Source organism: Notamacropus eugenii, chromosome 1, assembly GCF_028372415.1.
Source record: "Notamacropus eugenii isolate mMacEug1 chromosome 1, mMacEug1.pri_v2, whole genome shotgun sequence".
Taxonomy (NCBI): Eukaryota; Metazoa; Chordata; class Mammalia; order Diprotodontia; family Macropodidae; genus Notamacropus; species Notamacropus eugenii.
The window spans coordinates 410260110-410332198 of NC_092872.1; the positions used below are offsets into that span (position 1 = coordinate 410260110).

At 37.6% G+C, this 72089-nt stretch overlaps 2 protein-coding genes across 2 annotated transcripts; both read right to left on the reverse strand.

Moving 5' to 3' along the window:
• Window positions 1-3460: 3460 nt before the first annotated feature.
• LOC140518691 (serine protease inhibitor Kazal-type 9-like) lies at window positions 3461-7120 on the reverse strand. The gene is made up of 4 exons (XM_072631033.1): window positions 6963-7120; window positions 6289-6314; window positions 5366-5493; window positions 3461-3658 (listed from the first exon to the last, which is right to left on the reverse strand). Exons 1-4 carry the CDS (start codon window positions 7015-7017, stop codon window positions 3613-3615), a joined length of 255 nt encoding a protein of 84 aa, XP_072487134.1. The 5' UTR covers window positions 7018-7120; the 3' UTR covers window positions 3461-3612.
• A 26252-nt stretch (window positions 7121-33372) lies between these two features.
• On the reverse strand, window positions 33373-36281 carry LOC140526242 (serine protease inhibitor Kazal-type 9-like). Its single transcript, XM_072642306.1, has 4 exons — window positions 36171-36281; window positions 35492-35517; window positions 34575-34702; window positions 33373-33542 (listed from the first exon to the last, which is right to left on the reverse strand). The coding sequence occupies exons 1-4, from the start codon at window positions 36223-36225 to the stop codon at window positions 33497-33499; spliced, it is 255 nt and encodes an 84-aa protein (XP_072498407.1). The 5' UTR covers window positions 36226-36281; the 3' UTR covers window positions 33373-33496.
• Between the last annotated feature and the right edge of the window lie 35808 nt (window positions 36282-72089).

Sequence of the window (72089 nt, forward strand, 5' to 3'; positions counted from 1 at the left end):
CCCCATACTTCCCCACTTCCTCCCTGAGATGGCATACAATTTTACATAGGTTCTACACATATATTCCTATTAAATACATTTTTACCTTAGTCGTGTTGCATAGAAGAATTACAATGAAAGGGAAAAGTCATAAAGGAAAACAAAACATAATACAAAAGAAAATGGTCTGCTTCATTCTTCAGTCGAATTCCATAGTTCTTTCTCTGGATGTGGAAGGCATTTTGCCTCAAGAGACCATTGGGAATTTTGTAAGTCCTTGCATTTCAGTGAAGTGCTAAGTCTACCAGAAAAATTCCTCACACATTGTGGTTGTTGCTGTGTACAAAGTTCTCCTGCTTCTGCTCATTTCACTAAGTACCAGTTCCTATATGCCTTTGCAGGCCTCTCTGAAGCCTTCCTGTTCATCATTTCTTATAACGTAATAGTATTGCTTTACATTCATACAACACAATTTATCCAGTCATTCCCCAGTCCCCGGATTTCCAGTTTTTGGCCCCCACAAAGAGAGAGCAGTTCTTAGTTTTTAATACTCTTCAATTTTGATGAAAGATCCACTTATTTCTATCCTTTCTAGTGCTTGAACATAAATTTGTGTTTTATTTTGTTAAAAGTCTTGTCTCTCATTATTGATAAAGTTCTAAGATTGAGTCATCCCTGCTTTCCTGGCATAAATTTTACCTGATTATCATGGATAATGATGAATATCTGATTTCTATGATTTAATTAGTTTATGATTATAGTTTTTTTACTCTAGAGAAAAATGTAAACATTCAGAAATTTGAACAGCAAAAATTAATCTAGTTTTTGTTCTGGGAATTTCAGTTTCATTTAAGGTAAATCAAGAGACCCAGATGAAGGACAGATTTCTACTAAAATTTAAAGAAAGGCAGGAGGTTTTCCCCTTTCAGAAAGAAGAGGCTAGAAGGCTCAAGGATAAAGTTAGGAAAAGAATGAAACAAAATAACATTTATTAAGCAACTACTGTATGCCAACAACTGCTCTAAGTGCTTCATAATTACTATCTTATTTGACACCGACAACAATCCTGGGAGATAGTTGCTATTATTATCACAATTTTATAATGGAGGGAAACTGAGGCCAGCAGAGATTTTAGTGACTTGCCTACAGTTGTACAGCTATTACATATCTACGGTGAAATTGGAACTCAGGTCTTCCTGACTTCAGACCTAACTCTCTACCACTAAGAAACAAAGTAGCTTATAAATAAATAGTCTAGAGTGATGTAAGGGACCTTAGATCATAAATTGTTAGAGCTAGAGAGACCTTGGAGACCATTTGGTCCAACCTTCTGAATTTACTGATGAGGAAACTGAGACTTGAGAAGGGAAGTGTCTTGACTATGGACACGGAGGTCATTAGTTGTAGAGCTAAGAGTCACATTCATTCTTCCCATTTAAAATCTAGTTTTCCTTATACCATGCAACTTTGATATGTACAAATGTGAATGATTAAAGATTTAAAAATTTGCTCATATTGTATTTCACTTTTCTAGGCCCCAGATTCCTCCTGTGAAAGTGAAGATAATACCTTCTTTCTTCCCTCAGAAAGGTTTTAGAAAAACAAGTAAAAGAATGTTTTTGAAACATTTTTTCTCTTGTGAGCCAGAAATTTTCACATGACTGTGAGTTGTTGTCACATAGATACTTGGATGAATTTATGATTTCACAATATGGACACCTTTTTTTCCCCATTGTATAGATTACATTCCATTCATACCTTGTAATTTTGTTTGAACCCTAGTATGAGTCTTTTTGAAAAATCTTCTGTAAGGCCTTTCTCCTCCTCTGCTTTTTATACCACAGAGATACCAATGTGGTATTTTGGCCATTTATTTATTATACCTTGTTACATGGTCAGTCCACCTTTCTTTCGGGTCTTATACATGCTTGATGGTATTTTTGTACCACTTCTTATATAAAAAGTCAACCTTCTGCTCTCGGTCCTATGTGCCCTTTTAAAATAAAAGCCTGTGTCATAAACTGTAAAATCATAGTCATAGAACTGTAAGTCTAGAAGGGGCCTCAGAGGCCTCATCCAACCAATCTTTTTATTTGAGAGGGAAATTGAAACTCCATGAAGTAAAATGACTTGACCAAAATCACACAGAACATGACCAAATTGAGAGGGCTGCTTATGTTCTGGATTGTTTGTAAGAGCCATCTCCTCCTTTTCCCTCCATTTCTTTGTTCTTTTGCATTTCTTTTATTTTTTGACAAGGCAATTCATGTGAAGTGACTTGCCCAGGGTCACACAGCTAGTAAGTGTCAAATATGTGGGGTCAGATTTGACTCCTCCTGACTCCAGGGCCAGTGCATTGTGCTATGTAGCTGCCCCCATCACCTTTATTTCTTATTCTTCCTTTCTTCTTATCTCTGTCCTTCATCATCTCATGACTTTATCCTTTTTCCTCTCTTCGTTGATTGACATGATACTGAAAGGATCCTGACATGGTCTCTGGGATCTCATGATTTCCACAAGTACAAATTTTGTCTTGCCTAATGATAATTATTTAATATCACTGAATCTCAGTAAGAGCCACAGCCTGAACTAATCAACCAGAAGAGCCTGGACCTAACAGCTTCTTTGTTCTCTGAAGTAAACTCAGAAAATACTTCTTCTTGTGTCAACAAGGCCAGATGCAGCTTACTGGAGAGCATTTTCCTTTGTTTATGGCCATTAAGGATGAGACCCTTAACCCAACACACTATCTTGAATAATGGGACTTTTTCTTATCTTAATCTTTTATGTTATGGCATCTTAATGGTAAAGAAAACAGAGATATCCTGGGTCATAATTTCAACTGATCATTTGTCAGCTCTCTTATCTTATTGTATTTACCAGCTATTCAATAAGAACATTCCTTTCTCATAACATGGTTAAACATATATGGAGATCATAAATTTGAGTGACATGGAGACTCTGAGTTGAGATTGTTCTAAAACATACTGAAGGCTGGTCATTCTTGTATCAGAAAGAAGTTTCCTTCTGGCTCCATGATTATGTCTCTGCTAGCTTTAAGGGAATAAACAGTATGGATTTACATTATAACCTAGCCTGTTTGACTCTTTGACTAAACTTTCAGGTCAACAAATACAACTGGGAAATAAAAATTATAGGCAATCTATCTTGCTCTTCAAGAAAGTAAGGGTGAAGGAGATGGGGGCAGGAAGAGATAAAAGGGAGAGCAGACTGGGGGAAGGGGTAAGAAGAATGCATGCCATATTCAGGTGGTGGGGAGGGGAGAGATGGGGAGAAAATTTGGAATTCAAAATCTTGTGGAAAAGAATGTTGAAAACTAAAAATAAATAAATTTTTTTTTAAAAAGAGAATATTTGTAGGGGGATTGTAACTTTTAGGTTGACATATTGTAACAATTGGGATGTAATTGTCCCATGCATTCCTTGTTTTCTTTCATACTAACAGAATTCAGCAAAATATATTTTTTCCAGTGAATTTTACTTTTATTCCATAAGCAGTGATGATGATCAAACAAATATTCTGAAGGAGAATTTTCTGGAAAAACAGAGTCTTGTGCATTGATCTTCTAGTTGGAAGAAGAAGCAGAGAATATTTCAGAACAGTTGCTTTAATTCAACACTTACCCAGATGTACTTGTTTAATTTTTTTATTGCTCTTCCTGTGGAATGAGAACAGAAAGTTAAGTGAGGAACACTAGGCCACAGGCCCATTTTCTGGAGTCATACTATAGAACCTCAAAATGAGCTTAGAGACCTACTGGTACAGTTTTGTCTTCTTTGACAGAGCAGGCAACAATGGAACAGGCTGCCTTGGGAGGTGATAAGCAGAAGTAAGATGACCACTGGGCAATGTGGTCATAGAGGAGGAGGTTTATGTACTAGGTAAAAGCTAGGATTTGATGGTCTCTGAAATCCCTTCCTACTTTTAGAATCTGTGTTTATGTAACTCTATACTGCTTTCCTTCTCTGAACATACTTAGAAAACTCATTAACTGCTCGTTTTTTCTTTAAAATGTTTAATTGATATTCTTTAAAAAAAATCACTGCCAAGTCTCAATTTTCCTTCACTCCCTCACCTGCCCTTTCCTCCCTGTAGAACCCTAACAACAAATAAATACACCACAAAGCATATAATCAATACATTAATCCTAAAAATATGATTCATTTCACATTAATGGTTTACCACTAACCTGGAAACAGATAAGAAGAATGTTTTTGACTATCAATTTTCTGAAGTCACCTCCTATTTCTTTTAGAAGGGCAATAATTTATGGTTATCTGTCAGTAAACACCATATTTCTGTTCTGACTTGGTCTTTACTAGGAATTTACTAGGAATTTCAGAACCTAATTCTTCAAGGTTCTGTAATTTCATTATAGGAACTCCTTCCATTGAAACATTGAATGCTTATAATCCCTTCCATCCTTTCTAGCTGATCTTGGTGGATAGGTGTGCCAAAAAAATTTCATCATCTGGCAGCCAACTTTCTCATAATGAGTCTTGCTGATCTTAGATAGGCCAGTGTCCTGATGACAGCCAAAGAGTCTGTTGCTGTACTCATGCTTGAAGATTTTTCTGCAGTAGTGGGACCTAGTCAGAAACTTGCACACACCTGAAAGAACTTTCAAGAGTTCAGGGCCACCATGAGGTATCAGAGAAGTACTTTAGAGGAGGTATGGAGATATGTTAGAGATAAAGGACACTGGCCTAAATGAGATGTAAATGTGACACCCTGATTGGAAGGGAATTCTAAGATAAGATATGACCAGACCAATGGATTCTAGTTCTATTAACCCTTTAGATGGGGTCAGGAAAAGAATAGTGATGATGATAATATAATTGATACTTATACAGTGCTTTAAAATTTGGAAAAAGAGTTATATGTTTTATATATATGTTATCCCATTTCAATCTCATGTTATCCTGTGAAGTAGGAGGAAATACAGATATCATTATTCCCATTTTACAGGAAAGGAAACTGTGGCTTGGGGAGCTTAAATGCCTTGGCCAAAGTTACACGGTTACTTAGTTCCGTAGTGGTGTATTTGATCTCTAAATTGAACTCTCAATCCATTAAGCTACACTACCTTTTGTCTGACTTCATTAATCTTGCTCTGGGAATTATTACTGGCATGTTGTTTGTATGTGTTGGGATGGAGAAGGATAGAGGATAGAAGAAATGAGGCAGAGAGGGGTGTAGATCATCTGAATAGATGGCACATCCTGATCTGGTGGTTGGGATATACTTTAAGGACAGGAGCAAGGGTCCCTTGGACCCTGACCTTATCCATTATACTAAAAAGGTGTTAACCACTGCCCTCCACCCCTAGTCATTATGTTACTTTCCATTTGATGCCTGTACTTACTTATGAGCAGTGCAATAAACGCATGCATTGGGATATGTTTTTCCATCAGAAGCACATATGGGATCATATACGTCCATGCAGTCCTTTGGCTCGACTGGTGGTTTGTCTCTAAACATGCTGCAGTCAACCTGTAAAAGCAATAGTATGTGTTATCTCCTGTTTGGATCAAATGTTCTTTGGAAAGTCAGGTTACTAAAAGCCTGGGGGTACTTATATCTCTTCATCTAAAAGAGAAAATGGGTTGGAGACACACTAGAAATCATGGCCTACAACATTAATATACTTACCCTTAAGCCCCAGAGATCAGTTTGTTTGCCCTGCCTTCCCTGAACTTCACAGTCAAAGGGTGGGGGGCAGCTAGGGTTTCTAGAGTTCTAATGTTCAATTCAACAGACATTTATTAAACATTTGCTCTGTGCAGAATAAGGAGCAGAATGGCAGAGTAGAGAGATGGTCAGTTTTGTAGTCAGGAAGACCTGGGTTTAAGTTCTGCACTTAAACTCCAGGGCTCCCAATGACCTCTTCCTTTTTAAGCCTATAAATAATAGTTGTCACTGATCTACATTGAAAGAGGAATTTCCAGGTCAAGAGTTCCCTCTATCTTTGTTTTCTGATTTAAGACCTTGAACTATACCTATCATACTTGAATATTCTCAACTGTTGGCCCCCATGTACCTGGATTCTACGAATCTAAGTCATAACTTTACAATTTACATTTGGAGAATGACCAGTTGAAAGTTTGGTTGTTGTCCTGACTCAGAACACCTTGTGACAAGGAATCCTTTCATCTAATTCATTTTGCAGTGATTGTCACACAAAATAATTTAATTTAAATTTGGCATTGCATTCATCCCACACGCATTGTTATCATAAGGAAGAAATCCAATAAGAAAAGGATTGGGGACTGGGGAAAGCAGACTTACTCGTTTTCTATAGGCTGACTCCACATCTGGAAGAGAAATAAAGAAGGCTGGATTAAGCAAAACCAGAACGGTCTGGTGAGTGACCCAAGAATACTTTTCCTCTTTCACCATAAACTTTAGAAAGTACTTTCCTCTAATGTGACTAGAAGTTCTATGTAATAATAAGGAAGCAAATGACTTCTTTCCTCGATCCAACTTCTGCCTCAGTTTCTACTTCTGTAATATGAAGGGATTTTGAATACCCATTCATCTTTGAAATTCTATGTTCTAATATTTATTGTAGTTCAAGCAGTTTCCGTTCTGTCTTCTAAACCCATTTCAAGCTGTAACATTATGTTTTAAAGTCCACTTCAGCCTTAAAAGTCTATTTCTATGATTGCTTACAAATCTGCTTTTCTGTAGACTAAGTTACCTTGCCCTCTAATTTTGTCTATTTTACTGACCATTTGAATCCTAACAATCTGACTTCTCTCTCCTTAGGTCCTTTTCCAGTCATGGCATAGCATGATTTCTCTTAAAAATCCAGAAAAGCTTGCTTGTTTCTTTTTAATGCTCTCATTCTGAAACAGAAAATTGTCTACTTTTCAAATATCTTTATTCTATACTGTCTGACCCAATTGTAAGAGGACAGCTAGTGCAGGGTGCTAAGATCATACTGGGAAAGAGATACTCACTGAAGATGGGCATTAGTGCCAGCATTAGGAACACGCATGCAGCTGCTACCTTCATGGTGTAGATAGTGGCAAAGAGAGTGAAATGAAACAAATCAAGGTTATCTGCTCTGTGCCTGATCACCAGGGGGCCAGCAAAATATGTACAGAAAGGAGTTCTACCTTGATTGGGCAACCATCTTGTATAAGAGCCAAGCATTGGAAACAGGTACTGAATGACTTCTAGTTAACTCCCTTTTTAGTGTTTCCTGTAACTCAGAGGCAGGAATGAAGGGATAGTACCCAGGGTCCTGAGTTGAATTAGTTATTCCAGTCTAGTTTCTATAACACATTAAGTCAGGAGAATTTCCTCAAATAGTCATACCTCATGCTTTTATAGTGCTTCCTGATTTGTAAAGTACTTTATGTATTTAATTTCATTTTATCTCTCAAAGCCAGGGGTGGGGAACCTGTGGTCTTGAGGTCACATCCTTACATGGAGCCTTTTGACAGAATCCAAATTGTGAAGGATTTGTTGTGTAAAATTGGAATTCAATCGAAAGGCTAAACTTAAGGATCTAGAAGGCCACACAGGCCACAGGTTCCCCACCTTTGATCTAGGCTACGCCTTTTTACAGGTGAGAAAACAGGTTCACAGAGGTTAGATTATATGCTCAAAGTTTCATAGTTTGTAGATGGTGAAGCCAAGACTTGACACCAAGTTTCTGGACTCAAAATTGAGTCCTTTCCCTACAATTTTATGATACTTCCCAGAAAGTAGTTAGCTCCCCATGTGTGGAAATGGTCTGAGACCAGCTATTTATTTATTGAAGATGTGATGAGTGGCATTCCTTCATGCATGGAGAGGCTGAAAGAGCGACTTAAATATGCTGTATGATTAGAACTGAAGGGGACCTAATGAGATAGATTTATAGGACTACCTGTTCTTATTATAGATGGCAAAACTGAGGCTCCAAGGGAGGAAGTAAGAGGGAGGTAGTGGCAGACCTGGGATTAAAGAATCAAATAAGCCTGGAGTGGAGGTTGTCTTTAGGAAGCTTTCTACCCCATGAATGTGGGTAGATAGTCCCTATGCGTTGACAGTGCAAGTATTATTATCATCATTTTCTAGAAGTACATACTAAGAATCAGAAATACTAAGACTTGGCCATAGGCACACACATACAAATCATCAGATTAGGGAAATTGAACCCAGGTTTTCTTTTTTTTTTCTTTTTCTTTTTAAATTTATTTATTTAACTTTTAACATTCATTTTCACAAAATTTTGGGTTCCAAATTTTCTTCCCATTTGTCCCCTCCCCCCACCCCAAAACACCGAGCATTCTAATTGCACCTATCACCAATCTGCCCTCTCTTCCATCATCCCTCCCTTCTCTTGTCCCCATCTTCTCTTTTGTCCTGTAGGGCCAGATAACTTTCTATACCCCATTACCTGTATTTCTTATTTCCTAGTAGCAAGAACAGTACTTGACAGTTGTTCCTAAAACTTTGAGTTCCAACTTCTCTTCCTCCCTCCCTCCTCACCTATTCCCTTTGGGAAGGCAAGCAATTCAATATAGGCCATATCTGTGTAGTTTTGCAAATAACTTCCATAATAGTCATGTTGTGTAAGACTAACTATATTTCCCTCTATCCTATCCTGCCCCCCATTGCTTCTATTCTCTCTTTTGATCCTGTCCCTCCCCAAGAGTGTTGACTTCAGATTGCTCCCTACTCCCATTGCCCTCCCTTCCATCATTCCTCCCACCCTGCTTATCCCCTTGTCCTCCACTTTCCTGTAGTGTAAGATAGGTTTTCATACCAAAATGAGTGTGCATTTTATTCCTTCCTTTAGTTGAATGTGATGAGAATAAACTTCATGTTTTTCTCTCATCTCCCCTCTTTTCCTCTCCACTAAAAAGTCTTTTGCTTGCCTCTTTTATGAGAGATAATTTGCCCCATTCCATTTCTCCCTTTCTCCTCCCAATATATTTCTCTCTCACCCCTTCATTTCATTTTTTTTAAGATATGATCCCATCCCATTAAATTCACTCTGTGCTCTCTCTCTCTCTCTCTCTCTCTCTCTCTCTCTCTCTCTCTCTCTCTCTCTCTGTGTGTGTGTGTGTGTGTAATCCCACCCAGTACCCAGATACTGAAAAGTTTCAAGAGTTACAAATATTGTCTTTCCATGTGGGAATGTAAATAGTTCAACTTTAGTAAGTCCCTTATGATTTCTCTTTGCTGTTCACCTTTTCATGGTTCTCTTCATTCTTGTGTTTGAAAGTCAAATTTTCTTTTCAGCTCTGGTCTTTTCATCAAGAATGCTTGAAAGTCCTTGATTTCATTGAAAGATCATTTTTCCCCTGAAGTATTATACTCAGTTTTGCTAGGTAGGTGATTCTTGGTTTTAGTCCTAGTTCCTTTGACTTCTAGAATATCCTTTTCCACACCCTTCGATCCCTTAATGTAGAGGCTGCTAGATCTTGTGTTATCCTGATTGTATTTCCACAATACTTGAATTGTTTTTTTCTAGCTGCTTGCAATATTTTCTCCTTGACCTGGGAACTCTGGAATTTGGCCACAATGTTCCTAGGAATTTCTCTTTTTGGATCTCTTTCAGATGGTGGTCAGTGGATTCCTTGAATACTTATTTTGCCCTCTGGTTCTAGAATCTCAGGGCAGTTTTCCTTGATAATTTCATGAAAGATGATGTCTAGGCTCTTCTTTTGATCATGGCTTTCAGGTAGTCCCATAATTTTTAAATTGTCTCTCCTGGATCTATTTTACAGGTCAGTTATTTTTCCAATGAGATATTTCACATTATCTTCCATTTTTTCATTCTTTTGGTTTTGTTCTGTGATTTTTTGGTTTCTCATAAACTCATTAGCCTCCACCTGTTCCATTTTAATTTTGAAAGAACTGTTTTCTTCAGTGAACTTTTGGATCTCCTTTTCCATTTGGCTAATTCTGCTTTTTAAAGCATTCTTCTCCTCATTGGGTTTTTGAACCTCTTTTGCCAGTTGAATTAGCCTATTTTTCAAGGTATTATTTTCTTCAGCATATTTTTCAGTCTCCTTTAGCAAGGTGTTGACCTGCTTTTCATGCTTTTCTTGCATCTCTCTCATTTCTCTTCCCAGTTTTTCCTCCACCTCTCTAACTTGATTTTCAAAATCCTTTTTGAGCTCTTCCATGGCCTGAGCCCATTGAATATTTATTCTGGATGTTTGGGATATAGAAGCCTTGACTTCTGTGTCTTTCCCTGATGGTAAGCCTTGTTCTTCCTCATCTGAAAGGATGGGAGGAGATATCTGTTCACCAAGAAAGTAACCTTCTGTGGTCTTATTTTTTTCCCCTTTTCTGGGCATTTTCCCAGCCAGTGACTTGACTTCTGAGTGTCCTCTCCACACCCACCTTGCCTCCAGTTCCTCCCAGCCAGTGCTTGGGGTCTGAGATTCAAATGCTGCTTCCCAGCCTCAGGGCTTTTGGCGGGGGTGGGGCTGCTATTCAGTGTGAATTTAAGTTCAGGTGCTCAGGTAGGGGCAGGGCAGCCACAGGGGACTCAGTTCCCTCATGGGGTTTACAAGGAGACCTTCAACAATGGATCCAAGCTCCTGTCTGATTTGGGAGCCCTTGTCTGCTGCTGCCTCTGCTGCTGCCTACTGAGGGGGCCTGAGCTATGGAGATATCTTCCTCCCCTCTCGGAAAGCTGAAAAGACCCTCTCACTGACCTTTGGAGCCAGTGGGTGGAGAGACCTGCGCAGCTGGTGAAGATTCCATCCCTGAAGTCTACTTGGATCTGCTCCTCTCAGTGCTGTGCGGATGAAGCAGGGCTGGGCTCTGCTCCAGGTCAGGTGCATGACGGACCCTTGGTGTTGGTTTTTCAGGTCTCTCTGGAACAGAAATCTCTTCCACTCCGTTGTTCTGTGGCTTCTGCTGCTCCAGAATTTGTTGGGAGTTCTTCTTTACAGGTATTTTATGGGCTGTGGGTTAGGAGCTGGCATATGTGTACCTTTCTACTCCGCCATCTTGGCTCCTCTCCCCCTTTTAATATCTTGAGCTGTAACAATGTCTAGTTATTTGCAGGGAAGCAGCATGAAAGGACTCATGGAACTCCCTCAACTAAGATTCAGCACACTCCAGGAGGTCTCTTCAGGCTTATAATGATAGCATGCTGACTATTCCAACTGAGAATGGATTGGAAAATAGCTGGCTTGGGTCACTTTTTCTAGCCATGCTTGTGCATGTTCAAAGCTGATATTTCAGGTGAGAATTTCCCAGAAGACAAGCCAAAGAAGAAAAGAGTTTGTTGTGAAACTGAGAGACAGGAGGAATTTTTAACAACTCCTCCCATGCTGCCAGTTATAGAACCTGTCTAGTTGGCCAGGTCTACCTGTTGTCATAGTGTTATGTGATTCTAAAAAGAGAAAAGAAGCTTATGTTCTTCTTTTAGTTGTGAAATGGGCCAATCCTAAAGTGTTATGTTGAATGAGGCGAGGCCTTGAACCTTTACAGCTCCATGGAAAGCCCCAAATTCTGATGAGGAGTAAATAACCTGCTCCTTTACATAACAGTTGAAAGAATGGTGAAACAGAAGATTTAATCTGGAGTCAGAGAATCTGTGCTGAAATCTCACCTCCATCACTTACTACCTGGGTGACCCAGAAGGAATCAGTCACCACCAGTTCACCAAGTTTATCCCCTCACCCACACAGGTCCAAAGAAAAGTCATCCCAACTTCAAGGCACTCTGTGGATCCTCTCAAAATTGTATCTCATGGAACTCCACTGATACATTTACTTTTTTTTAAAAAAAGGTATCTTTTTTTTTTTAATATCACCTACATTTCCTAATGTATTTTACTCCTCCCCTTCTGAGACAACCACCCCTTTTTACAAAGAATAAGAAAGTAGGAAAAATTCAGTTCAGCAAAATGAGCCAAAATATATAAAAAGCTGGATATTGTACACAGTGTTCTATGCCACTAGTTACTAATTTTTCAAAGAAATGGAGGGAGGGAACAGGTGTGGCAGAGTTGCTTTCTCATATACTTGAAACAGTGAATGGTGTACAGTACTTGGAGTTGTTATAAGTCTCTTCTTCTGTCAAGATACTTTCCAAGGATGTATACATAGATGATGAGGTTGACACATTCATTCCCAGAGCCAGCTTGGTGTTTGGGAGGCTCTGAAGGAAAGTGTGGGAGAGAAGAGGTATTAGACTGCCTACCAAATTGAAGGTCTACACAGCTGTTGTGCTGACCTCATTGTTGCATGCCTGTGAAACCTGGACAGTCTACCAGCACCATATCAAGAAACTGAATCGTCTCCATTTGAATTGTCTTAGGAAGATTCTGAAGATCACCTGGCAGGATAAGGTACCAGACACTGAGGTCCTTCATTAGCTAAATTGCCAAACATTCAAACTCTACTTCCGAGAACACAACTCTGATGTACTGGCCATCTGTTCAAATGCCCAATGTATGGTTGCCTAAAAGACTATTATATGAAGAACTCACACAAGGCAAATATTTACATGGACATCAGAAGAAGCAATACAAAGATACTCTTAAGGTCTCTCTGAAGAACTTTGGAATCAAATATGTGACATGGGAGACACTGGCAAAGGACTGCCCAGATTGGTGAGCCTGCATCAAAGAAAGTGTGTGCTGGGTGAGTAAAGTAGAATTTCAATAGTTTAAAAAAAAAGTGAGATGTGCAAATTTTGAGAAATGTCCACTCTAACGTTCATGTGGATTATTCATGCCTGACTTATGGTAGAGCCTTCCAGACTCTTATTGATCTGTCAGCTACAATTGGACACACTGTACCTTGACTCCAACATAGTGATGGCATTTTGGTTTTGTTTAAGAGCAAACTACAGCAGCCAACCATGAAAGAAGTACTGGGTTTGGATTCAGAGGTTGTCTGTCCTCCAGGCCTGGAAGGCTCATCCTCTTCATTTCCCTCTCAGAATTCTTCACTCCCTTCAGGGCTAAACTCAAATGTCTCCTCTTATAAGGGGCCTTTCTTTGATTCCATGATATAGTATGTTCTCCTCTACCTCCTGACTCCAATTACTTGGTTTGTAATTATAGCATGTGCAGTGGCCACACACTAATAAAAGCATCTGAGCAGAAAGGCTAAATGAAATTGAGGGTAACTGTCAAGCCTCAAATCTATCTGTGATTTAGGGAAATGTCTACCCTAAGCATGTAAAGACTGGCCATGCTGGCCACGAAGGTGGCTGAAGCAGGTGCTATGGAGTGTTTAGAGCTTGGTCAGACATAGACGACAACAAGGTTATCCAGTGCATCCTAGTCTATTGCCAATCATCTTGACTTTTGTTCTACCTCATGACTTTAATGACTCTGAAAAAGAGAGTGTAGGAGGTCTGTTCAGTATTCTAATACCAAACCTACTTATCATTCCAGTGAGACTGAATTGGAAAATAGCTGGCTGAGTTGCTTTCTTGTTGTTGTTGTTTTTTTAATTAAATTTATTTATTTAACTTTTAACATTCATTTTCACAAAATTTTGGGTTACAAATTTTCTCCCCTTTTATCCCCTCCCCCCCAAACACCAAGCATTCTAATTGCCCCTGTGACCAATCTGCTCTCTCTTCTATCATCCCTCTCTGCCCTTGTCTCTGTCTTCTCTTTTGTCCTGTAGGGCCAGATAGCTTTCTATACCCCTTTACCTGTATTTCTTATTTCCTAGTGGCAAGAACATTACTCGACAGTTGATCCTAACACTTTGAGTTCCAACTTCTTTACCTCCCTCCCTCTCCACCCCTTCCCTTTGGAAGGCAAGCAATTCAATATAGGCCAAATCTGTGTAGTTTTGCAAATGACTTCCATAATAGTTGTGTTGTATAGGACTAACTATATTTCCCTCCATCCTATCCTGTCCCCCATTACTTCTATTCTCTTTTGATCCTATCCCTTCCCATGAGTGTCGACCTCGAATTGCACTCTCTTCCCCATGCCCTCCCTTCTATCATCCCCCCACCCTGCTTATCCCCTTATCCCCCACTTTCCTGTATTGTGAGATAGGTTTTCCTACCAAAATGAGTGTGCATTTTATTCTTTCCTTTAGTGGAATGTGATGAGAGTAGACTTCATGTTTTTCTCTCACCTCCCCTCTTTATCCCTCCGCTAATGAGTCTTTTGCTTGCCTCTTTTATGAGAGAGAATTTGCCCCATTCAATTTCTCCCTTTCTCCTCCCAATATATTTCTCTCTCACCCCTTCATTTCATTTTTTTTAAGATATGATCCCATCCTCTTCAATTCACTCTGTGCACTCTGTCTCTATGTATGTGTGCATGTGTGCATGTGTGTGTGTGTAATCCCACCCAGTACCCAGATACTGAAATGTTTCAAGAGTTACAAATATTGTCTTTCCATGTAGGAATGTAAAGAGTTCAACTTTAGTAAGTCCCTTATAACTTCTCTTTGCTGTTCACCTTTTCATGCTTCTCTTCATTCTTGTGTTTGAAAGTCAAATTTTCTTTTCAGCTCTGGTCTTTTCATCAAGAATGCCTGAAAATCCTCTATTTCATTGAAAGACCAATTTTTCCCCTGAAGTATTATACTCAGTTTTGCTAGGTAGGTGATTCTTGGTTTTAGTCCTAGTTCCTTTGACTTCTGGAATATCCTATTCCATGCCCTTTGATCCCTTAATGTAGAGGCTTCTAGATCTTGTGTTATCCTGATTGTATTTCCACAATACTTGAATTGTTTCTTTCTAGCTGCTTGCAATATTTTCTCCTTGACCTGGGAACTCTGGAATTTGGCCACAATGTTCCTAGGAGTTTCTCTTTTTGGATCTCTTTCAGATGGTGGTCAGTGGATTCCTTGAATACTTATTTTGCCCTCTGGTTCTAGAATCTCAGGGCAGTTTTCCTTGATAATTTCATGAAAGATGATGTCTAGGCTCTTTTGATCATGGCTTTCAGGTAGTCCCATAATTTTTAAATTGTCTCTCCTGGATCTATTTTACAGGTCAGTTATTTTTCCAATGAGATATTTCACATTATCTTCCATTTTTTCATTCTTTTGGTTTTGTTCTGTGATTTCTTGCTTTCTCATAAAGTCCTTAGCCTCCATCTGTGCCATTCTAATTTTGAAAGAACTATTTTCTTCAGTGAGCTTTTGAATCTCCTTTTCCATTTGTCTAATTCTGCTTTTGAAAGCATTCTTCTCCTCATTGGCTTTTTGAACCTCTTTTGCCAATTGAGTTAGGCTAGTTTTCAAGGTGTTATTTTCTTCAACATTTTTTTGGGTCTCCTTTAGCAGGGAGCTGATCTGCTCTTCATACTTTGACTTCATGTCTCTCATTTCTCTTCCCAGCTTTTCCTCTACCTCTCTAACTTGATTTTCAAAATTCTTTTTGAGCTCTTCCATGGCCTGAGCCCATTGGATGGGCTGGGACACAGAAGCCTTGATTTCTGTGTCTTTTCCTGATGGTAAGCATTGTTCTTCCTCATCAGAAAGGAAGGGAGGAAATGCCTGTTCACCAAGAAAGTAACCTTCTATAGTCTTATTTCTTTTCCCTTTTCTGGGCATTTTCCCAGCCAGTGACTTGACCTCTGAATATTTTCCTCACACCCACCTCGCCTCCTGATCCTCCCAGCCAGCGTTTGGGGTCTGAGATTCAAATGCTGCTTCCAGCGTCAGGGCTTTTGGCGGGGGCAGGGCTGCTATTCAGTGTGAGATTAAGTTCAGATGCTCAGGTGGGGGCAGGGCCGCCTCTCAGGCTCAGTTCCCTCAGGGGGTTTATGCACAGACCTTCCACAATGGATCCAGGCTCTTGCCCCCTTGGGGAGCCCTGGTCTGCAGCTGCCTCAAAGCTTCTACCTCCCGGGGGGGCCTGAGTTATGGGGGCACCCCACTCCCCTCTCGACCCGCCAAAGAGACTCTCTCACCAACCCCCGTCACCTGTGGGTGGAGGGACCCGTGTGGCCGCTGGAGAGCCCGTCCCTGAAGCCCGCTTGGATCTTTTCCTCTTGGTGCCGTGGCCATGGCAGGGCTGCATTCAGCTCCCAGACCTGGCGCCCAGTCCGCAGCGTGAAGGACCCCCCGCGAGAGGTTTGCAGGTCTCTCTGGAACAGAAATCTCCCTCGCTCCAATGTTCCGTGGCCTCTGGGTGCAGAATTTACAGTGAGTTACTTCCCTGTAGCCGTTCTATGGGTTGTGGGTTCAGAGCTATGTGTATGTGTGTCTTTCTACTCCGCCATCTTGGCTCTGCCCCTTTCTTGTTGTTTTGAAAGTATTTTAACACCTTTGCTTGCATTTTATTTTTTAAATTTTATTATTTTTCTCAATTACCTGTAAAAATATTTTAATAAACATTCATTTTTAAAAATTTTGAGTTTCAAATTCTCTCCTTTCTTTTTGCCTTCCCCTGTCCTTGAGAAGTCAAACAACTTGATTTTGATTATACATGTGAGGTCATGTAAAACATATTTCCATCTTAGCCATGTTAAAAGAGAAAGCAGAGATAAAAAAATAACCCAAAGAAATATGACGTAAAAAAAGCTTCAATCTGAATTCAGTTCACCAGTTCTTTCTCTGAAAGAGGATAACAATTTTTGTCATAGGTTTTTGGAATTATCTCAAATCCATGTCTGGATCAGGATAGATAAGTCTTTTACATTTGATAATCCTTCTTTACAATATTGCTGTCACTGTGTACAATGTTCTTCTGGCTTTTCTCATTTCACTTTGCATCATTTCATACAAGTCTTTCCAGGTTTTTCTGAAAGCCTCCTGCTCATTGTTTTTTAAAACACAATCAAATACTGCAACTTATTCAACCATTCCCCAAATGATGAACATTGCCTCACTTTCCAATTCTTTGCCACCATAAGATGAGGTGTAGTAAACATTTTTGTAAATATAAGTCTTTTTTCTTTCTTTACTATCTCTTTAGGGTATAGACTTAACCAACTCAAAGGGTATGCAAAGTTTTATAGTTCTTTGAACATAGTTCCAAATTGCTCTCCAGAATGGTTGGATCATTTCACAACTTTTAAAACAGTTCATCAGTGTCCCTATTTTTCCACCTTTCCTCCAACATTTGTCATTTTTCTCTTTTGGCATATTAGCCAGTCTGATGTGATGTAGTATTTCTGAGTTGTTTTAATTTGCATTTCTCTAATCAATATTGATTTATATAATTTTCACAGGTCTATAAATAGCTTTAATTTTTTCTTCTAAAACTGCCTGTTCATATTTTTTGATAATTTATCAATTGAAGAATGACTCACATTTTTACAAATTTGACCCAGTTCTCTATATGTTTGAAAAATTAGGTCTTTATTAAAGAAACTTGCTGTAAAAATGTCCTCCCAGTTTCCTGCTTTCCTTCTAATCTTGGTTGCATTGGTTTTGTTTATGCAAAACCTTTTAAATTTAGTGTAACCAAAATTATCCATTTTACATCACATAAAGCTCTCTACAATATGTTTGGTCAAAAATTCTTCCCTTCCATATATCTGACAGATAAAATTTTTCATGTTCCTCTAATTTGGTTATGATATCACTCTTTATGTCAAAAGCTTGTACTCATTTTGACCTTATCTTGGTATACATTGTGAGATGTTGCTCTATACCTAGTTTCTGCCAAACTGCTTTCCAATTTTCCCTGGATCCCTTTCTATAATCACAGTCATCTCAGGGGAAAAAAGTGTGTTAGAGAGTAAAGGAGCAAATTGCAAAATCAAGAGACAGGAGGACTTTTAAATTTTTCCTCTTATGCAGCCCATTAGCCCAACTATTTTACCTGGCAAGGTCTGCCAATTAGCTCAGTGCTGAGTAATTCTGAAAAGAGAAAAGGAACTAATTTCCTTTACTAAACTAAAAATTAGGCAAGACCCATGAAATGTTTAGTAAGATGTCCTGATACCTTGCAACTCTGTGGAAAGCTCCAGATTCTGCTAAGGAAGAAACAATCTGTTCATCCACATAGCAGAGTTGGAAACATAGTAGAGCATTTAACTGGGAATCAGAATTTGTGTTGTGATACTACTTGGGCAACCTTTAAAATATATTTAAATGTGTGTGTGTGTGTGTGTGTGTGTGTGTGTGTGTATATCCTTTCATCAGAATAATGTTATGGAAAATAAAATAGAATTGAGAGAAAAAAAATCTCTTAAAATTGTTGTATTTATATCCCACAATTTGAACAAATACTGGTTCTTATAAACATCCTAGAAGATGTTTTTTAAAATAAATTCTAAACACTTTTTCTTGATATATGTACTTAAGGAATTTTAGCACAATAGTTCTGTTTGTTTTTATAGCCTAACATATACTTAAGGGAAGGCAAGCAGTCACATGTAATCAAATGTAATGGGATTCTAGTAAGATATTTAATGAATTTTCTGATGTCAACCATCTCATTGCTGCTGTGGGCAATGCATCTGTTCAAAGAAGTTAGGTTTGTGTTACTGCTCTCTACATGATCTAGTTTTTCTGTATTATCTTCCCAGTTAATGAGAAATTTTGTGACCCTGGGATTGTATGCCAAAATATTTCTTTGAAGCTTAGAAAAATCTGGTTTTACTTGTGAGCTTTCCTTTAATTCTGTTTCTATATATCTATTATTTAATACCTTGGGCTTTAGTTTCCTCATCTGTGTAAAGCATCACAGTTACTTCCTTTCCTAGATGGGTCCTCAGGTAAGTTAGATCAGATTCACAGTACTTTGTGGGTCTGCATCCACTGAAAACCTTAACTCTTAAGCCCCTAGTGATCTATTTACTTTTTATTCCTCCAACTTCTCTATTTCAAAAAATAACATTGAATAAATTTGTTTCCTTCCCTTTCACTACCTTACTGAAAAAGAAAAAACAAATGTATTGTAAGAAATATACATTACCAAGCCACCCCCACACTTTGCTGTATATATATATATATATATATATATATATATATATATATATATATATATATATATATATATACACATATACATACATACATATGACATTTCACATATCAAGTGCATCACCTCTTCTTAATGTAGAGCGTCTGGCCCACTTGCTTCTCCTCCTGCTGGAAGTAAAGTCTCCTTTGGAGAAGGGTGGAGGAATATTGAGTTAGAGATGTCTCCTCTGAGCAACCCAATGATACCCCATACTACCTGTGAAGGACAGTCTTTGCCACATTAGTGTCTTGGCCTGTGGAGAGACTGCTTTACCTCTTTTGAGTAATTTCTATTTTGGGGAGTTTTTGAGCGTTCATAAGGACTAGTGAAAATGTTGAATTCTTGTTCTTGTTAATCACATGATCCATGGCCCAAAACTTTAAGTGGGTTTAGTTCCTCTAACTGTGAACAGTTTGACCAATGGGATCTTGGACACATATGACTTAATTGGTGAAACACAGATGACACATAGGTTCCCAGAGTCTTCACTTTAGATCGTATAGATCATAGATTTAAAGCTCAAAGAAATTTAGAAATCGAGTCTCAGTATTTAATTTGATCAGTGAAGAAAATGAAACCAAGAGAGGTTCAGTGGTTTATTCCAGTTCATTCAGACAGTAAGTGGTAAAGACAGGATTCCAATTCACTTGCTACAAGCCCCTTGTTCCCCCCACTATACTATAGCATAGCTCACTTTGAAATAGGGACAAATGGGATATGGTCTAGATATCCAAGTATAAATGACAGCATTCTAGATTGCTTCCCAAAGCTTAAACATGCCCAGATAGAAATAATCTTAGTCACACAGACACCTTCCAAATGGTTGAAGAGACTCCTTGAATCCTTTGCAGTTTCTGATACTTTCACTTCTACAAGGTACTTCTTCTCCCACAAATGTCTCTCTTAGATTCTTTCCCAAGTTGTCTGCTTCTCAATGAATAGAGTTTAATATTCTTCTGGAGCATTGCATATTAATTACAAAGTCTTGAAAAGCTTTAAAATCTCAAAGGATTAAATAGGGCTTCCTAGAAGGACATGTAGTCTAACCCATCCCAAATAGCAGAAATAAGCTTAAAAAAAAAAAATTCCAAGCAAATGGTCATTTAACACCTGCTGAAAAAACTCCAGGTACAAAAAAGTCACTCCTTCCTGGGGCAACACATTCTACTCTTGCTGAAGTTTTTCATCATATTAAACCAAAATTCTCTTCCTTGCAAAAACACACTCCCTTACCTCCCATTCCCCCTAGATGGTACAAGTCCTTTCCTCTGGAGTGAAGCAGAAAAAAATTCTAATTCCTTGACAGCCTTTAAGTCACTAAATTGTCCTGACTTTTTCCCCAATACCAAGTCTTCTCTAGGTAAAATACTCTTGGTTCTAGTACTATTATGACATTTGACCTCTTTCTATTCCTTAAGTTCCCTGTTTACCTCTCCTACTCACGTAATTCAGTCAAATTTCAGTGAAGTTTCCTTTATTCTACATGCAGCAGTACAAGCAAGTTTGACGATCCAACATTTTTAAGGAGAACCTTCTGGAAACAAGTAATGTCTTGTGCATTGCCTTCTATAAGGAACATAAAGCCTGGAGGCTTTATATATATATATTTCAGAACTGATGCCCTAATTCAACACTTCCCCATATGTGAAAATTTGATTTTGTCATCACTTTGCCTGTGGAATGAGAAAAAAAGTTAGGCATGGATGGGCCATAAGTCCATTTTTTTAATGTAAAACTTTATGGTATAGAAATAACCTTAGATATCACTTAGTCCAGCTTCCTCTTTTCTGCAGAGGAGAGAACAATGGAACAGGCTGTTTGGGAAGTTGGTGAGCTGTCACAGGCAGTGTTTAAACCGAAGATGACCACTTGGTGGTGATGTTGCAGAGCAGATTCTCGCACTGAGTAAAAGCAGGATTGGGTGATCTCTGAAAATCCCTTCTCACACTAGGATTGCCTTTTTATGTAGTATTGTTTTACTTTCATTTTCTAAACTTCCACAGAAAACTCACATTTTTTTAAAAAAATGTTTTATTTATGCAATTAATAAACATCATTGCCACTTCTCATTGTCTCTCTACTCCCTAGCCCTCTCACTAACTATAATATCACCCCTAACAAGAAATAAATTCAGGGAAAAAGCCCAAATAAATCAACATTGCTTATTATCTTAAATATATAGATGTATATATAAATATGTACAAATGCATATATATATATATATGAATGAATATAAATATATATGTGTATATATAAAGACATAACCAATGTGTTAATTTGCTTGGGTGTATGTATATATATATATATATGTATATATATATATATATATATATATGTGTGTATATATATATATATATATATATATATACATATATATATATACATCACATATCACACACACACACACACACACACACACACATAAACATTTTCTCATATCATATCACACTGATATCCCACTTCCACTTTGTAGAGAGACAGCAGAGATGCTTTACCATCAGTCTTTTGAGGTTATGTCATATTTCTATTAAAAGGGCCATAGCTGATGGTTGCTTATCAGTCAGTTAACATTAGATCTTTGCTTCACTCCACCTTATTTGTATTAGGAGTTAAACTAATACTTGAAAATTGTTATTTTAATTTTGTCCATTTAGGAACTTCCTCTATTGAATTAGGTCACAATCCCTCAGAGTCTTTATAGCCAGTCTTGATGCATTACTATGACCAGAGAAAATTCATCACCTATGAGATAACTTTTGGTGATGAACCATTTTGAAATTAGGTAGGTAAGTCTTCCAGTGACAGTCTGTCACTGTACTCATGCTGGAAGACTTTCTGTATTGGTAAGAATAGGTCAGAAATTTGCACACACCTGAGACAGCCTTTGAGTATTTGAGGCCACCTCCTTGCCACAATAAGGCATCAGAGGATCTCTTTAGTGGAGATATAGAAGCAAATTAAAGTTTAAAGTCAGAGTTCCTAGCCTAAGATGAGATGTAAATCTCTTGAAAGAAATGTTAAACAGAGATAAAAATATGAAACAGAAGCAAATCATTACCTATACATATATATGTATGTATACACTTCATGTCACACATACATGTGTGTTTTTCTGTTTAGCATTTAAACCGATTAATAGGGTGAATGATAGGTACCTGTTACTGTGATGGTGTTGGAGGAGGGGATGTATGTACAAATATAGTTTGTCTTTAAGGAGAAAAGAAGTTAGAGGTATAGTCTTTCAGAGCTGGAAGGATTCATGGAATCCACTCAATTTTGAGATATGGTCTTAGAGAATTTGAGTGACTTATTTATAGTTATGAAGGCAGGTCATAAATTTATAAATACATTGAGTTTCACAACTGGAAATCATATATTAATCATGTGATCTAACTGCTTTTTTAGGGGGATTCACAGGCTAGATTTATTATATTTTCCCAATTTATTTATTTATTTATTTTTAGTTTTCAACATTCATTTCCACAAAATTTTGAGTTCCAAATTTTGTCCCCAGCTTTCCCCTCCCCCTACCCCAAAATGCTGTGCATTCTGATTACCCCTTCCCCCAATCTACCCTCCTTTCTATCACACCCCTCTCTTCCCTTATCCCCATCTTCTCTCTTTTCTTGAAGGGTAAGATAGATTTTTATACCCCATTACCTGTATTTCTTATTTCCCAGTTACATGCAAAAACAATTCTCAACATTCATTCCTAAAATTTTGAGCTTCAACTTCTCTCCCTTCATCCCTCAACACCCATCCTCACTGAGAAGGCAAATAATTCAATATAGGCTATATATGTGTAGTTTTGCTAAAGACTTCCACAATAGTCATGTTGTGAAAGACTACCTATATTTCCCTCCATCCTATCCTGCCCCTCATTTGTTCTATTCTCTCTTTTGACCTTATCCCTTCCCAAAAGTGTGATAATCACCCCCCTCCTCTCATTTGACCTCCCTTCCATCATCCCCCCCACACCCCTATTATCCCTTTCTCCTCTACTTTCCTGTAGTGTAACATAGATTTTCATACCAAACTGAGTGCGCATTTTATTTCATCCTTAAGCCAAATGTGATGAGAGTAAGCTTCACTTTTTCCCTTTCAACTTCCCCTTTCCCCTACATTGAAAAAGCTTTTTCTTGCCTTTTTTATGAGAGATAATTTGCCTCATTCTATTTCTCCCTTTCTCCTCCCAATATATTCCCCTCACACCCTTTAATTTTATTTATTTAGATATCATCCCTTCCTATTCACCCTGTGCACTCTGTCTATATATGTGTATAATCTGCCAACTACCCAAATACTGAGAAAAGTTTCAATAGTTATAAATATTATCTTTCCATGTAGAAATGTAAACAATTCAACTTTAGTAAGTCCCTTATGATTTCTCTTTCCTGTTTACCTTTTCATGCTTCTTTTGATTCTTGTGTTTGAAAGTCAAATTTTCTATTCAGCTTTGGTCTTTTCATCAAGAATGCCTGAAAGTCCTCTATTTCATTGAATGACCATTTTTTCTCTTGAAGTATTATACTCAGTTTTGCTGGGTAGGTGATTCTTGGTTTTAGTTCTAGCTCCTTTGACTTCTGGAATATCATATTCCAAATCCTTGGATCCCTTAATGTAGAAACTTCCAGATCCTGTGTTATCCTTATTGTATTTCCACTTTACTTGAATTATTTCTTTCTGACTGCTTGCAATATTTTCTCTTTGACCTGGAAACTCTGGAATTTGGCTACAATATTCCTAGGATTTTTTCTTTTTGGATATCTTTCAGGAGGTGATTGGTGAATTCTTTCAATATTTATTTTACCCTCTGGTTCCAGAATATCAGGGCAGTTTTCCTTGATAATTTCATGAAAAGTGATGTGTAGGCTCTCTTTTTGATCATGGCTTTCAGGTAGTCCCACAACTTTTAATTTGTCTCTCCTGGATCTATTTTCCAGGTCAGTTGTTTTTCCAATGAGATATTTCACATTGTCTTCTTTTTTTCATTCTTTTGATTTTGTTTTGTGATTTCTTGGTTTCTCATAAAGTCCTTAGATTCCATCTGCTCCATTCTAATTTTTAAAGAACTATTTTCTTCAGTGAGCTTTTGAACCTTCTTTTCCATTTGGCTGACTCTGGTCTTTAAAACATTCTTCTCCTCATTGACTTTTTGGGTCTCTTTCGCCATTTGAGTTAGTCTATTTTTAAAGGAGTTAATTTCTTCAGCATTTTTTTGAATCTCCTTTAGCAAGCTGTTGACTTGCTTTTCATGATTTTCTTGCATCACTCTCATTTCTCTTCCAATTTTTCCTTCACCTCTTTTACTTGATTTTCAAAATCCTTTTTGAGCTCTTCCATGACCTGAGACCATTGCATGTTTGTTTTAGAGGTTTTGGATGCAGAAGCCTTGACTTTTAGGTCTTCCTCTGAAAACCTAAATTGTTTCTCCTCATCTGAAAGGATGAAAGAAAATACCTATTCACCAAGAAAGTAACCTTCTGTTGTCTTATTCTTTTTCCCTTTTGGGGGCATTTCCCCAGCTAGTTACTTGACTTTTGAGTTCTTTGTCAAGGGGAGAGTATACTCTGAGGACTTGTAAGTTCTCAGTTCCTCCAAGGTGGCACAATCAAGGGAGAGAAGTTTATTTCTCTCCTGGCCTGCCCTCTGGTCTCTGAGCAGGATTCCCTCTCCCCAGAGCCCCCACTCTTCCTCTCCCCAGAGCCCCCACTCAGGGCTGAGATTCAGATCAGCTGCTCAATTCCCCCTGGGGCTTTAGGCCAGGCTTCCAACAATGGAAGCTGCTGCTTCTTGGGGCCAGGGCTAGACTGCTGCATTCCCTTTTCACCCAAATGAAAGAGCTTTCTCAATGACCTTTGAAGCTGTCTTTGATGTTTGTGAGTGGAGGATTCTGGGACCCACAGCTGCTGCTGATGGCACGGAGCATTGGAACCTGCTTCAATTCTGTCCTTGTTGTGGCAGGCCCATGCTGGCCTGTGCTGTGCTCCGTGCCTGTGCTGGGCTGCATTTCGCTGTGTGCCTGTGTCTCTGACTACTTTTATACACTAATTTCATATACATAGAGAGGTCCCTTCAAGTCTTTGGGCCACAGTTTTTATGATTTCTTCCTGTACTAACATGTCATGATCTATTATCTTTCTTCTCACAATACTGTTTGTTCCAAGGTCTCTTCAAGTCCTTGTAATCTCAGTTCTGTCTCCAAAGGTGTCTTCCAGCCCTGATATTGCATTATTTCTCTTGGTAAAGGCAGAAGAGTAAATACATTTCTTTTTAAATCCTTATTCTGAGGAGGAAGTGTGCCTACTTCTCATGTGTTTTTATCCTGGAAGTCTCTGGACCAGACATGGTAAGGGAGCAGGTGATGTCTGAGGGTCAGACCAAACCAGGAAAGAGAGACTCACTGAAGATGGACAGTAGCATCAGCATTAGGAACAGGCATATAGCTGCTGCCTTCATGGTATAAGTATTGACAAGCCAAGTGGAGTGAAATGAGTCAAAGCGAGTTGGTCTTCTGAGCTCAACTTCTGTGGGACCTGCATTATATACGGGCAAGAATCCATTGTGATGGTCAAACCAGCTTGTATGAATGCAGGGCTCTGGAAATAAATTCCAAGTGATTTCTGAATGACTTTCTTATGAAATCCTGGAGCTAAGAGCCAGAAATAAAGGAGTATTCACCAGAATCTCTAGTCCTGTCACATGTAATCTTGTTTCCCAAACACATGAAATCGGTAGGATTTCCTCATAGTAATAACTTTATGTAATTTACCTCATTTGATTGTTCACAATGCACTTGTGATGTAGAAAATCTTCTATGGCCTTTTTGCAGATGAGGCAACTGGTGCAGAACATTTAAATGATATATTTAGAGCCTCACAGTTTCTAGATGGTAACACCAGGGCTTGAAATGAAATTTTTGAACTTCAGATTGAGTGCTGGGATTCCTCACTAATCCAGGCTACCTCTCAGGATGTAGGGGTCCTCTCATCATTGAAAATGTTCTAGCAGAGACCAGCTATTTACTTATTGGAAGTAAGTGGCATTCCTCATGGGAGGAAAGGTTGAACTCTAGGCTTAATAATCACAGAGAAATAGTATTTAAAGGTTACTTAATGAGGCAGTTTTATAAGCCTAATCATTCTTATTGTAGATGATAAAGCTGAGGTTCTGAAAAAGTTAGTGTCAATGAGTTAGTGGCATACCTGCTTCTGAGATTGTTTGTAAGAAGCCCATTAAAGCAGAGATATTCCAGGATTACAGGCAGAATTCACTAATAAGTCCTTATGTGATGGTATCAGAGCATCAGAGCTGTATGTCATGGTAGAAGGCAGAGCAAGGAAGCCAGGTGAGATCATATTGTTATACAGCAATGTGGTTCTGGGGTTCTGTTTTCCTGGGTGGCTTTCTCTATATATGTGAGTCTATTTTCTCCCATGCTATTAGTCTCTCAGAAAGTTTAATGGGTTGGACTGGGCCCTGCTGGAGGTTCTCAGGCACAGAGAACATGAAAAGGTTTGAGTGATGATGATGTCTCAAGACTACAGCAACTGCTTCCTTGAGACCCTCTTGAATTCTTTCCTCTTCTTTTCTTTGTCTGCCTGGCTTACTGGTCATGAGTGGAATCTTGAAACATGATATGTGACAGGCTTTGTCTCAGAGTATGGACATCTGGGAGGATGTCACTTTCTCTCCCTATGCTATCTATAGTCCTGAATCAAAACTTTATGTTCTTCTGCTAGTATCCTAGACCACTCCCTCCAAAGTCACAACTGTTACCATGATCAGATTTTTTTCTGTGCACAATAACATTGCATCCTCGCATGCTAGAGACAGGCTTTTGCTCTGGTTTCCCCTCTGGCTCCCACCACCCCAAAACAAATAAGCAAACAGAAATACAAAGAGGTTTTGCTCTAAGTGAAAGAATTCCTAGTTATGACTAATTAATCATCCTTGAAATTCAAATGCTTTTTTCCTCAGAAGTTTATTTTAATCTTTATATTTTAATGAATTAAAAAGCCAAAGTAATCAACTGAACTTTTAAAAAGAAGCCCTGTAGTAGTCTACTCTTTTTTTTTTCTTTAGAGCTTTTAAAACACAGTTTAGACATTTGTATGTTATGGACATTTTGTTCTTCAATAATCAGCAAAACAAAAGTTTGAGACCTGAAAATCATGAAATAAGACTGTATAATCAGGAAACTTCTCCCACATAGGAAATAGAAAAACAACACACGTATACTTATAAAAATATATATAGGTTTTCATAGAAAGGTTTCAACTAATTGTTTGTTCTATTTGTGTCCCTCCAGTTTAGTCACATTCCTATCCTTTCTCTGTTTCACTTTTAAAAACATTTTATTAACTTTCTTTTTCTTATATCTATCTCCACTTCCTAACTGATTCTACTCTACCCACCCCACCTAGAAAAATTCCACTCACAGCAGATCTGTATAGTTAAAGAAAACAAAACAGCATAGGTTATATCTGATAATGCAAACCTAGTTTTATGCCTGTAGTTCATCACCCCTCTGATAAGAGAAAAGAGATAAATGGTGTGTTTTATCATTAGTCTTTTGAAATCACAATTAGACAATTTTTAGTCAGTTTTCTGAAGTTTTTTCAGAATTGTTTTCTCTCATGTTTTTGTTGTCAGTCCATAAATTGTTTTCTTGTTCTACTTACTTCCATCTGCATTAGTTCAGATAAATCTTCCCAGATTTCTCTGAATCCATGCATATTCCTTATTTCTTATTGCATAAAATTCTGTAACATGTATATATCACAATTACTTCAGACATTTTTCCAAGTTATGGAAAATTATTTTTTTCAGTCCTTTGCAACAACAAAATGTAAATCTCTAAATATTCTTACTTACCTGCATCCTTTCCTTCTGAATTTAAATTCCATGGAGTACCTGCCTTATAGTAATAGGCCAAAGAGTATATCTGGTTTAGTGCACTAATGTGCTTTCTTTCTACACCATCTCGTATAAGTTTTTTTTTTTTTTCTACTTTCTTACATTGGTCAATCTGATATGTTAGTGGAACCCAAAGTTGTTCTATTTGCATTTTTTTATTATTAGTGAATTGGAAGAATTTTTTAATATGGTTTTTGGTAGTTTGCATTTCTTCTTTACAGAATTTCTTGATTATACTCTTTCACTACCATTTTTTCCAAGACTGTGTCTTAATCATATTTATTTATATTGCTTCTTTTAAAATTCTTGATGTTATATTTTTATAGAGAAATTTGTTGGTAAGATTTTTCCAAGTTGTTTCTCTTCTGACTCTAATTTTATTTATTTGCTTATGCAAAAGCTTTTCAATACTATGAAATGAAAATTATTCATTTAAATTTCAAATGGTCATTTCTATCCAATTTAGGTAAGAATTCTTTCTTAGCTATAGTTATAAAAGTTATATTCATTCTTTGTCCTTTAAATTTTTTTGTATATAACTTTTCGTATTTAGATTATGTAAACCTTTGGAATTTACTGTGGTATATGGCATAACATTTAAGTCTAAATCTAATTTCTCTGAATTTACTTTCCAGTTTTTCCAGACTTTCCTTGAGATAGCAAAGTCTTTAGAAAGTACTATAATTTTAGGTTTGATAGCTTTTGGTGTTTTGTTTGCCTAGTCTCTTATCCTATTGTTCAACTTTTTTGTTTTTTATCCAATACCAGTTTGTTTTAATGATTACTTAATACTATATTTTAAAATTTGGTACCTCTGTAACCACTTTATGCCTTCTTTTTCAGTAGTTTGTTTGAGATTCTTGATCTTTTTTCCCCTCCAGATGAATGATACTTTTGATATTTTGTTTGGACCACTAATGTAATGCCTTAGTATTCCTGTATGAAATTAGACCTGTAATTAATTTATGGATTGTTGTTATTTTTAATAAATTGACATGCTATAATCATGGGAATGTAATACCTTTCCAATGATTTGTTTGTATTTCCATAAAAAGCTTTTTGTAGTTTTATTCATGAATCCTAAGAATGTCTTGGTAGGTAGACTTCCAGACACTTTAATCACCTTGTAGTTACTTGGAATGGTATTTCTTTTCCTATATCTTGCTGTTGAATTCCATTAGCAATATAGAGAAAAGCTGATAACTTTTGTGGTTTTTTTTTGTTTTTCATATCTTACTCCTTTACCTAAGCTATTAATTACTTAATTTTTTAGGTTAATGCCTTGGATGTCCTGTTATCTGCAATAGAGATAATTTTGTTTTCTAAGTCTATGCTTATTGCATCCATTTCTTTTTCTAAATTTCTTATAGTAGTTAACATTTCCTGGACTATATTAAATAGTACTGGTGAGAAAAGAGACCTTGATTGTATTGGAGAAACCATTAACATATCTCTTAAAATTGAGGCTAATTATTGGTTTTTGATACTCCACAATTTTGAGGCGAGATCCATTTGTTCCAAAGCTTTCTAAAACTTTTATAACAGAAATGTGTACTGTATTTTGTCAAAAGCCTTTTCTGCATCTATTAATATAATAATCTGATTTTAATGTTTATTTTTTATTAATAAAGTATACCATGCTTGGAATTTTCTTAGCATTGAACAATTCCTAACTTCCACCATAAATCCACCTGATCATAGAGGGTAACCTTTTGAATGCCTGATATTTATGATTTAATGAGTTTAATGGTATGAGTTTAAAAAGTTAGTTCTTATGCAATGCCTTCTCAGAGAGAAATGTACAAGATAGTTTGTTTTAACTCTGGTAAGCTCGGTTCCATTTCAGGAAAAAGAGAAGTCTCAGCTTTTTTTCTTTTTGGTACTAGAAGTGACACAATTTAATGAAGATTAGCAATCCTGCTTCTTCTTTAAGGATGAGATCAGATGTGTCAGGGTTATTGGGTAAAGAAAAAATTACCTGAGGAATAAATCAACACATAAATACTGATGATACTGATGTTATGAAACTGGGCAGGATCTTAGATTGTAGATTGTTACAACAGGAAATTGCCTTAGAACTCATCTAGTCCAACTCTCTGATTTTTGTGGTGAAATTGAGACTCAAGAGAAAGGCACCCATGGACACCCAGATTGTTAGTTACACAGTCAAGATTCACATTTAGGCCTTTTGATTCAAAATCTAATATTCCTTATAATATTTCACTTTGATAGGTACATGTGATTGTCTAAAGCTAAAAAAAAAACCAGCCCAAATTATCGTTATTTCACCTTTCTCAGCCTCAGCTTCTTCTATAAAATGAAGACGATAGTCTCTTTCTTTCTTCACTCACAGAATTATTGGAAAAAACAAATGAGAGAATGTTTGTGAAAGTTCTTTGTAAACAGAAAGTACCAAATGAATGTGAGCTATTGTTACCTAGATGCTTGGGTTTATATGTGATTTCATTGTATGGGGACTCTAATGGTTTAGATTTCAGGGCCTTTGTGCCTTTTTATCCATTGTGAACCTTACCTTGTCAGATTCTTTTTAACCCCCCACCTCCCACTGAAAATCCTTACTCTTCTTTTAATTGTATGGGAGTAATGATGTAGCTCTTGGGTTGTCTATATGTTATCATTTATTCTCATTATATGAGCACTCCACCTCCTTTTGTAATCATATTTATTTGATAATACATATGTGTGTGTGTGTGTGTGTGTGTGTGTGTGTATTTACCACTTCTTAGGCAAAAAGCCAGTGTTGGTAACATGTCATAGCTTGCTGCCTGCCATCTATCCTTCCATTGCTCCCTGGATCACTTGATTCCCTCATTTGAAAGAAAACCCAGTGTTGTGAACTTAGAAAATCATAATCATAGAGTTGTAGAGGTAGAAAGGACCTTTGAAATCTTGTCCAACCCTTTTATTTGATAAATGAGGAAACTGAGACCCTGGAAGTAAAAATGACTTGAGCCAAGTGACCCAGGAAGTTTGGTCACAGTACTGTGACCCAGGGAGTCACCTCAGTTTGGATGAATGCCTGGGTATGTGATTGGAGACAAGAGCCATCTTCTCCTTTTCCCTCTCCTTTTCTTTGTTCTTTTATAGTCCCTTTCTCTCCTTTTTCTCCTCTCCCTTTGCTTCTTATTATTCTTCTCTTCCCTTTCTTCTCTCTATGTCCTTTATCTTTCTATGACTTTATCCCCTTTCCTGTCCTGTTTTTTTGATATGACTTGAAATGGTTCCTGGACATGGACTCAGAAAGCCTGGGACGAGTTTCCTGGATCTGATGATCTTTACAGGTGTGACTCTGGGCATGTCTTCTTATACTGGACCCTCAATATCCCCTCCTATAAAATGAAGATAACACTACTCCTTTTGCCTCCTCATGAGATGCTAGTGATGAGAATGTCTTGTAATTCTTAAATTCTACATTATGTGAATTAATACTTTTTCTTATTGATATGATCCTTCAGTGGATCTATGGCATCATGCTTGACATTCACACTATGCTGATATCTTGAAACTTCTACCTACATGGGTGATTCCTATCCCAGTAAATTTAGAAAACTTCCTTAAGTAATTCACTCAGCAGGCATGAAACATCTTCTGATTCTTTAATTATTTTCAGAGTATCAGTGTAGGATTTGACCTGAGGGGATGCTATTTCTTACTCTTACTTCATGATTTACCTCTTCCTTTTCTGGTTTTATTTTACTGGTCGTAGATTTTGGTCCAAATGGAAACCTAGTTATCATTGATCATCATTATTATTTTTAGTGGGTATAGAGATAGATTGCTGTATTTTTTTAAATTTATGAAAGAACACCAAATGATGTCTCCACAATTTAACCACTTGCCTCTATTTCACAAATGTTTAGCAAACATTTACTAGGTGAAATACCGTATTTGAGTTTTTATGATAAATAGAAAAACAAATAAGTTAGTTTTCTTGCCCTCAGAGCATTCACAGTGTATTTGGAGGACTGATGAATCAGATCATAGACAAGCAGAATTTTAAAATTGGGTAGAGGATAAATTCTTTGATAGGTACAAAGGAAAGAGAAAGATTACAATTGAGTAGCAGCGATTAAGCTCCCTAAAGAAGGAAAAGTGAACCATATGTATTAGGAAGGACACAGGACCAATAGTCAAAAGGTCTGGATTCAAATCTTGTCTCTAATACTGAATTGTATTGTGACTTGAGGCAAGTTAACTCCCTAGGCCCCAGTTTTTTGTTTTTAGGTGTTTGTTTTTCTGCGTGCAAAAGTTCCATTGATGAGGTGTGGGGTGCTAGGGACCCCAAAATGCCAACAGTCTGGGTCCTGCTGGAATGAATTTGACACAAGCCTTCTTAAAGCCAAAGAAAAACAAAGTTTATTAAAGATTCGCCTTACTGGATTGACTCTTAAGGAGCCTAATCATTTGAATTGCTTGTATTCACAAATGGACCAGATAGCATCTCAGCTAGACAGACTCTGAGCTGGACTGAATCTGAGCACCTTCATGGAAGCAAAATGGAACTTAAATACAGAAAATGACTGTAGGAGGGATCCAGTGGTGGTCTGGTAGTCTAGGGTGATGGGAGGAGGGGTTTAGGGAAGGTCTTGAGGAGAAGTCCAAGAAGGGGGTGATTGGTCAAGTGTTGGAAACAGCTGGAGGCAATCAGGAGATATGACATAATGGAGGGCCTGGGCCAGAAGCAGGTGTCTCCAGGTAGTCTGGGGTCCCAGGGATGGTCTCCATAGATCAAACCCAGGGAGGATCCTGATGGGAGTGGCTGGTAATAGGATCAAAGGGAGGAATATCAAAAAAAATGCTAAATAGAAGATAGGGAGTATCTGGCCCGGGATAAATGGAAGAGGAATCCAAGGAACACCCCCAAGGCCAGACTTTCTGGGGCTTTGCAGACAAAAGGGACAAAAGCCCTCCAGATCCAAGGGGAAAAGGTCTTGGCTTGGGCTTATACCTCATCACCATGACATAACTGAATAATATCTATATCTACATATCTTTATTTTTTAGTAGTCTCTCTATTCTTTAGACATTACACTGATGAACCTTAACATTTTCCTGGAGTACTTGCATTTTAGTAAAACATTCCTGAGAAGCAGAGAGCTTAAAAATCTTAGCGAATTTCATAGAAGTTCCAAACCAATGCTGAAATAGCAGAAATATCCTCTAAAGACTCCTCAATGAATGGTCATCTAATATTTGCTTGAAAAATCCCAGTTACAAAAAGATCACTCCTTCCTGTGCAGCAGTTCAACTCTTGAGTGACAAATTGTTAGGAAGTTTTTCATATCAAGTTGAAATTCTCCTCCCTGAAAACAGCACCGCCCCCCACCCCCTCCCCAAACACGTATCAGTTTGTCTTAGCCTTGTCCTTTATGGCTAAGCAGAAAAACAACATCACCTAATTCCTTGATAGTCTTGAAGTCAGTGAACATGTTCTGCCTTTCCCCCACAATACCAAGTCTTCTGTAGTTGTAATATTCCTAATTCCAAACCTGTTATGACATTTAACATCTTACTGTTCCTTAGGTTCCCTGTTTATCTCACCAACGAAGAGAATTAAGACAAAAATTTCAGTGAAGTTTCCTTTATTCATAAGAAACACTCTAAGCAAGGTTCAATAAACACCATTGTGAAGATGTCTTGAGCCTCATCTTCTAGTGGAAATGAAAAACACTAGAGGACATTTCCGAATTCAACACCTTCCCTCATGTGAAAATTTGATTTTGTCGTCACTCTGCCTATGGAATGAAAAAAGAAAGTTAAGTGAGGATCACTAATATAAGCCCATTTTCTCATGTCAAAATGGAGGTGATGAGCTCTCTGTCACAGGCAGTGTTTAAATAGAAGTAAGATGACCACTTAGAGGTGATGTTGCAGAGCAAATTCGTGCATTGGGTCAAAGCAGGATTAGGTGGTTTCTGACATCCCTTCTCACACTGAAAATCCCATGTCAATGGAATACTATGTTGCTGTTCTCTAAACTTCCTCATAAAAGTGACTGTCTTTAAAACATTTAATTTATGCTCTTAAAAAAACCAACATTGCCAATATTCAGTGTCTTTCTACTACTCAACCCTTTCTTTAGCAACAGAAGCATCCCTCATAATAAATTAGTAAAAGAAACAAGGCAAGAACAACAAAATCCTCAGCATTGAGAATTTGAGTGACTTTTCCAAAAGTATGCAACTAGTTCATAAATTTATAAAATACTGATTGTTAATTCTGGAAGGAATTGTTAACATAATTCTTGAAGGAATATACTGATTATACTGTCCAGCTACTTTTACACACTAATTTTACACATATGCCAACAAACTGTGGAAGAATCTAAGTAATTCTCTTCACATGGAAATAGAAGCCCAAAGTGTGAAAGGGACTCCATATTGATATAGGTTACATGGTGTCATGGAAGGAGCACTGGGTTCAAATCTTGGCTTTATCCAAAGCTATAGTTATAGCTTTAGATATTTCTTTTTACTGCTTTGAGCCTCAGTTTTCTTATCTATAAAGTGGGTATACCAGTACATTTAGAGGAAGGGAAGGGTAATTGAGGGAGTAAATGTGGCAGAGAAGAGTATGAATCATCTGGCTAGGAGAACTGCTGGTATACCCTGATCTACTGGTTGAGGTAAAGCATGGAACAGTGGTTTCTCACTTCCTGGTCTCATATTAGTCAAGAATGTTTCCATTGTGTTAACTACTGAATTCTGTCCCACCCCCAACCCTGCCCCTATTAACTTTCTTCCCTTCCATTTCATTCCTGTACTTACTTAACAGCATCGCAGAAAGCACATTTGTTGGGATATGTTTTCCCATTAGAAGCACATATTGGTGCATACTCCAGAGTGCATCGTCGGGGCTGTCCTGGTGGTAGTTTTTTATAACCTTTGCAGATATCCTGAAAAATCAGTAATAAACATTATTTCCTTCTTGAGTGATAGGATTTTTACACAGTCAATTTTCTAAAAGCCTGGAAATGGTTAGGTTTCTAGAACTGAAAAGGAAAATGGCCAGGAGATACTGTGAAAATCATGCCTACAATCTTTACACAAACCCCTGAGGCCAATTCCCCTTCCCTCAACCTTTGCTCTCTTTCATAGTCATGGAGGGGTGAGAAACTATGATCTCCAGAAATCTAATCTTCTATTCAACAGACATATATTGAACATCTAGAATATGAAGAGTAAGTGACAGCATGGTAGAATAGATAGATAATCAGCTTTGGAGGCAGGAAGATCCGGGTGCCAGTCCTTTTTCTCTTATGTTGGTTGTATAACCATATTGGCAAGTATCTTAACAACTCGGGATTTTGAAAGCCTTCAATATCTATAAATTACAGCATAGATACTGAAGTTGTTTCTAGACTAGGAGACTACATCATATTGCTTTCTGATTTATGACCTTGAGCTTTACCTATCCTTTCTGGGAATACTCTTGGCTTCTGACCATTGTGAATTTGGTTTCTGCTTATCCAGGATATAAATTTAAAATGCACATTTGGAGAAAAGTTCATTGAAGACTGACTCAGAATGCCATCTGGGAGTAAGCCTCCATACCTGATAAATTTTGTGTTGGTTTTCTTTCAAAATAATTTAAATTTTGGACCACCTTTATGTGAAATGCAGTGTCATTACAAGATAGGAATGCAATATCACAAGGGTTTGATGTTGAGAGAGAGAAGACTTACTTTTTCTTTTGAGACTGACTCCACATCTGGAACAGAAATAAAAAAGTATTAAGCAACATAGTCTCTTGAACTACCCAACAAAGCTCCTCCTTTTGCTCCCTTAGCCTTGGGAAACCCTTTTTCTCTAATGTGATAAGAAATTCCATTTAATGTAATGGAAGAAAGTAACTTCTTTCTTCTACTTTCGCCATGCTTCACTTTCTGTCTCTTTAAAACAAAGGGAATTTATTAACTTTGAAGACCCTTTCAAGTTTAAAATTCTATGTTCTAGAAGCTGTTATATTTCTAAGAGATTGGATTCCATCTACTAAATACATTTCTAGCTCTGATATTAACTTCAAAATTCCATTTCATCTCTAAAAGTATATTTTTAATGATTTCTTCCAGTGCCAACATTTTATAATCTATCATCCTCCGTCCTTCAATATTGTATGTTCTAAGATCCCTTCAAGCCCTTATAACCTCATTTCTATCTCCTAAGGTCTTTTCCAGCCCTGATATTGCATGATTTCTCTTGGCAGATACACAAAAATAAATGTAATTCTTTTTGAAGCTGTCATTCTGAACAGAAAGCATGCCCACTTCTCACACCTTATTATCTTGGGACTCTCTGGGTCATTCACTATAAGGGGACAGCTGATATCAGGGGTTAGGGCTCAGTCAAGAAAGAGATACTCACTGAAGATGGATATCAGTGTCAGCATTAGGAACAGACATACAGCTGCTGTCTTCATGGTGTAAGTATTCCAAGGTGAGTGGAATGAAGTGAGTCAGTTAGCTGCTGTTCTGGGCTCAGCTTCTGAGGACCAGTATTATATACAGGCAGGAATCCACCTTGATTGTGAAATTTGCTTTCATGAATATAGGACGCTGGAAACAAATTCCAAATGACTTCTGAATGACTCGCTTATGAGAAAGTCTTGAACTAAGAACCAGGAATGAAGGGATATTTATCAGAATCCCCAGTCTTGTTACATGTAATCTTATACTAGTCTGGTTTCCCAAACACATGAAATCAGTAGAATTTCCACATGGAATAACAGATCATATTTATAGAGTGCATCAGGGTTTGTACACTGTTTTATGTAATTTACCTCATTTGATTGCTCACAATGCACTTGGGAGGTAGAAACTCTTCTCTGGCCTTTTTACAGATGAGGCAACTGGTGCAGAACATTTAAATGATATTCTTAGTCTCAAAGTTTGCTTATGGTGACACCAGGACATAAAGTTTTTGGACTCCAAATTGAGTGCTGGGATTCCTCACTTTTCTGTGCTACTTCTCAGGATGTAGGGGTATTCCCATCATTGAAAATATTCTAGTAGAGACCAGCTATTGCTGAAAATGTGTTAAGTGGAATTACTGCATGGGAGCAGAGGTTGAGCTCTAAGCTTAATGATCACAGAGGAATAGAATTTAAAGTTACTTAATGAGGTAATTTTATAGGCCCAACTGTTCTTATTGTAGATGATAAAATTGAGGTTCTGAGAAAGTTAATGTCAATGAGTTAGTGGCATACCTGCTTTTGAGATTGCCTGTAAGAAGCTCATGAAGGCAGAGATATTCCTGGATTATGGGCAGATGTTCACTAATGAGGCCTTAAGTGGTAGCATGAGAGCTGTATATCATGGTAGAAGGGAGAGCAAGGGAGTCAGGTGAGATCATGTTGTGATGGAGACGTCTGGCTCTGTGGATCTGCTTACCTGGGTGGCTTTCTCTATATTCGTGAACCTACTTTCTCCCATATTCTATGAACCTCTGGGAAAGTCTTATGGGATTGGTCTGGGAGCTGCTGGAGGTCTTAAGCAAAGAGAACACAAAAAGATTTGAGTAATGAAAACTGTTTGTCACAAGACCAACCGAAGCTGCTTCTTTGGTAGTATGTTCTAAGTCCTTTTCTGTTTTCTTTTTCTGTCTGATTGATTCTAAGCAAAATTTGAAACGTGTTATGGAACTATCATGAGTGAAAGTCAGTAGAAGTAAACTCAGCCACGTTTTCCCTGAGCAACATCACAGTTCATTGGCTAGTTTTGGACATTTTAATAAAGAGGGTCAAATTGCTATCTCAACTAGGCCAAAAGACCCATAGAAGGAATTGCAACTCCTTTGTATAAGCATGGAACAAAGAACAGAATAGTGTAGATGAGGAAAATAATACAGTTGTTTGTAGGGTTGGCAGCATCATGCGAATGAGGACAGCATCATTGGTTACACTAAGTAAACTGGGCTAACACTTATGTGTGGCCAACGACCACCACTCTGTCTGAAAGAAATGCTTTATTGATTTATTGGACCCGTTTTTATCCTGTGGCTATTGATAGTGAGCCAGGGATAGCAGACTCCCTGGCTCCTAGCAGGACATAAGACCATTTTTAAATGAGTAAGAATGGGCAGTGCATCTTGTGGAAATGTACCAGGTGAGCTTGCAGGCCTTTAAAGATAGCAAACAGATGTAATGGAGTTTTCCTGGAGTTGAAATAATGAGGAACAGCAGGTTTCCTCAACCTAAAGTGATTTTGTAGGTAGTAATGAGATAACAATATCCTTTGAATTAAAATATTTTCTGAGATCGCTGAACCTTCAAACTTAGAGTTTTTCTTTAATTAAAAGTCATTGATAGGAAAACTAAACTTCTGTATCTAACCTGTGAGAGGAAGACTGAACTCATGAGTTTCTTCATTCAGAGCTAGAGAAAAGTTTGTTACATAAAATATAGAATAGTTACAGAATAGACTGAACTACAGTGTAAAATCAAATATGAAATACCAAATCAATGTTCAATATTCTCAGGACTGCCTCAGAGGGCAGAGATCTGTGATGGTGGTCCTGGTGACCCTAGTCCTCAAATCAAAGCTTTATGTTCCTTTGCTGCTACCCTAGACCATTACCTCCAATGGCACAACTGTACTCATAATCAAATATTTCTCTGTGTCATTACCCTGCATGTGATAAATGTACTGCTGCCCCTCAAATCTCAAAAACCTCCTAATTCAAACAAACAAATGAACTAAAAAATAACTTTTAATCCAAGTGAAAGAATTTTTATTCTAATTATAAATCCTTGGAATCTAACTTTTTTTCCTCAGAAGTTTATTTTAATCTTTAAAATTTAGTGAATCGAATGAGTGAGAATTTTTTATTAAAGATATCTGAGGGAACTGTCTGAACTTCTGGAAATAAAACCTACATTCACTGATTTTGTTTTCTTCTAGAGTTCTTGAATCAAAGTATATTTATAAATCCTGGATTTAATTTGTTCTTTTTTTGCAAATTCAACAATAATTAACCAATACCAAAATTTTGAGATCACAAGAACAGTTAATAGGACTGTATGAGAGTCAGTAAGTAGACACATATGGAGTTTTTTTTTTAAAGATACACACATATACGTATATATGTGTTTGCATGTTTACATCAAAAGGTTTCAACTAATTACTCTATTTATGTCCTCTCCATCTGTATCTTACTCCCAATATTCTTCTCTGTTCCCCTTTTAAAACACTTTATTAACATTTTTTATAAAAATGTCTATATCTATTCTCTAACTGGCTTTTTCTTCCCCCCCCAGTACAAATAACATATATGTGTAGTCAGAAAAAATGAGGAAACTCAGATGAATTATTGCTTCTTACTAATTGCAATACAATTTCAGGAAGTCAGTACCTATTCTATGAGAAAGAAACTGGATGTCTCATGTTTACTGGGAAAGGAAAAATTTACTTGCATAACAATTCAGCACATAATTACAGGATAAAAAACTATAAGGGATCTTAGAACATAGCTAATTAGAGCAGGAAATAACCTTAAAGACCATCTTTTCCAACCCTCTTATTTTAGGGATAAGGAAATAAACTTAAGTGAAGGGAAATGACTTGCCCACATACACTTACGTGATTAGATGCAGAGCCAAGAATTTCATTCAGAACTTCTGATTTAAAATCTAGGCCTCAAAACTGTGGGTGAAGTAGCGGGATTTCTACTCCAAGCATGTGAAGACTTCACTGTGGTGTAATGGGTGGCTGAGAAAAATTTGTTCCAAAGGCCACAAAAGTGGCTGAAGCAGACTATCTGGAGTTCCCAGATCCTGGTCAGATATCAAAGATACCAAGGGTATCCACTGTATCCTAGGTTTTGCCAGTCATCCTCACTTTTTCCTGCCACTGATGTTTGATGACTCTGGAAAAGAGATTGAGACTCTGCCTCACTTAAATTCAGTTCACGTGCAAGAGAACATGTGCAAAAGCACATGTCTTCTTAGCACCAATGGGATATTCACAGCACCTATGACAGCCATGAATATCACAGTACAATTCAGAATCTTGAAATACTACAGACTCTTCACATGGAAAGCAGAACTAAAACATTTATTCAGACACCAGAAAGCCAAATCCATCACAGTAACAAAAATCTATACACAATAACAATGCAGAGGATAACACTATCCCCATGCCTTCCCTCTGCTAGGCTTCCCACAAACCAGCTCCATTAAACAAAAATCACAAACAATCACAAAATCACTCACACTAGCCAGCAGCCTGCATCCTCCCTAGCTCTGATTGCTCTCAAGACTAACTTCCTCTCAGCTCTGCTCTAGCTCCTCCTCTTCCTATTCCACTCATTCAACAAACTCTTTCCACCACAGACTCCAAGGGACTCAGACTTACTTGACCCAGGCTTCCATGTGACCCAGGCAGGTTACATGGGCCTATTAATGAATATGAAAGATTTTCCATTTAAATGACCATCACAGCAAGTCAAGACATCACTCCATGATGTCATTGATCCTCTTTGAAAATGAAGGATAAGAAACAGTATTCTTTTAAGTACACCACTTTGATAGGTACACTTGATTGTCTCCAAAGGAAAAAAAGACACTGCCTAAATTGCTATTTTATCCCTCTTGGTCTCAGCTTCCTTCTTGGTAAAATAAAGACAATAATCCCTTCCTTTTCTCACTCACAGGATTGCTGGAAAAAAAAAATGAGCAAACATTTGTCAAAGTGATTTGTGAACAAAAAGTGCCACATGAACGTAAGCTTTTGATACATAGATACTTGGGTTTATCTGTGATTTCACTATATATGCATTCTATCTAATGGTATGGATTTCATGGTCTTTATGTCTTCCTTGTCCAAATCTTTTTAAAAAACACCTCTGAAAATCTTTTATCTCCTTTTAATCATATAGGCGTCATGATGTAGCTCTTGATTGTATATGTGTTATCACTTTTTCTCAATATATGAGCAGTTCACCCTCTCTTCTGATAATATATATTTTTTTGCCACTTCTTAAGCAAAAGGCCATTGTTGGTAATATGCCACAACTTGCTGCCACCTATCCTTCCATTACTACCTGGGTTGCTTGAGTCCCTCATTTGAAAGAAAATCTAGTGTTGCTAACTTAGAAAATCATAGTCATAGAATTGCAGAGGTAGAAGAGACCTTAGAAGTCTGGTTCAATCTTTTTATTTGATAGATAAAGAAATTCAGACCTTGTGAAGTTAAATGATTTGAGCCAAGTAACTCAGGAAGTTTGGTCATAGTACTGTGACCCAGGGAGTCACTTCAGTTTGGATGAATGCCTGGGTATGTGATTGGAGACAAGAGCCATCTTCTCCTTTTCCCCCTCCTTTTCTTTGTTCTTTCTCTCTTTTCCTTCTCTTCCTTTGCTTTTTATTATTCCTCTCTTCCCTTTCTTCTTTCTGTCTCTGTCCTTTACATTTTTATGACTACATCCTCTTTTCTGCCCTGTGTTTTTGATATGACTTGGAACAGTTCCTGGACATGGATTCAGAAAGCCTGGGACCAGTTTCCTGGATCTGATGATCTTTACAGGTGTGACTCTAGGCATGTCTTCTTATATTTGATTCTCAATATCCCCTCCTATAAATGAAGATAACACTACTCCTTTTGCCTCCTCATGGGACTCCAGTGATGAGAATGTCTTGTAATTCTTAAATTCTACATTATGTGATCTAATATCTTTTTATTATTGATATAATCCTTCAGTGGATCTATGACCTCACATTTGACATTCACACTACACTGATGCATCTTGAACTTCTACCCACCTGGATGATTCCTATCTCAGTAATGTGGAAATCCTCCTTAGGTAATTCACTCAGCAGGTATGAAATGTCTTCTGATTCTTTAATTATCTTCAGGGTATCTAGAATTTGACCTGAGGGAATACTGTTTTTTACTCTTACTTCATGACTTACTTCTTCCTTTTTTTTCCTGGTTGTAGATTATGGTCCAAATGGAAATTTCATCATCGTTGATGATAAGCAGCATTTTTAGTGACTGTAGAGATGGATCTTTTTTTTTAATTCATGAAAGAACACTAAATGATATCTCCATAATTTAACCACTTACTTCTAGTCTACAAATCTTTAGCAAGCATTTATTAGGTGAAAAACCATATGTAAGTTTTTTTTTATTTTATAAATAGAGAAACAAATAGGTCAATCTTCTTGCCCTCAGAGAACTCACAATATATTTGGAGGACTGGGTGAATAAATCCATGAAGACACATAACGTTAAAACTGGGTAAACAATGATAAGTTCTCTGACAGGGTACAAAAGGCTATAGAATTTCAGAGGAATAAGAAAGAGAAAGAATATGATGGACTAGCAGGGACAAAGCTCCCTAGAGAAGGAAAAGTGAACCATAATGTTCTGGGAAGGATATAGGACCAACAATCAAAAGGCCAGGTTTCAAATATTGTCTCTAATACTGAATTGTATTGTGGCTTGAGGCAAGTTAATTAACTCTGTAGACCTCAGTTTCTTCATCAATAAACTAAGGGTTTTGGACTCATATCTGAGGTCTCTTCCAGTTCTAATATTTCATGAGCTGAGCCTTGTTAGGCTGCCAGTAGGCAGGGATGAAAATGGAGTTGTCCAGGGACTGGGTCAGTGGGACCTTTAGACTGCTGTGGTACAGAGGAAGAAACACTGGACTGGTAGTCAGAAGACCTAAGGTTCAGTACTGGCTATGTTCCTTCACTGTTTTTTGTCTATAGGAAAAGCAGTACTCTACCCTGACCTCTTTCTTCCCTGTTCAGAACCAAAGTATATAATGAGTTGTTGCTTTCATAGGATTGTGATGGTGATTGAATGAGATATTCCTTGCAAAGTTCTTTTTATTCTATTAATTGTTGTAGTAAGTATTACAGGAAGGTATCAGGGCTCAGTGAAAGGAGTGCTGGGTTTGGATTCGCATTCTATCTGTCCTCCAGGCCTGAAAGGCTCATTTTCTTCATTTTCCTCTCAGAACTCTTCACTACCTTCAGGGCACAACTCAGATGTTTCCTCCTACAAAGGGCCTTTTCTTGATTCCACCAGGAATCATTGTCCTCTTCTACCTCTTAACCCCAATTATTTGTTTTGTATCATCTAAGGACATGTTGCCCTTCCCTTCCCTCCATCCCCAGACTCTTAAACCCTAAATAAAACACAAGCCTTTTTATCTTGGGGCTGTGGTATTTTTGTGTTTGTATTCATTGTGCCTAGCACAATGCTGGCACGAAGTAGCCACTCAATGAATTGAAATGAACTAAGTTCAATTCTGTGCTCTGTTAGGATCTTAGAAAAGACACTGCATGTCTGAGACTCTTTTGGTGAAATGAAGAGGTCTTGAACTCATTACTTCTAAGATCTAATCTAGCTTAGATCTATGACTTTATGGTAATGCCAATCATTATTCTTAGATATAAAAATAGGAATCTTTATAGGAACAGGTCTAGGATTTCTTCCTAGTTCTTTTAATTTCTTGAAGGGTACCAGTTTCTAGTTTGGTGGGTCCATATAGGATTGTTAGTTAAACAATTTAACAGGACTGGTGGGATTCTTTACTGCACACTTTAAGAATTCTGTCTAGTAGTCTAATACCACGCCTACTGACTTGCAGTCAGACTGAATTGGAAAATAGCTGTCTGGGTCATGTTCTGCAGCCATCGTCATCTCAGGTGAGAGCTTTCCAGAAAAAGAAACAACAAATGCATGTCTGGGAGCAAAGGAGCAAGTTGCAAAACCAAGAGACAGGAGGATTTAAAATTTTTCTTCTCATGCAGCTCATTCTAAAACCTGTCAAGATGGCTAGGTCTGCCTTTTGGGGCAGTATTGAGTAATTCTGAAAAGAGAAAAGAAATTAATTTTCTTGACTCATTCAAGAAATAGGCCAGAATATATTGGAAATTGAGAGGATGCCCATCAATTGGGGAGTGACTGAACAAGCTGTGGAATATAATTGTAATAGAAAACTATTGTGGAATAAGAAATGATGAACAGGTAGATTTCAGGAAAATCTGGAAAGACTTGTACAAAATGATGCAAAGTAAAATGAGCAAAACCAGGAAAACATTGTACACAGTTTCAGCAGTATCATGTGATGATCAACTATGAATGACTAAGCTCTTCGCAGCAACACAATGACATGAGACAAGTACAAAAGACTCATGAAGGAAAATGCTATCCATATCCGGATATAGAACTGATGGACTCAGAATGCAGATCAAAGCATATTTTTTTCCCACTTACTTTATTCTTTCTCATGGTTTTATTTCTTTTTGCTTTGTTTCTTCTTCCACAACTGTGATGAATATGGAACAATATTTTACATGATAGTATATGTATAAACTGTATTATACTGCCTATGATTTTTAGAAGAGGGGAGGGGAGGAAAGGAGGGGAAAAATTTAGAACTCAAAATATTTTTTTTTTCAAAATCTTTTAAAATAAATACTAAAATTTTTAAAATATGTAATTTAGGAAAAAATAAAATACTATTTAAATAAATAATAAAAAGAAATGGGTCAGGTTCAGTGCTTGTGCAGCAAGAGGCCATGAGACCTTGGAGCTCTGTGGAAACCTCTAGATCTACCAGGGAGGAAACAATGTTATCTCATTTGATCCTCACAACAATCTTTAGAGGTAGGTACTATTATTATCCCTATTTTACAGTTGAGGAAACTGAGGCAAATAGGCTTTAAGTAATTTGTTCAGGATCACACAGCTTCTAAGTGTCTGAGACTGGATTTGAACTCAAGTCTTCCTGACTCTAGGCACTATATCTTATTAATTGCATTATTTAAGTGCCTATTTTTTCTTTGTTTTGATGTAGTCATCATTTCTTTTCTTTTTTGTTTCTTTTGTTTTTTTGAATGTATTTTATTTTTTCATTACATATACTTATAGATTTTTTTCCCCCATTTCATGGGAAGTCTCTTGAAGGAGGTAAAACAGTTAAGACAAAATCAATAAAACAGTGATACTGGCTGAAAGTAAATGCAAAATTTCCAATCTGTGTCACTTTTCTATTTTTTTAAATGAACAAGAAATAATTTTTTTCCTTTCCCCATCCCCACCTCATTGGAAAATAAAATAATAAAATCAAATCTGTTTCAACAAAGATAGATTATATGTCCCATTCCACATCTGAAACCCATCACTTTTCAGTTATGGATGGAATATTTCATACTTGCTTCTCTGGAATCATGCATAAATATTGTATTGATCATAGTTTTTACAGCTTTCAAAATGTTTTCTTTAACAGTGTGGTTATTGTACAAATTATTCCACTTTTGCTCATTTCATTCTTCATGAGTTTACAAAATCCACAAAATTGCTTGTTTTGATAATATTACTGATGTGGTGTTATTCTTCTGATTCTTCTGTTTTACATTAATTGTCCCTGTCTTTCTATGTCTTTTTGAGGTTATCTACTTCCCGCTTTCTTCTAGTACAGTATTATTTATATTTTTAAAGGTTTTCTATTTCTTTTGTTTTCTTGGATATGTTAACTGTGTATATAACTGTGTACAACAATTTTTGATAATGCTTCTTCTGCTTTTATTGTAGTTTCATGTCACTTATTTATTGTTTCATATATTTGATTTTCTACCCTCCTCTCTTTAACCAAATTGGTAAAGGCATATCAATTTTATTAGGCTTTTAAAAGTTAGCTTTTAGTTTTATTTATAACTTTTTAGTCTTTTTCTTTTCATTTATCTTATTTGCTAATTTTCCCCATTTTCTCATTAGTGCTTATTTTAGGTTTGATTATTTGTTGACTTTCTAATTTTGGAAAATTCACATTCAGTTAATTAATTCTCTTGAATTTCTATTTTGTTAATACATATTTTCTGAGATATAATTTTCCCCCTTAGGAGTGTTTTAGCTGCATCCTAGAACTTTCGGTATGCTACATTTTTGTCATTTTCTTTTTCATGATGACTAAATATTTCTATCATTTGCTCTGAATTATATATATTCTATGTCATCTTGTCATTTTGCTAATATTTCTTTTATGATTTTAGATACTAAAGCATTTGCAGCATATATATTTAGTATTGAAGTTGGTTTGATATTTATGATTCATTTCAGCATAATGTATTTCCCTTATTTATCCCCTTTTTATGTGGTGAATCATTATCATTGTCTTCTTCTTCTTCTTCTTCTTCTTCTTCTTCTTCTTCTTCTCCTTCTTCTTCTTCTAACACTCCCACTCATGTGAAAATTTGATTTTGTCATCACTTTGCCTGTGGAATGATAAAAGGAAACTAAGTGAGGATCACTGATACGCAAGCCCATTTTCTGATGTCAGACTTCAGAATGTAGAAATGACCTCAAAGATCAAGTAGAATAGCTTCTTTTCTGTAGAGGAGAGAACAATGGACAAAGGCTGTTTGGGGAAGTGATGAGCTCTCTGTCTCAGGCAGTGTTTAAATAGAAGTAAGATGACCACTTAGAGGTGATGTTGCAGAGCAAATTCATGCATTTGGTAAAAGCAGGATTAGGTGGTTTCTGACATCCCTTCTCACACTGAGATTCCATGTTTATATAATACTCATTGCTATTATTCTCTAAAGTTTCCTCATAAAACTGTTCCTGTCTTTAAAATATTTAATTTATGCTCTTAAAAAACCATCATTGCCATTATTCAATGTCTCTCCACTACTCAACGTTCTCTCTAGCAACAGAAACATCCCTTATAATAAATTAGTACAGGAAACAAAGAAAGAACAACAACAAAATCCTCAACAAATCAACACATTGCATCTTAAAATGTGTGTCTCAATTCACACTGATAGCCCACCAACTCTCATTGGATTGATAGCAGACATGCTTTGTCATCAGCCTTCTGAAGTCACGTATCATTGCTATTAAATTGGCCATAGCTGATGATTGTTCATCAGTCAGTCAACATCAGATCTTTGTTTCCCTCCAACTTGTTTTTACTAGAAGTTACAGAAACCAATACTTAAAATTTCTGGAATTTTTACACAAAGGTAGATTTCAACTCTTCCCAGTCTTGATGAATTCACCACCCTGTAGAAGACTGTTTCTTCTGAGAATGACTCCACATCTGGAATAGAAATAAAGAAGCCAGCATGATCTCCTGAACAACACAATAAAACTCATCCTCTTGCTCCCTTAGTCTTAGGAAACTCTTTCCTCTAACGTGAGAAGTTTCATTTAATATAATAGAAGGAAATAATTCTTTTCTTCTACTTTCCCCATGCTTCATTTTCTCTCTCTTTAAAATAAAGGGAATCAATTGTCAATTCTGAAGACACATTCAAGTTTAAATTCTATGTCCTATGATATGTTATATTTCTCCACCCCCACTTAATAGTATTTTATTTTTCCAACTACATGTAAAGATAGTTTATAACATTCACTTTTATAAGATTTTGAGTTCCATTTTCCCTCTCCTTCCTTCCCCTCTCCTTACCCATGCAATCTGATATGGGCAAAACATGTATAATCATATTAAGCATATTTCCATATTAATCATGTTGTGAAAGAAGAATCAGAGCAAAAGGGAAAAACTATAAGAAAGAAAAAACAAAAAAAAGAGACAAAATGGTATATTTCAATCTGTATTAAGACAAGAGTCTTTTGGAGCTGTCATAGATCATTGTACTGCTGAGAAAAGTCTGTCAAAGCTGGTCTTTGCACAATGTTGCTGTTTGCATAATGTCCTGGTTTTGCTCACTTCACTCAGCATCAGTTCATGTAAGTCCAGGTTCTTCTGAAATCTGCCTGCTCATCATTTCTTTCTTTCTTTTTGTTTTGTTAATTTTAATTAGTTTATTTTTAGTTTTCAACATTCACTTAAGTAAGATTTTGAGTTCCAAATTTTCTCCCCGTCTCTCCCTCGCCCTACTCCAAGACAGCACATAAAATTTGATATAGTTTCTCTCTCTCTCCCTCCTCTCTCTCTCTCTCTTTATATATATATATATATATATATATACATATATATATATGTATATATATGTATATATATACATACATACATATATATGAATATGTATGGATATATATTCATATTTGTCATGTTGCAAAGAAGAATTAGAACCAATGGAAGAAACCACGAGATAGAAGAAACAAAAGAAGAAAAAAAAGAGAGAGTAAATAATATGCTTCAATCTGCATTCAGACTCTGTAGTTCTTTTTCTGGATGTGGACAGCATTTTCCATCATGAGTTCTTTGGAGTTGTCTAGGATCATTGCATTGCTAAGAAGAAGTCTATCAAAGTTAGTCATTGTATATTATTGCTGTTCCTGTGCACAATGTTCTTTTGGTTCTGCTCACTTCACTCAGCATCAGTTCATTCAAGTATTTCCAGATTTTTCTGAAATCATCCTGCTGATTATTTCTTATAGCACATTCCATTATATTCATATACCACAACTTGTTCAGCCATTCCTGAAATGATGGGCATCTCCTCAATTTCCAATTCTTGGCCATGACGAAAAGAGCTGCCAAAAATATTTTCGTACATGTGGGTCCTTTTCCTTTTTTCCTGATCTCTTTGTAATATACACCCAGTAGTGGTATTTCTGGGTCAAAGGGAATGCACAGTTTTATAGTCCTTTGGGTATAGTTCCAAATTGCTCTTCAGAATGGATTGGATCAGTTCACAACTCCACCACAAATGCATGAGTGTCCCAATTTTCCCTCATCTTTTCCAACATTAATTATTTTCCTTTTTTGTCATATTAGTCAATCTTATATGTTTGTTTTGATTTGCATCTCTCTAATCAATAGTGATTTAGTGCATTTTTTCATACAACTATAGATAGATTTAATTTCTTCCTCTGAAAATTGTCTGTTCCTGTCCTTTGACCATTTATCAATTGGGGAATGACTTGTATTCTTATAAATTTGACTCAATTCTCTATATATTTTAGAAATGAGGCCTTTATCAGAGACACTGGATGTAAAAAGTCTTTCCCATCCTTTCTAAGCTTGGTTGCATTGCCTTTGTTTCTGTAAAAACTTTTCAACTTAATGTAATCAAACATTTTTCTATTTTGCATTTTATAATGTTCTCTGTCACCTGTGTGGTTATAAATTCTTTTCTTCTCCATATATATGACAGGTGAACTATCCTTGCTCTCCTAATATGCTTATGGTACCACCCTTTATGCCTAAGTCATGTAACCATTTTGACCTTATCTTGGTATATGGTATGAGATGTTTGTCTATACATAGTTTCTGCCATATTATTTTCCAGTTTTTCTAGTAGTTTTTGTCAAATAGTGAGTTCTTATCCAGGAAGTTGGAGTTTTGGGTTCATCAAACAATAGATTACTATAGTCATTGACTGTGGTATCTTCAGTACCTAACTTATTCTGCTGATCCACCACTCTATTTCTTAGCCAGTAACAAATAGTTTTGTGACTGCTTCTTAATAATACAGTTTTAGATCTGGTATGGCTAGGCCACCTTGTGTTTCTTTTCATTGATTCCCTTGATATTCTTGATCTTTTGTTCTTTCAGATGAATTTTGTTACTGTTTTTTCTAGCTCCATAAAATAATTTTTTGGTAATTTGATTGGAATGGCATTGAACAAGTAAATTTAGGTGGAAGTGTCACTTTTATTATATTAATGCAACCTATTCATCAGCAACTGATATTTTTTCCAGTTATTTAGAACTGACTTTATTTGTGTGAAAAGTATTTTGAAATTTTATTCATATAGTTCCTGGGTTTGTCTTGGCTTGTAGACTCTCAAATATTTTATATTGTCTACAGTTATTTTAAATGGAATTTCTCTTTCTATCTCTTTTTACTAGGATTTATTTGTTAGTAGTATTTAGAAATGCAATGATTTAGAGGGCTTATTTTATACTCTGTAATGTTGCTATAATTTTAAAAATTATTTCAAGTAGTTTTAAACTTGATTTCCTAGGATTTTCTAAGTATATATCGTATCATCTGCAAAGAGTGATAGCTTTGTTTCCTCAATGCCTACTCTTATTTCTTCAATTCTTTTTCTGCTCATTGCTAAAGCTAATGTTTCTAATACCATATTGAATAACAGTATTGATAATGGACATTCTTGTTTCACCCCTGATTTTGCTGGGAATGCCTCTAACTTATCCCCATTACATATATTACTTTCTGATGGTTTTAGATAGATACTACTTATAATTTTAAGGAAAACTCCACTTGTTCCTATGATCTCTAGTTTTGTTAAACAGGAATGGGTGCTATATTTTATCAATGACCAATTTCCCTAATGAATATTGATGCAAAATTTTTTAAAAAATATCGGCAAAGATTACAGCAACTTATCATGAGGACAATACACCATGAAAAGATGGGATTTTTAGCAGGGATGCAGAACTGGTTCAGTATTAGGAAAACTATCAGCATAATTGACCATATCAATAACAAAGTTGACAGAAATCATATAATTATCTTAATAGATGCAGAAAAAAGCTTTTGACATCAGAAAGATGAAGGCTGTTTACTGCATCCTGGGCCATCACCAGTTGTCCTGACGTTTTTCTTGCTATTGGACTTTGATGACTCTGGAAGAGAGAGTGAGCATGATGACTTTGTGCAACTGCCTCACTTAAATCCAATTCTCAGGCAAGTAAAGACTTTACCCCATGATGTCATGGTCCTCTTCAAAAACAAAGGATCACAGTATTCCTTTAACTATGCTACTTTGATTAGGTACATGTGATTGTCTAAAAAAACCTTGCTTATTATTGTTATTTCATTCTCTTGGCCTCAGTTTTCTCCTCTTTAAAATGAAGACAATAATCCCTTCCTTTAATCAGTCATAGGATTGTTGGGGAAAAAACAACAAAAAAGAATGAAAGTTTGTGAAAGTACTTTCTGAACAAAAAGTGCCACTTGAATGTGGGCCATTGTTATAGAGATTCTTAGCTTTATCTGTGTTTTTATTGTATGTGTACTTCACCCAGTGGTATATATTTCATACCCTTCATGCTTTCTCATCTTGTGTGAACCTTGTCCAAATCTTTAAAGAAAAAGCTCTTAGTCTTTCCTTTTACTCTTCTTTTACTTACACAAGGTGAATAATATGGCTCTTGGGCTGTCTATTTGCTATTCCTCATACTCACTACATGACAATCCACCTCTTTCTGTGATCATACACATTCTTGATGATATTTTAGTGACACTTAATAGGTAAAAAAGCCATTGTCGGTGTGCCAAAGCTTGCTGCCAGCTATCTTTCCATTGCCTTCTGGGACATCTGACTCTCCCCCTGCCCCCTTTTAAAAGAAAACCTAGCACTGTGAACTTAAAAATGCAGTCATAGAATTGTAGAGGTAGAAGGGATCTTTGAGGTCTAATCCTGCCTTCTCATTTTGTAGACTGGGAAATTGAGACCTATAAAATAAAGTTACTTGATCAAAATCACAGAATATGTGTAGTCACAGTTCTCTGACACAGTAAATTATTCAAATAGTAGCCAAATCCTTCGGTACCAGACAAGGGAACAGAACCGTTTCCTCCCTTGCCCTCTCCTCTGCTTTGTTTTTTTTGTATTCCCTTTGTCTCCTTTTCCTCCCCTTCCTTTGCTTCTTATTATTCCTTCTGTCCTTCATCTTCCTATGATTTCATCCATTTTTTTGCCCTGTTAGTTTGAAATGATTTTGAAAGAATTCTGGATTCAGAAGACCTGGGTCCAGTTTCCTGGATTTGATGATCTTTACAGGTGTGACTCTGGGCATGTCTTCTTATCTCTGATCTTCAATATTCTTTTGTATAAAATGTTGATAACACATTCCTATTAAATCCTCATCAGGCTATAGTAATGAGAATGCTCTGGAATCCTTAAAATAACACATCATGCTATCTAATGATATTTAAAATTAATTGCCATAATGTTGTGATTGATCCATGATTTCAAGCTTGTTAATCACACTCTGTTGATGTAACTTGGACCTCTCCCATACCTCCCATTGGATAATTCTTATTCTTATTATTTGATGTTTGTTTGATTGCCCAACTTTTTATGGTTCTCTTCAGGGTAGCAGTATAGCACTTGGGGGGACAACAGACTATTTCTCACTTTTGCTTCATGATTTTCCCTCCTCCTTTACTGGTCTTATTTGTTCCACTTGTCTATTATGGTACTTTTTGAATTAAGGTCATCATTGATAATGTGTACCATCAATATTATTATTATTAGTGATTGTAGAGTTAGATGTATTTTTTAAATAATTTAATAACAGTATTTTATTTCACACATATTTTCCAAGCACCTATTATGTGAGAAACCAGGTGTGAAATGTTATGGAATCGTCCATTGTTTGTCTTCTGTTCTCAAAGAGGATCATGATATCAAGAAAGTGATATCATGACTTGCAAGTGGATTGGACTTAAGTGAGGGAGGATTATGCAAAGCCACCAGTATTACTTTCTCCTCTGGAGTCACTTGGGTCCAGTGGCAAGATATAGATAAGCTCAACTGGAGATGACCCTCTGGAGATGAATAACATAGTCTTCCTGTCCTTGGGGAACTCACAGTATACTTGGGGGTGGGAATCCATGGATATTCACAGGCAGGACAGAGTATGATAAAATCCTGACAGAGATACAAGTCACTGTAGGAATTCAGAAAGGAAAGGAATAGAGAGATCACATTGACTAGAAGGGATCAAGCTCCCTAGAATAGGAGTACTTTAACACCATGAACTGAGAAAGAAACTATACCACGAATCAGGATTCCAATCTTGGCTCTGATGCTGAGTTTCAGAATGACCTTAGACAAGTTAATCTACCTTTTCAGGCTTCAGTTTCTTCATATGTAAAGTGAGGGGGTTGTGCCAGGTGTTATATGAAGTCCCTTCTGATTCTAGCATTCTGTGAGACAGGCTTGATCAGTGTGATCATCAGGTTATTGTGGTTCAGTGAAAAGAACAGTAGATTTGGAGTCAGTAGGCCTGGATTTGAGCAGTGCTGAAAGCAGGTCTATTAAAAAGAAGGCTAGATTTGGATTCAGAGGCTATTTGTCCTCCAGGCCTGGAATGCTCTGTTCCCTCAAACTGTGCCTCTTATACCTCTTCATCCCCATCAAGGTTTAATTTAAAGGTCACCCCCTACAAGATGACTTTCCTTAATACCCACAGAGTATGGTCCTTTCCTACTAATTAGTTTTTCTTTGTTTATTCTGTAGGAATTGTTCCTGCTAATATTATGTAAGCTTCTTAAAACAGGGATTGTTTTATTTTAGTATTTCTAATGCACATCATAGTGATGGGTATAAAGTAGGCACTCAATGAATTCTGGTGGAATTGAAACAAACAAATAGGTTCAAATCTAGGCTGTTCTACTTATAACCTATGTGATTTTAGAAAAGTCACTTCATCTCTCTGGGACTCTTTTTCCTCATCTGTAAAATGAGGGAATTTGATCTCTTGACCTCTTAGGTTCCTTTCAGCTCTAAATCTATGATCTTATGCTTATGTAAATAAATATTATTCTTAGGTATAGAAACAGGAAAGCTGAGGTTTTTTGTTTTTTTTTTTTTTGGTGAGAGTGTGGGGATGGGATGGGGTGAGTGGGTGGGGGGAGAGAAAGGGACCCAGAGTATGTAACATGTTGGAGACCTTTTTCTAGCTCTTTTAGTATCTAGAGTGGGTGCCAATGTCTAGCATATAAGCAGTGAAGCAGTTTGAAAGACTTCATCGGACTTCCTTACTTCAGCACACCCCTGGAGGTTTCTCTCATCTTCTAATGCAGTCACACTGACCATTTCAGTTGAAGCTGGACCAGAAAATATTTGACTGAGTCATTTTCTCTACCTATGCTTGTGCATGTTCCAAGGTAGTTATTTCAGGTGACAGTTTTCTAGAAGACAAGCCAGAGAACAAAAGGACAAGTTGTAAAACCAGCAGACAGGACAAATTTTAACAACTCCTACCATACTGCTAATCATAGAATTTGTTCCGTTGACTAAGTCTCCCTTTGGCAGAGTGATGAGTAATTCTGAAAAGAGAAAAGAAACTCATTTCCTTGAGTTGTGAAATGGGCCAGCTTCAAGTGGTATTCTGAGCAAGGCCTTAAAGCCTATTCTGTGGAAAGCCCCACATTCTGCTAAGGAGGAAACAGCCTGCTCACTTACATAACTGAGTTGAAAGATTGGTGAAATAGAATGTTTAATTGTTAGTTAATGGAGGAGAAGACGGGGTAGTGATGAGGGGCAAGGCTTGAACCTTACTCATGGTGATTGGCTGAAAGAGGGAAAAATACACACTCAGTGGGGTATAGAAATCTATCTTACTCTACAGGGAAATAGGAAGACAAGGTAATAAGAGGGCAGAAGATCTAATAGAAGGAAGGATGGACTAAGGGTGATAGTGGTCAGAAGGAAAACACTTTTTTTTTTTTTTGCCAGAATGGATAGATGTCCTTTATGGAAGGTGGCAAATCAAAACAAATAAAACTAAAGTATCAAACATGTAAAAACTGGTTGTGAGGAATAGAAACAACCAATTTAGTTGTTAGACCCTTAATATCAGTTCAAGCCCCAACACAGAAGGGTGAACTCAAGGAAGCCAAATGTCCAAGCTTTCCCCCTGCTAGGCTTCCCACAAACAACTCCATTAAACAAATCACAGTCAAGCCCTCTTAAATAAAATCACAAACAAACTCTTTCACCCATGCTACCCAGTAGCCTGCATCCTTCCTAGCTCTGACTGCTCTCAAGACTAGTTTCTTCTCAGCCCTGATCTAGCTCCACCTCTTCCTGTTCCACCCATTCAGCAAACCCCTCCTACCACAGGCTCCATGTGACTCAGACTCATAGACTCGGGCTTCCATGTGACCCAGGCAGGTCACATGGGTCTATTAATGAATGAGAAAGATCTTCCCATTTAAAATTACTATTATGTAGGGTGAGCCAATATAATAAAAATGACAATTCTACCTAAATTGATTTACTTATTCAGTACCAATTCAGTACCACACCAATCAGACTACCAAAAATTATTTTACAGAGCTAGAAAAATAGAAGCAAAAGTCATCTGGAAGAACAAAAGGTCAAGAACCTCAAAGGAGTCAATGATATTCTTTTTTCTTCCTCTTTTTTCTACTCTTATTTACTTCATCCAGAGGGCAAAGATCACAGTTTAATGGTTGTCATGAACTGAATTTATAAGAGAAGGATTTTTCTTCCCCTGTTTTCTCTTTTATCTTCCTTCACTCTGAGATAGAATTCTGGGGGTTTTTGTTCTGTTCTGTGTTAATTTTCCTCAGTTTTGGGTGACAGAGATGATGTCCACAAGATTCCAAATTATAGTCAAGACTGCAGGCAGGATGGAACAACCAGCCAAAAATGGAAGCCATGTGAAGTCAGGGTGCCTGAGACTTGAGCCTGAGGGGTGTTTGTAGAATTGGAACTGGGGTTGTATCCTTAGGAACTGAACTAAGCTATGAATCCATTTCCCTTCTCCTCAGAGAACAAGGTAGTAGAAAGTGTGGGAAGAGAAGGAGGAATAAGTCTATCAAATTTTGGGTAAGTTGTATATTTGTGATTATTTCTTTAGAAGTGAATGTTTCCATGTAAAAACCAAGTTTATTGTTAGTGGCTAAATGGAACTGGGGTATAGGGGACTGCCCCTTATAATTGAGGGGATACCATTAGTGAGAAGCTAATGAGAGAGCCTAGCCATCCCCATATTACCTTAAGGGTATCAGAGGATCCTAGGGGAGTAATGAAATTTAACTTACTTGTTCTTTAAGCAGTGAAAGTCAGGGTAATCTGGTGTTACATTTCTGAATTTTAGTTTCCTTATATGTAAAATGATAGTTTGCTTAGATGATCTCTAAAGGATTTTCTACCTCTGAATACTATGGTTGAGTCATAAGGTACAGGACAATAGATTCTAGCTCACCATAAAGAAAAAATTTCGAATGATCAATGTTATATTAAAATGGAATATATTCCCTTAAGACATAATGAGTAAGCAGACTAGAAGGATTCAAAATGGACTATATTTGAACAAGTTTCTCATCTATAAAAAGTTGAGCTCACGTGAGATGATCTCATAAATTCCTTTCAGTCTGAGTCTGTGATATCTTGAGTTGTTCATAAAACTTTAGAGCTGTGACCTCCTCCTCTCATCTCTCCCTGTCCCCAGAGATCTGAGGAGAGAAAAGGCCTTTCTCTATACTGGGAAAAACAATTGACTTAAGTCAGGTTTTAGAGTTAGCTCTGACAAGGGTGTCTCTGATACAAAAAACGTTAAGAACCCTTGTCCTGATGCTTCCTGGAATTCTGGAAGAGCTCTTATGTTGTCAGCTGAAGCTCTAGTATATCCTTCTGCTGCTTGAGAATTAGCATCAGCCATTGGGGAACAGAATTAGATAGCAGGGGTAAATATCACCAACTCCAGGGGGAACGTTGTTCAGAGTAGCGACAAGCAAAAGCACCACCACAGGGAGTAACATGAAGCCTGAAGTATAATGGTGACAGAATTTAGCTATAGCAAAACAGTCCTTCAGACAGTGATCTAATGGAGCACCTATGAGAGAGGCTGAAAAAGGGTGACATGACAATAAACAAAGTCATAGGAGAGGCCCACAAAAGGAGCCACAATGCAAAGATCCCTAATACAAAAGAGGGCTGCATCCAGAGCAATCCTGTATATCATGAGTACTGTACAAGTCAGAAGTGGATGGATGGAGTTGGAACAACCTGTCAGGCAGGAATGTTGTTGCTTGACATTACCAAAATCTTAAGTCCCTCCCTGTAGTTGATCATGGCTGGCACTTGTCTCTGGAAGACTTGAACTCATAAAGTAGGAGCCAAGACCGGAACATTTTTCTTTTCAAGATTGCTGTTCACTATCTTGTGCTCAGGGAGGCAAACAGAAAAACAGAAGAAATAAATAACATTGAATTGAGGCATTTCTCTTATGTTCCTCTTAGCTCAGCTACCAAAATCTTCAACCCAAAGAAGTTAGCAAGGTATAGTATAGAAAGTCAGAGTCCCTGGGAGTCAGAAGACCTATGTTCACATTTAGACTTTGTTACTTACTATCTGTATGATGTTGGACAACTTGACAACTCTCTGCCTTAGTTTCCTCATCTGTGAAATAAAGGGGTTGTACTAGATGACCTCTAAATTCCTTTCCAGCTCATTACTTGAGCCTATGAATCCCCAGTTATGAAGAACAGTCATAAGGCATTGTGTCAACTCAAAGTGCATGTGCTTTAATGCTGAGCCAGAGTATTATTCTGGTTCCAAGGAATATTCCCCTTTCTGACAAAAGTCCATGCTATGCAGTTTTATTGAGTAGATTGGGGGACTCTTGATCAGAGATTCCTCTCATCACTCCCTTGCTACACATCTATCTAGGTAGAACCTGAGGGAAAGGTCATTGATTGAATTCTCAGCTCACAAGGCAACAAACACTGTTGATTACCATTTTCTTCTTATTCAAACACTATTGATTACCATTTTCTTAATATTCTTCTTTCTAGGTTTTCATAAAATTGCTCTTTCCTGATTCTCCTTTGACCACTCCTTTTCAGTCTTTTTAGATGGATCTTCAACCAATTCACCCCTGCTAAAAAGGTTCTGACCTGGGCCCTCTTCTTTTTTCCTTCTAAACTATTTTACCTAGTCATTTCCTCAGCTTCAATGGATTTAATTGCCATCTCTTTGCCGGTAATTTTTAGATATTTTTTAATCTAATTTTGCATTTTCTGATCTCCAATCTTGCATTTCCAACTGCCTATTGAACTTTTTAAACTGAATGTCTCCTAGATGTCTTAAACTCAACAGGTCCAAAACTGAACTCAAACCGTTCTTTTCTTATTATTGTCTGGGGTGCCACTGTCTTTTTCATCATCCAGGCTCCAAACTGCATTACCATCTTCATTTCCTCACTTTCTCTTACCTACTATATCCAATCAATTGCCAAGTACTGTCATTTCTCTCTTTGAAAAATCTTTGATATATGTCCCCTTCTCTCCTCTGACATTGTCACCATGCTGCTGCAGGACCTTATCACCTCACAACTAGACTGTTTTCAGTAGAGGTAGGTCTCCCTGCCTCAAGTCTCTCTCTACTCTAGTCTCTCCTTCACTTAGCTATCAATGTGACCTTCCTAAAGTGAAAGTCTAACATGTCACTCTCACCCTGACCCCCTTCCATCAATTCAGGTGGCTCCCTTTTACCTCCATGATCAGATATAAAATCTTCTGTTTGGCTTTCAAAGTCTTGTTTCTACCTTTCCAAATGTTTTAGACCTTACTTTACTCCAAGTACTCTGTGATTCAGTGACACTTCCTCACCCATATATTGCCTGACTGGATAATTCACTGGCTCTTGCCCATGCCTAGAATTCTTGGCTCTTTCTGATGTATTTCTGTTTTAACTCACAATCAATCCATCTGAGCTTCTCCTTTCTCTAGTCCTTCGACAATGTGCCTTCTCCTTAGCCTGCACCTCCCATTGAATCTTTGGGTTTGGAGATGTTTTTCTTTTTCCCATTTGTCCCATTTCCCTGTATTCCTAGAAAGGTTAAGCACATTACCCTGGAATGCTTCTCTTCAAATATGAGGTGAGAGGGGGACAGAACCAGTTATTCCTGGCATAGACACCTGTATAAGAAAGGAAAGGACTTCATGAAAAGAGGAACTAGTTCTTTTAGAATATTACGTAGCTAACCATTTTTAGTCTTCATTTTAGGTCTTTGTCTTTTGATCATATATCCCTTGTTGATGTGATGCCTCCCAGCATCCCTATCTTCCTTCAGATCCGAATTAAAATCCCATCTTCTATAGGAAGTCTTTTTCAACCTTTCAATTCTAGTAACTTTCCTCTGTTAATTATTTCTTGCTTATACCATATTTAGCTTATTTCTATATATTTGTTTGCTTACTGTCTTCCCCATTAGATTGTAATCTCCTTGAGGGTGGGGACTGTCTATTGCCTCTTTTTGTATCCCTAGTGCTTAGTATAGTGTCTGGCACAAAGTAGGTGTTTAATATATATTTATTGACTAACTGTTCATGTAGAGATAATAACTGAACCCACAGGAGTTAATGAAATTGTCAAGAGAAAGTATGTATGGAAATAAGAAGGCTTAGAACATGATCTTGGGTGAATGCCTTTGGTTAAGTGGCAAGAGAGAAGATATTTCACCAAAGTAAATTGAGAAGGAGCTAGACTTGGAGTTAAGAAGACCTGACTTCAAATCTGGCCTCAGACATTTACTAGCTATGTGATCCTGGACAAGTCACATAATTGCTATCTACCTCTATTTCCTTAACTATAAAATGGGAATAATAACAGCACCTACCTCCAAGAACTGCCCTGAAGATTAAATGAGACAATGTTTGTAAAGAGCTTAGCATGGTACATGGCATACAGTAGGTGCTTAATAAATACCTGCTTCCATCATTTTTTGTTTACTTTCGTTCCTGGGAATAGTTGGATGAAACTTAAAATTATGGCTACAAAACATTTATCATCTCAAATTCACTTTTGGTGCTATATGGCTGATGTACAAGTTTACTCCCTTGCTTGCAAGTTTTGGTCTCTTGGCAGCCAGAGCAATTCACTGCTGGATTGGATCAAGTAGATCATTCCTTCAAGTCTGTCTCCTCACCAGGCATGGCTACTGTACTCCTATGCTATGGATTTTAGTCCCAGACCTCTGGTGATTCTTCCGGCCTTTCAAATCTCATCAGGTCATAACCTTGTCTATTCTGATTCTTATACTCAAGGAATAAGAGAGAATAAAACTGAACAGTGATGGAACAACCCAGCAATGCCAACCTTTCAGGCTTCATGGTGACTCTTATGGAGAAATGAGATTTAGTAGTATCACTAAATACTTTTCTCCTTACTTGGCAGTTCTATTGAGTCTAACTTTTCATGTTAGAAAACCCCCATGTTCAAACCTCCATTTGGGGTTTTATTGGCAAAGATACTAGAGTGGTTTGCCATTTGCTTCTCCAGCTCATTTTAAGATGAGAAAACTGAGGCAAACAGGGCTAAGTGACCTGCCCAGGGTCACACAGCTCTTAAGTGTCTGAGATTATATTTAAACTTAGGAAGATGAGTCTTTTTGACTCCAGGCCTGGTGCTCTGTGCAATATGGCAGCACTTAGCTGCCCCTGGCAGCTACTTATCTCTTTACCTGCTATGTAAATTCCAAGGCAGAAAGTCTTTACTACATTGGGAGCAGAGGAAAGGGATTTGAGTAGGTGGAGGGATCAAGAGCCAAGAATCTAGGCCATAGCCAAAGAGGGGAGTCACACATAACCTGAGAGAAGCCCTGAGAGTTGTCACTCATACCTCCAGTTGCCCTCAGTTGTTGGCTGGTGCACATGAAAGCTGGAGTAGCTTATATAATTATTGTTAACTTTAAATAATTAAAAAAAAACCCAGACTAAGCTCTATAAGGACCAGGTCCATATCTTAGCTACATTTTATTTCCTCCCTTGTGACTAGCATGATACTTTGCACACAGTAGGCACTTAGCAAATGCTGGTCGAATATGCTATTGAACAAAACAGAGAGACTAAGTTCCACTTTCAAGTATAAAAGCAAAATGCAAAGTATTGCCCATGTTTCTTTATTGAAAAATCTAGCATGGAGCAGAGAACATGCCATTCATATAGCTGCCCTCAGGAAATAATGTAAAGTGAAAATATCAGCTCTTCAGGGGTAAGGGAAACATCTCCATACCCTTACCCTTCAGCTTAACTGAACAAGGAACTTTACTCATCTAGGTTCTTGGTGAATGCTGAGTGAAGGATGAGAGTAATGACAGTAATAGTGAAAAGCAGCATTGTATAACAGAATCCTAAAACCATGGAATTTACAGCTGGAAGGAATTTTTGAGATTATCTGGTCTGACTCCCTCATTTCAGTGAGATAAAGAAACCTTGAAAGCCTTGAAAGGGGAAATGAACTGCCCAAGGTCACACAGGTAGTAAGCAGTAGAACTGCTTACTTAGACCAGGTGACTCCAAATCCAGTACAATCCCTTGATTGTAGTTTCTAGCTGAATGGCTATGGGCAATTTCATATCTTCTCTCTTAGCCTCAGTTTTCTCATCTGTAAAATGAGGGTATCTTACAAACTTGGGAAGAAAATGCTATGTAAATCTTAAAGAACTCCACAAAGAGGAGCTAAAATTTTTGTCGTGTTGATTAAAAGAGGGAGAGATTTCCAATTGTTTCTTTCCTGTGTCCTAGCAACATAAAGAAATATTAATGGCCTGTTCTCTTTAACTTCACAAGCAAGGATTGGCAGTTTCCCTTATGGTGAAGACCAACTTTTCCTTTACTTTCCCTGGAAAGAAAAAATAGGGGAAGGGGAAATTTTAATAATTGTGAATTCATGTGTTTATGGAAACATCATCTACAGTATTAGACCAATTATCCTTCTGATTAATCTCTCTGCCTCAAATCTCTCCCTACTCAATCCATCTTCTTCTCAGCTGCCAAGGTGGTTTTTTCAATATTTGGCCAAATTATATTACCCCCAACTCAGTAAACTATAGTGACTCTATATTACCCCCAGGATCAAGTATAAAATGCTCTGCATGCCATTTAAAGTCCATAGAAATCTGATTCTTAGTTACCTTTGCAACCTCTCTCAAATATGTCCCTTTCACTTCTCTGACACTCTCACCACTCTTGTGTAGGCCCTCATCACCTCATATCTGGCCTCTCTCAGTAGCCTGCTAGAGGGTCTTCCTGTTTAAAGGTTCTCCCAACTCCAATCCATCCTCTATTCTGCCATTAAGGTGATTTTTCTAAAGTGCTGGTCTGACTATGTCACCTATCTACTCTATAAGCTCTAGTAGCTTTGAATTGCCTCCAGCACCAAATACAAAATCCTCTGTTTAGTGTTCAAAGTCAAACAAGATGCTCCATCTCTCAGCTTTGGATGTTTTGTCTGGCTGTCCCCCAAGGCTGGAATGCTCTCTCTCCTCATCTCAATCTACTGTTTTTCTGGTTTTCTTCAACTCCCAAGTAAAATCTCATCTTTTACAGGGAGCCTTTGCCAACCTCTGTTAATAATTTTCTATTTACCCTGTATATATTTTGCTTTGTATGTGTTTGTTTGCATGTTGTCTCCCCTGGTGTTTCCCCCTCTGCTTCTTGAGGCCAGAGACTATCTTTTGTCTCTTTTTGTATCCCCAGTGCTTAGTACAGTGCCTGTCATGTAGCAGGCCCTTAAAAAATATTTATTGACTGACTTGGAATGGAAGTTCTTTGATTGGTTGGGGAGGCATTCAAAAAGGCCTATCAGCCTCAGCTGCTTCCTCTCTGCCTCATCTGGCAGTTATGCCATATCTGGACATCAAGTTGTTGGGACCAAGGCTATTTAAAAACTAAGTTCAGCCTACTGTCCTTAGAAATTGAGGCTACATTGAGGATTGTATGACCCCAGGTGCTAGAGGTGGGAAGACAGGGATTTTTGTACATTCATTCTTGCTATGTGTTTGAAGTAAACATCCTTTTGTAAAAGCCAATGTCTATTAAGTGGTTAAATGGAACTGGGGTAGACCTTTAACAATGGGTAGAATGCAGCTAGAACAGGCTTAAGTCAATAGCTGTACAGAAGAGACACTCCCAAATCCTAAGGGTACCCCCAGGGAACTCAAGGGACCGATTCAGCAGCCTTGCTCTAGGACCAGGAGCCTGAGTCTACTCTCTAAACTTTCAAGAAAGAAATACAATTTAACCAGTGAACCAATTAGCTTCCAGGCAGAGTCAAGAGAAAACATTGCCATAACCGAGGACAAGTTCTGCAAACGGTGCCTCTTGTGGGCTGCAGTCTCTTACCAGAAGTTCTGAGTGCTATCTACAACACACAACACAGCCTTGTGGAAAGAGAGCTAAACTTGGAGCTAGGAACACCCAGGTTCATTTGTCTTCCCCAACACTTAGTAGCTATGTGACCTTGAGCAAGTCTCTTCATTCAGTTAAGTCTCAATGTCCTCTTCCGTAAAATGACAATAAAGCAATGTCAGTATATCACAGTTGTTTTAAGATCTTTGACATGGGGCTGAGATATTATGATTGGTGGCTGATGGAGTGCAAACTCATCTAGTCCGTTGTATGTAGCCAGCTCCAGACTGTGCTTTATGCTATGGTCCCCTGGGCATCTTGTTGTGTGTTCTCTTGCCTTACATGTGTTCTCTCTGCCCTCATCATTCTGTCTTTTGTTCTGGCAAAAATGGCAAATTTTTCTTAGAAGTTTATCTTGTGGTGCAGTGGCTCTGGAAACAGAAGAGCTGGATTTAAATTCTGCCTTGAATCTTGACTACTTTTGTGACTTTAGATCATTTAACTGCCCTTTTCTATGAAGTCAGAGGCTTGACTAGGTGGTCTCCCAAGTCTTTTTCTGATCTAGAAGGATAGTTCTTATGCAATATTGCAGCAGTGCTTTACAATCATGGTGTATGTATCATGTTTATTTAATATCTCGAAATCTAATCATATCCACACTACCATTGCTTCTTAAAAAGACCTGATTACTGAGGGTTATACTCTTCATTCCTGTGATTCTGGACATCTAAACTTCCTTTGCTGGCTACTGTAGCCCAAAATGTACTGTCTTTCCCTATTGAAATGTAAACTCCTTAAGATTGTGAACTATTTTATTTGCATATTTGTATACTCAGTGCCTATAACAGTGCCTGGCATATAACAGGAGCTTAATAAATGTTTTTTTTCTCCTTTTCAACTTAACAATAAAATCATGAAAGTGCTCTGCAAACTTTTAAAAGCTACATGAATTTCAGCTATTATTAACACATACAAATGGAAGTCACAAGAAAAATAGTATTATCTTGCATTCTATCTATAGTGACTTAAGGTTTATAAGTCCCATGAAACGGGTAAGGGAAGTAGTATTTCCTTCATTTTACAGATCAGAAAACTGAGGCCCAAAAAGCCATATGCCATAAAGAACAGAATATTCTGATATTAAAGATGTATAGGAACTTATGTTGCATAATTGCATTTGAGCTATATAAGCTGTCTATCTTACCTGTCCCTATCTTCATTTCCACTCTTACACCCATGCATTTCTGCCACATTGAAGGGCTCCTTTGTCCCAGACTTCATAAGAAATAAAAGCTTCTCAGGTATTTTTGGAGAAAATTGCCATCCTGAAAGCTAATATGAGTTAGGTGCATAAATAAGTCCAGAGTCTAGGATGAGGGATGGAGTAGTTTAATGTATACTCCACATCTTTAGTATCGTGTATAATCCTAGCTGCCACATTTTGGGGGACATCACTGTCATATTGGAGCATTTAGAGGAGTATAACCAGGATGATGAGGAGACTAGAAGCTATTCCATATGACTAAGTTAAAGGAAATAGGCATCTTTATCCTGTACAAGAGAAGACTTGGTCAGGACATGGTAGCTGTCTTTAAATGTTTGAAGAACTCTCTTTTGCAAAACTAATAAGACTTGCTCTCTTTGGCCCTGGAGGGCAAAATAAGGAGCAGGAGAAGGTGCAAGGGGGCAGTAAGACACAGAGGCAGATTTTGCACAAGGACAAGGAAACCTCTTTTGATCATCAGAGCTTCATAGACTTGGAACTGAAAGGGATCTCAGAGGTTATTGCACCCTTTCCCCTCTTTTATAGAGAAGGAAATGGAAGTCCAGAGAGGGTCAGTGACTTGCCTAAGACTTTACAGGGAGTAAGTAGAAGAGCTGAGATTCAAAAACGTCCTCTGACTTCAAATACAATGTTCTTTCCACAGATCCATGTTTTCTATCACTGAATATCATCAGAGGGTGTTGTCAGGACTTAGAATTAGAAGGGATCTTTGAAACCCACTAGTCAAACAACTTGGGAAACCAAGGCCCAGAGAGGACTCACAGGGTAATATGTTTAGGGCTGAAAGGGACCTTCTAGTCCAAGTTTCTCATTTTACAGATGAAGAAGGCAAGTGAGTTGTACAAAGTTACACAAGTAGGAACTAGTTAATGCTAGAATTTGGCCCTAAGTCTGCTGACACCATATTGCCTTCCCTCGGAAAGTGAATGTGAATACCCATCCAAGAGCTATTGGGGTAATTCCTGTCTCAGGTAGGAAGCTGGCCTTGAAAGGCTTTGAAGAGCTTTCTAGGTTTAGTTTTCTAGGTAGAGAAACACATTTTTTTCTTGAGTGGTTAGTCCCCTTCTAGAGCTCACCCTCTCACCTGATCTTAATACACAGCTCACATGGGTTTTCGTAGATCCTACCATTGGTGTCACACGCTGGGGAAGAGATGAGATTGCAGTAGCTCATCGAGGTTAGGCAGAATGTATTAAATCTCCCACAGTCCAGCTATAAAAAAGACGTAGGACATTAATGGCTATTTTTCTCATCTTTGGCTAACAAAACATAACAACATCTGCTGGTTGTTTTAGTAAAAAACAGAAGTCTTGATGATTTCTGTAATGGGCTTGATTCCTATTGACTCATCAGTGAAAAACACTTACTGAGGACTTACCATAAAAAAACCGTACTTTATTCACTGTGGGAAGGGAAAAATAATTCCCATTTCTATAGAACTTTATCATTTTAAAAACTTTGCTCATGACAATCCCACCAGGCAAGAATGTGAATATAATATCCCCATTTTCATAGTGGAGGAAAAAGAAGTCCAGACAGATGAAGTCATTTAGGTGTGTGGGATCACAGGTATCATGGTTTCAAACCTAGAACACTCTTGTCACTATAACATACTGACCATTTTGCTCATAGGGAAGGCAATGACTTATCCAAGACTTATTCAAGATCACACTTAATGAGTTAGTGGTAGAGATGGGACTCATACTTGAATCTTCCGACTCCAGGACCAGAAGATGTATCCATTTTCCACCTGGATCTATTTTTCTGAGGTTGAATTGAGTAAGATTGAAAATAAAAGTTATTGATCCCCCCTTTTCTGTTGCTTATCCATATTTGTACATCATAGGTCCTTAAGTGAAACCAGTATTAAGATTGTGTCCAGAAAATTAGATCGTGGCTTTTAATTTTATTTAATGGATTTGGAAACACAAAGTTAATGACTTCCTCAACTCATCAAAGACTTATTATGTGCCCATGACATGTAGATTGCTGTTCTATGTTATGGAGATACAGAGTTAGGAAAAAAACTACAAAAATACAATCCCTCTTTTCAAGGTCTTTACGTTTGACTGAGGGATTCAATATGTACACAAAGAAATATGTATCTATCTTCTAGCTTGTCCTTGAACAATTTGGGAGAAGTGATTTTTCTCTTTTACTTATTGGGAAGTCCATGGGAGAAATTTCCTGATCAGTCCCAAGTAGCACTCTCCAAAGATAGTAGGAAAAAGAGAAGTGGAAAAGAGAGGAATGAACTAGTTACACTGTATACTCCACATCTTGAGTACTATGTGCAATTCTATACTACATTTTTGGGGGATAGCACTGACAGACTGAAACATATTTTGGTGGTGAGGATGGTGAGGAGATTGGAAGTTATTCCATGTGACTAAGCTAAAGGAAATGGGATGTTTGTCCTGGAAAAGAGAAGACTTGGCCAGGATAAGGCAGCTGTCTTTAAATATCTGAAGAACTCTTTTGTACAAGCCTACTAAGTATATGGATCTTCCTGGCTCAGCTACCAGTCATCTTCAAAACAGCGCCACCTAATGTGAAGATAGCATGCAGACACCAACCAGGCATTGCTGATTATAAAAGTCCTTTAGCAAGGTGCAAGAGCACATGTGGTTTACTGGCAAAGAACAGGACACGTGACTATCCCTATCACTTCACATGAGATGGCTTTCACTACAAGTCCTCCTTGAGGAGATTGTGAACACTAATAACTAGTGGAACCAGGAAAGGCTTCACATTGGAAGTGGCAATGAAAAATGTGATTTGAAGGAAAGTAAGGATCTAAGAGTCTCAGGTTAGGAGGAAATGTATGCCAGACATGGGGGAAAGTTAGTGAAAGAGCAGAGAGAGAGGTGATGGAATGCTAAGTTTATGAAGCAAATAGGCAGGAATGTAGAATGTATACATATATGTGAATAATGAATATGAAAAAGTCTGGAGAAGTATGGCACAGCTGAAATATGAAGAACTTTAAATGTCAAGGTGGGGGGAGTTGTGTTTATCCTGAGGCAAGAGGGAGAAACTAAAGTTTTTTGAACAGAGGATTTGAGAGACCTGTGATGTAGAAAAATTGATTTGGAAACTTTTGGAGGAAGAATTAGAGAGGGGAGAGATTAGAAGCAGGGGACAAATTAAGACACTGCACTATTACAGCACTCTAGTCAAGAGGAGATGAACCCTGAAATAAGATGGTGACTGTGTCCTTGGAGAGGGGGGTACAGATAAGAGAGCTGCTATGGAGATTAAGACAGCAATAGATTGTAGTTATGTATACACATATATGTATGTATGCAAATATATGTAGGTATACATGTACATGCATATACATGACTACACATGCACATATATACAAGAATATGTGTGTATGTAAGCATGTATATATGTAGTTTGTCGATACTTTGTTAACAAAGAGCAACCTTCCGTTTGATTTTAGGATTCTCATTTCCTGCTAAGCCTGTCCTTTATGGGTAGAGGATGGTGTGCTCCACTCAGTGATTACCTTTCTCACACATGGTCATACCCTTCACATTCCAGTACTTTTGAAATGCTGTAGATCATCCTTCAAATTCCATTCCTTATTTCCTCCAATTACTCATTCTGATTACTCATTCTTCATACATACTGATTACATTCCCATCCTCTTCAATCCTTCCACCTTAAAGTTTCAACCTAACTCCATCCAGCCCTTCCATTGTGCCCTCTGAAATGTTTGTTCCATAAGTAACAAAGTCTCCTCCATCTTAAAATTTTTCTTTTCCCATCCCTTCCATCTACTAGTTCTTACTAAAACCTGGATTTCCCCTGATGACACAGGTTTCTTGACTACCTTTTCTAGTACTGGCTGCAACTTCACTCATTCTCCTCAGTTCACTGATTGAGGTGGGGAGCAAGGAATACTCTATGCTCCTCATTGCCACTTCCAAGTTCTCTCCTTTCCTCCATCACTCAACAACTTTTATTCCTTTGAGGTTCATACTATTCATGTATACCATTCTGTCTACTGATCCCCAGGTCACTTTCCTTTCTTCCCCAATGAGTTTAATACCTGGTTCATAATTTTTCCCTCCTTCCCAATTCCTGGGCTCATACTAGATTTCCACACACATATATTGATTCTCACTCAAATACCCTAACTACTCAATTCCTTAACTTACTTGTTTCCCACGAACTACTTCTTCACCCAGCCTCAGCCACACACAAGTACGGCCATACTCCTCATGTCATCACCCACAAATGTACCACCTCTGTGTTCAAGAATTCTAAAATCCTTTTATCCAAACATAATCTATTAACTTTTGACCTCTTCCTCTTCCTTCTCTTTCACCCCTCCATTTTCTCCCAGCACTCTTCCTGCACTAGCCACTCTTTCCTTTTCTCCCCATCTTGACTCCTTGGTAAACCAATTCAACTTTACACTATTCTCCTCTCTTGAATCTCTAGCTCTCTATAACACTGTTTATACCTTGGCAAGCCTCAGCCTTGAAATACTCTCACTATTTATTGCCTTTGTTCCTTCACATGTGCTGCTGAACAGAGGTGGAGAAAATCAACATCTGTTCTAAATGGTTCTACTACAAATCTATGTTACACAACTGTAAGCACAAGCAAAGTGGGATTTTTTTGTTGTTTTTTCTTTTTGTAGTTCCATTTCTCAGATTCTGGCAAAATTGTGAACACCTGAAGGCTCAGTTTCCTTTGAACCCTGGTAGTTCACAGCTGTGCTGAGTTAGGTGGGTTGTGATGCCTTCTAGCTCTAAGCCTATTAGTTGGAAATTATATATACTGGGAGGTTGAAGTTTTGTTTATGAGAAGGACATTTTTGATTCCCTGGATGGGACTCTGAGTAGTCATTTGTTAAGAGTCACTCTCCACTACCCTTCCCCATCCTTTGCCTCACTACTCAGAGGTTGTTGGTGTTCCCCCATCCAGCGGTGTAGGTAAGTGAGAATCAATATATGTGTGTGGAAATCTCCTAGTATGAACTCAGGAATTGGGAAGGAGAGAAAAATTATAAGCCAGGTATTAAACTCATTGGGGAAGAAAGGGGTGTTAACCTTTCCTCTGAACCAGTGAATGACATATATATTTAATTAAAGAAGGATTGCTAATCCCTTTGAAGCTGTCATTCCTTTATAAAGCAGACTAAACAACCTGTGCTAACAGGTCATACTGGGTATGCTAGGGTGCTTGCTAATACAATAATCTCAACAGGGTTCTCACTACTGCTAGGCAATCTTACTATGCCTCCCTTATCAACTCACTACCTCACTCTTCATGGCAGTTTTTCTAAACTTTTTCATTCCTTCTCAGACCTCTCATTGTTCCCCCTCTCTCTACTCTTTCAACTGAAAGCTTTGATTCATATTTTATGAAAAAAAATTGAGGTAATTCCTGGTAAACTTCTTCTTCTTATCTCTTCCTTTTTTCCTATCACTCTGGTATCTTCTGCCACACTATCTTCCTTTATCTCTGTTTCACATGATGAAGTGGCCTTACTTCTTACTAAGGCTAACCCCTCTATTTGTTCAAGTGATCCCATTCCATCCTGTCTCCTCCAAGAGATTATCCCCTTTGTCATCACAACTCTTTCACTTATTTTCAATTTTTCCCTATCTAATGGCTCATTTCCTATTGCTTACAAATATGCCCATTTTCCTATCCTGAAAAAAACAAAACAAAACAAAAAAAACAACCCTTACTTGACCCTTCCATCCCCACTGTCATCCTACCTCTTACTCTCTTCTTAACCCCTTATAATCTGACTTCCAAACTTATCATTCTGCTGAAATTTCTATCTCCAAAGTGATAATCTTTTAGTTGTCAAATCCAAAGATATTTTCTCAATCCTCATCCTCCTTGTCTGTAGCCTTTGACATTACTGTCCACTCTTTCCTCCTTGATACTCTCTTCTCTCTAGACTTTCATGACACCACTCTCTTAGTTCTCCTTCTACCAATCTGACCACTCCTCTGTCTCCTTTGCCTAATCCTTTTCCTGATCTCGCCCTCTAAATGTAGATGTTCCCCAGGGCTCTGTTCTGGTCTTTCTTTTCTTCTCCTTCTCACCTACTACACTTGATGATTTTATCAGATCCCATGGATTTAACTGACATCTCTATATTGATGATTCTCAAATCTATCTCTTCTGATCCAATCTCTCTGTTAACCTCTAACCTCACATTTCCAACTGCCTTTCTGGCATCTCAAACTGGATGTCCAGCAGATATCTTAAACTTAGTATATCCAAAATGGGACTCATTATCTTTCCCTGAAACCCTTCCCACTTCCCTCCTACCTTCCCTGTTACTATAGACGGCAATAATATTTTTCCAGTCCCTTGGGCTCCCAATTTAAGAGTCATCCTGGCTGGATTCCTCACTATTTCTTCTTCTATTCCCCTACTTCTCCATCCAATCTGTTGTCAAGACTTCTCAGTTTTACCTTTACAAAACCTCTCAAATAGCCCCCTTATCTCCTCTGATACTGCCACCACTCTAGTTCAGGCCCTCATCACCTCATCCCTGGATTATTACAGTTGGCCTGCTGGCAGGACAGCCTGCCTGAAGTCTTTACACCCTCCAATCCATCCTCCATTCAGCCACTAAAATGATTTTCCTAAAGTGTAGGTCTAATCATATCACTCCCTTCCCTCATTCAATAAATCCCAGTGGTTCCCTATGGCCTCCAGGATCAAATACAAAATGCTCTGTCATTCAAAGCCTTTAATAATCTAGTCCTCTCCTACCTTTGCAGTCCTCTTAAACCTTACTTCTAGACATGTACTCTTTGATTCAGTAACACTGACCTCCTAGTTGTTTCATAAACAAGACACTATTTCTTGGCTGTGGGTATTTTCTCTGACTGTCCTCCATGCTTGCACTCTGACTATTGACCTCCTTGACTTTTTTAAAATGCCAATTAAACTTTTGCCTTCTACAGAAATATTTTTTAATCCCTCTCAATTCCAGTACCTTTTTTCCTGTTAACTATTTCCTACTTATCCTGTTTCTAGCTTGATTTGTTTATTTATTTATTTTTTTTGTATGTTGTCTCCCTCTTTAGGCTGTAATGTAAGCTCCTTGTCTTCTCTTTTTGTATTCCTAGTGCTTAGCACAGTGCCTGGCACAGTGTAGATGCTTAATACATTTTTACTTGTTGATTGATTGATTGAAAAAATCTTGAGCTGCCATTAGTCCCCGAGGATGTCTCCTCAGATATTATCTTCTATATGAGGCTTTTCCTGATACTCCTGTTATTGGTTCCTTCTCCTTCTTGAAATTATGTAGGGTTATTTTGCTTATATTTTGTATTTATTTAAGAGGACAAGACATTTATTTTTTGACTTTTTATCCCCATGACCAACATGATGCTTCAGGTATAGTACATTCTTTTAATGAATGTTTGTTAGTGAGAATGTTTGCAGTGAGTTAAATATTTAGAGCTGGGAGAGATCTTAAATATAAATTCATGTAATTCCTTCATTGCACGGATTAGGAAACTGAGGACTAGAGAAATTAATTGCTTGTCTGAGGCCACACAAGCACTCAATAATCTGTAGTGCTGGATGGTGACCAGTCTCTCCTGGGAAGAGTATTTGACTTCACCCTCAATGTGTACTGAACCCAAACTTGCCTCCCTGTAATTTTCCACTTGAACTGGGTACTGACACTGGCCCATCTGTGGAAGCAACATTTCCAGGATGAGGGAGTTGATGGTCATTCTACTGCCCTCCATATTGCGGCAGACTGCACTGGAATCCTGTGTCCAGTTCCCAGAGCTTCATTTTGAGAGAGACGCTGACATGCCATAGAATATCTAAAGGAGGATGAACAAGGTGGAGGACAGCAAATTATGCCATGAGAAGAGAAGGTGAAGGAACTGGGCAATGTAGACTGCGAAAGCAACGAATTGGGAGGTACATGATCACTACCTTCAATTATTTTTGAAAGGGTTTCATTGAGAAAGATTGATTAGAATTTTTCTGTCTGAGCTCATAAGTTAGATCTAGGAGGTAGGAGGGGAAATGGAAGAGATGGGTTTTGACTCTTTATAAGGAGAAAATTACTAAGAGTTAAGGCTGTGGAAAGTGAAATGGGCTGCCTCTGAAGTATTGAGCTCCCCATTAATGGAGATATTCAAAAGGATCCTCTATAATCAATTGGAAGTTAAGCTAGGTGGCATAGTGGGTAGAGTCA

What these genes read in the sequence shown, in the direction of transcription:
- LOC140518691 (XM_072631033.1), bottom strand. Translation starts at nt 7,017, where the DNA reads ATGAAGGTAGCAGCTGCATGCGTGTTCCTAATGCTGGCACTAATGCCC. An exon ending in GGCACTAATGCCCATCTTCA is followed by an intron (nt 6,315 to 6,962) that starts GTGAGTATCTCT and finishes TTTCTCTTCCAG; the next exon opens with ATGTGGAGTCAGCCTATAGA. An exon ending in GTTTATTGCACTGCTCATAA is followed by an intron (nt 3,659 to 5,365) that starts GTAAGTACAGGC and finishes CTCATTCCACAG; the next exon opens with GAAGAGCAATAAAAAAATTA.
- LOC140526242 (XM_072642306.1), bottom strand. Translation starts at nt 36,225, where the DNA reads ATGAAGACAGCAGCTGTATGTCTGTTCCTAATGCTGACACTGATATCC. An exon ending in GACACTGATATCCATCTTCA is followed by an intron (nt 35,518 to 36,170) that starts GTGAGTATCTCT and finishes TTTCTGTTCCAG; the next exon opens with ATGTGGAGTCAGTCTCAAAA. An exon ending in AGTCAGTCTCAAAAGAAAAA is followed by an intron (nt 34,703 to 35,491) that starts GTAAGTCTTCTC and finishes CTGATTTTTCAG; the next exon opens with GATATCTGCAAAGGTTATAA.